Below are 72,089 nucleotides of genomic sequence, written 5' to 3' on the forward strand. Positions count from 1 at the left end.
GTTGATGTTGATATCTGTGTAAGAGCTGAAACTGGGTGAAAAGAAAGTACTGTATTCTTTCAGCACAACTAATACACCACTGCTTTGAGTAGGCAAACAGTAAACTCCTGTATGCGTTTGCTCACTCAGGAATTGGGAAATTCAAACTCCATGCACCATCTTTCTCACCATCACACTTCTCTGAAACAAATGACTGATAAACAGGAAACAGAGACACAGGAAGCACTGTGAAACTGTGGAGTGCAGCGGTGTAAACCAGACCAACAAACCGTGGTAAATACATACGAGCTCACACAAGCTCACATAAGCACTAACACAAGTGAGACTACAGGACAAGATGCCATAAAATCACTCAGGGCGATTAAGAAAACACTTTAAAATTACATTGTTAACACATTTTTAAGCCTCAAATATGTTGAGACATGTAGCACAATGGGGATTGATAATGTAGTGCTGTAAGGTGAAAACAAAAGACCAAGTGCAAGTTTTCCAAAACCATTGAAGCATGAAGCAGCCATAGGACGACACATCGAAGATTGATCTGAAAATTCCCTAAGAGTTATTTTAAAACTACTACTCACCCATTTATACAGTGTGTCCACGGGGTCTATATGAAAAGAGGTCTATTTCAAATAGATGTTGCTATGACCCAGAAACAACCATAGGTGGGTGAGGTTGACATTTTATCATATAGGTTTCACACTGCTGAAATGGTTCTCACTGAATTTTACTCCTGTGGTCAGCATGGTGCCATGTCTGATTTCCCCATGCCTTTACCTCAGTTTGTACAGAGTGAAGAGGAAGAAGTGGAAATAATGAAATATAGGAATCTATGGGGAAAGGGGAAGCTTCAGTAACAGAGCCAGCCCAACTGAAAAAAAGGCCAAGACTTATGGAGAAGTGACAGAAAGGGAAGCACAGACAGGGAATTGTGAAGCTGTGTAACTGAAACAGTGTTTTTGTGGGACACAAAGTTTTTTCATACAAATTACAGGGATCAGCAATTGTGTCACATGATTCATACAAAGAGCATACAGCAGTGTGTGCCTTTATTTTCCAAATCTGCTCAGTATGATTAACTATTTATTTTATCTTATTGTTTTAAAATATTACATGAAATAAGACAGCTAACTTAGTATCTCCATATCCATCTGAGCAAAAGGCACCAAACCACTCAGGGAGAGGCACCAAAACGGAACAGGTCATTCTAAGACCAAGAGGAAGTTAAGTAAGTGTCAGTCCAAAGACAAAAATGTGAGAGCTCACTATACTGATATCAAAAAGAGCCTCACTCCATAAGAGACAGGCAGTAAAACAGTGCTGCAAACACCTATATTCTCACTGGTCTGATTCTGAGAGTACTTTCCTGTGTTCCATTAAGTCAACGCTACAGACCAACACCTAGATTCTCATTTGTCTGATTCTGAGAAGACTTTCCTCAGGTCCAATATGAAGTCACTGTATCAGCAACCCTCCAGCTACCCTTCAATCTATTCCAAGACACATAATAGAAAGATATTTATCAGAGTTCATTTTCAGTGTCTAAATGAAGTCCTGCAATTCTTAGTTTTGTAGTACATGAAAAGTGGGAATGCCCTGTTATCTCTGCTCAGACACATGCGTCCATGTGCATTACCCCCTGCAGTGCCTCTGTGGTCTGTCCAGAGGTATGTGACCTGTGCTTGGCAGAAGGAACTAGCCTTACTGGCTTGCTGAAGTCTTATGGATTTGGGGAAGTTGTGACTAAACTGAGGATGGGAAGAGGAGCTTTTACTTTATATAATGTTTGTCACACATCCTAATTTACCCTTTTTGGGAAGCAAGTTTCAAAACCCACAGGCAAGGACAAACAAAGAGCAATGCACTAGTACAGATGAGAACATCATCCTGTTTCCATATTAACTGCTTTTCCTCTTTAAACACATTAATAAACCCAGATTCTATGAAACATCAGAAAGTGGTATTACAGACTTTCTGAAACTTAGTATATTTACGGTAGGATACGTTACTAATGGCTAAGACCCACGTTAAAATGCAGTAGTCCTGTGCGTGTAAAACTGGTTGTCAGCTATGTTCCTCTCAGGGCGCTGCTTATGTTGTCTCAAACTGAAAATAACTTTGCACTTGCTGTGGAGCCACACACTTAACCACGGCTCTGCACAGTGTGATGTGTGTGCGCGCATGTGTGTGTGTGTGTGTGTGTGTGTGTGTGTGTGTGTGTGTGTGTGTGTGTGTGTGTGCGTGTGCATGTTCATGTGTTTCATGCTTGTGTGAATGTGTGCATACACATCAGCTTTGATAAAGAGAAAAAGGTCCTGCTTCTTTTACATTTTCAGGAACTTCTAAGTGCTGTCCTGTACAACAGCAATAGCTTGAACACTGAATGACTGACTGAATGATTTGTGCAATCAAAAAAGGAACAGCACTTAAACTCAGGTCTATAGCCTGTAGATTTTGTGCTGTAATATGTGCTATTGGCATTGAAAAGTCATGGCAAAACCCTATTTTGCTTTGCCTTAAAGATTTAGCAGTTAGCTACTTTGTAAAGGCTTTTATTTTGTGTATAACTATCATGGACTTGACTTTGAAAGTAGATGCTGATCTTTAGATCTTTGATCCTTTGATATTTGAGTATTTACACTTTAAATTAAGAGTATAGGAATATAATATACTGTGACAACTTTTGAGTATTGTTTAGTTCATCAGCTGTGTTGTGCCTTTAGGAGCTCTGTGTGGAGCAGAGCCGAAGCTAAAGGAAAAGATAGCATAGGGCATCAGTTTGGGTGTTTTCTGATGCTCTTCTTCTTCCTGTCTCAGTTACACACTCCTGATCAAATAGCACGTTGCAGCTCAGTAGTAAACGATCAGCACAGATAGCGACTGCTCCATTACCAAGTTTCAGCTTTAATCTTAGAAGCAGTGATGCACTGCAAAGATATAATAGTCACATCCTCTCACACACTGGCTGATTACATCTTCAAGGACAGTGCATGCATCCACACACACACACACACACACACACACACACACACACACACACACACACACACACACACACACACACATACACACACACCAAAGGCAAGCTTTAAAATTATTTGTAGCTTCTGTCGAATATCCTTTTAAAATTTATTATTCTGCAAAATAAAGACTTGAATAAAATATTCTGTCTGACAAAGATGAAGTTTTGAGATAACTGCAGGTAAGTTCCAGCACTCCATAAATCTGTTAAGAGAAAAAAAAAACTCATTTCCTTGGTCTAAAATGCCAAAATCAACTAGCTATATAGAATTCCTGACACACAAATTGAATTGAATTGAATTAATTGTCAGCTAGAACTATAGCAATAAAATTTTTCTGATAGTAAGCTGAATAATGGAGCAGTGATAAAAATTATGTGATGGGAAAATATGTTGAGCATTATGATGACCATTCATTTCAAACACAAATGATGTAACCACTACAACTCTACGTTATACATCTTTTCCAACATTCTGTTCCTCTGATACATACTCTATGACCTCATAAACAATATGTAATGTGTCTAATTCTAGACCCTATATGCTACAATTGGCATTCTGTAGTATGGCTGGAACCACACCTTCTAGTGATATACAAAACACTAATTGTAAAACCAAAACTATGGTAGACCATCTTTGGAGACTTCACAAAAAATACTGTGTTGGAGTATTGCCACCATAACACAATATTACTGAGATGCAGCCTGATGTTTGTTTGGTTGCATCTCTCTCTCTCTCTCTCTCTCTCTCACTCTCTCTCTCTCTCTCTCTCTCTCTCTCTCTCTCTCTCTCTCTCTCTCTCTCTCTCGCTCTCTCTCTGTCTCTGTGTGTGTGTGTGTGTGTGTGTGTGTGTGTGTGTGTGTGTGTGTGTGTGTGTGTGTGTGTGTGTGTGTGTGTGTGTGAATGAATAGCTTGGCAGTTGAAGTGAAAGCATGGCAAAATGCAGGTGCAGAGCCATGTGTGTGCTTGTGTATGTGTAGTGATGCTTGCCAGGTGATGCTCCTGAACATTTTATCTCCCTGTGTGAGTGTTGAAACTGAGTTCTGGCAAGTTCTTCTTAGGAAACTCTTGCACATCCTATTTCAGTTTCCTCTGACATCTTATTTTTTCTCTCTTTAAATTACTGCAGCTTCAAAGTGTTTGGGGCACACAGTTCAAGCTAATCTGGAACTACTGGAGGGGAAAATTCCAAACTAAAATACATCGAGATTTTAAACAGGCCATCTGCTAACTTCAGCTTAGCCAGTTCCATTGCTGTACACATCACAGCTTTTGCGTCTAGTTAACCTACTTCATACTCACATGCTCTGTGCGGTGCATAGCCATTGTTTGGACACATTCACATGGACACGTTTGGACACATTCATACTAAGCTAAAGTGTCTTACTGTGAAATCTCCCCAAAGTTGCATTTCCATTTTTACCTAATTGAACCTCTGAGACATTCTCCTTTGCACGACTAGTCTCACAAAGCACCAAAACAAATAGAATCATAAATCAACTTGTGATATGAAGTTAATGAATATCCAGTCAGGTGTGGAAGAGACCTTAAGAATGTATATTTTAATTACACCTTTTCATTGTTAGGGTAGAAAGAAAACAGAACTATTTTTCATTGACCTTTGAACTAAAATTACCATAAACCACTCTGAGAATGTAATAATCCAGTCGATATATTTTTGTACTTATTATTTGATTAAATAAAAGCAAGAGATAATGTAAGCAAGGTTCGTAGATAGATAAGCTGTGCAGAACTGCTATTGTGATCCCACTGGTAAATGTATATATACACTGTTAAGAATAATTGCACTGCATATTTACTCAAGTAAAAATCACTCTGTATAGACTCAACACGGAGCAGCTTTAAAGCATTGTTTTATTTTATTTTTTGCATTCTGACTCCCTCTCTTCTGTTTGTGAGAAACAGGGTTACAAGCACTCTATTCTAATCATTGACGTGCTGGGGAATGGGACTCATACCGGGAGATAAATAAACTTCACAGAGACTTCAACAAGGTCATATGCTATTCTGTAGTGTGAATTCTATTTTATCCTGCCTACACAGGTGCGGCATGAGTACATCTGCATTATCTGATATTTTACCAAGTTTTACAGAGTAAAAAGGTAAGAACACTTCTGCTTATGTACCTTCATATACAAAATACACCAAGCTTCACCAAAGAACCGGGCTAATGGTCACATGTATATTTCAACAAAAATCTCACATTAAATTTCAGTGAAGATGTATGCCACTCCAAAAATTCAAAGAAAATACATTACCTTAACATTTTCTTTATTGCTTTAATTCTATGTTGGAATCTTGCATTTTTCTGTGAATTTCTTTTTAATCTGAAACCTGGGAGAACGTTTTTGAGCTTGTTTGAATAGGAGTGCCATCCTCAACATCATACTTTTTAAAACTGTGGTTTTGTTTTTCTGTGTATTTTGTGGTCTACATCAGACACTGACTGTTGCCTGGTCTTGGTGTGAAAAAGCCTTGGAAAAGCTGTTCTAATTGCTGTTACTCAGTGCTGTAGTTGAGTGGTATTTGTCCTGTGGCCACACTGGCCTTACTCACCAGGTGGTTTATCACTGCGGTGGTTGTGCTGGAGGCCGGTACTGGTGGAGAGGTCTTCTGGGACAGGCATGGCCTCCTCTTGATCTTCTCCCCCCTCGTTGGTAGCAGGGCTGTCTCTCCCTGATCAGACAGAGAGCCTCAACATAAAGTGCAGCTACAGGCAAACCACACTCTCCATGCTCACAGTACAACTTTTCTTTGTTATTGTTGATTAAGCTTGTTCTTTTGACACTCAAAACTAGGCTTCCACAGAGTCTCAGCAAAACATCAAGGTTTTTCTTTTCAGGGATGGTTATTATTTTGTGACATGCTCAGCTTTAAATGTGTTACCATTGATTGTTCAGTATGACATTACATTCAAAGGAACATGACAAGCAGGAAACTATCTCAGCCGTCTTTGTTACACACATCAGTTTCAGTCTGGTTAGGACTCCTGAAGGTCCCTGAGCAAGTCCATTTAGAAAACATATTCCATTTTATTTTTCTCTATTTTCCTGGCAAAGTGTTTGCTATACTCATTTAATCAGCTATCTGGATATCACTGAGCTCATTTGACATATATTTTGAGGCCATCACTACAGAGCAGGATTTTGGTTTTTTGAGGCCTACCACAATCTTTTATTGCTGTGAGTGCACGAAACACTGCTCTACCTGCTATTTGGGCCATTTCCTGTGCCTCTTCAGTTTCCATCCTTTGCAGGTACTCTAACAGGAATGAGTGAAAGAGAGAAACGGAGTGAGTGCAGACAGAACCAGCCAGACACAGAGAGACACAAACAGAGGAGGAGACTGGGATAGAAAGAGAGAAAAGTGTTTCAGTTTCATCAGCACCCACTGTGCAAATATAAGTCACTAAGAGAGGGCGGTTAGTGATTAAAGGGGGAATGCCTTTTCTTTGTATGTCTCCATCAGCCCCTGCAAGAACACTCCCATTCCAGTAGCAGACACCACTGTCCTCCACATTACATTACAAAGAACTACAGACACTTTCATTACCCTAACTGACAAGCTGGGTAGACTGAAAGGGTGCACGTGCAACTGGATGCTGTGCTTCAGGGGTGGGGTGTTGGGAACTCAAGAGGAGGCTTTCAGACCACATTTGTTATTTATTGTTAATTTCCCACCACATAATCATCCAAAAATGCAAACTGACTGCAGCAAAATTAAGCAGAAAATTAGATGGCCCTGGGTCACGGGGGAAGCGGGTATCTGGCAGAGCCAGCTGATTGGCACCCGTGTTCACTCTAATTTACTGAGCATGCATGGGTGAGCCCGGCAGCCCATCTCTCTCTCTCTCACTCGCATACACATGCACGGTCAAGCCACAGACAGAAACAAAAGGTGAAGTGGACACAGAAAGAGAGAGAGAAAGAAATGGAGACAGACTGAGAGGGGTGACACGGATAGTAAAGAGGAAGAAGCACAGGGAGTAAATGAAAGAGAGAGAGAGGAAGTAAGACAGAGAGGGAATGAGAGAAGGGGAAAGAGTGAAAAAGGTCATAGTAAAAATGTGTAAGGCAGGGACAGAGAACTTAAGCTCAAGGAAAAGACAAAAGGCATGCCAAGGAATGGACAGAAAAAGTATTCAGAGGAAGTGTCAGGCCAAGGGGGACAGAGAGATGTTTTTTCCACAGGAGGAGTTTGGTGAGGAGCGCTTCCTCATGCCAGGCCTGCATCTCTGAGGAGCCACCAGTGCGCATGGCCCAATTAATAATGCAGGGGCCCCTCAGGCCCGCGGCAGATGGGCCCAACAGTTTCAGCCTCCTCACTGCCACTTCAAGACGTTCCCGCTGGAGGCCTGTGCCTAGCCTGAGCAGCCACACAGGGAGAAGTGAAGCTCCCGAAAATAGCCAAGCAAGCTGAAGCAAGCCCCTGGGAGAAGGGGAACCTCGGCCTTCCTGTTTTCACTGACAGATGGCTCCACACATTTGGGACAAATAGCGGGAAGCGTGTGGCCATTCGTCTGTCGCAAAGCCTCAGTCTTCCTGAAGACGAAGATTCTGCACCAGCTTGTTCACATAGGAGTCTAGTGAGGGGTCAGGTGTGTGTCACTGGACCAAGGGGATTTGTGTGGGTGTGCATGTCAGTTTGGAATGAGGGGTAATAGTCATTGATGGAATTTGCCAAGAAGACTGCTTGCATTTATGCTGATCTAACCACTGTGGCTTCTTAACCTGGGAAGCAGGAGGACTTTTTGTGTGTATGTGTGTGGGGGGGCAAGGTGTCACGGCAACCCCCATCCATGGCATAGCTGGTCTGAAGGGAAATAATGATGCTTTGGATAAAGGAGGGGGTAGAGAGAACTTTCACTTGACTTCAACACATACTTCAATTCTGGAGAATGTCTGGAAAGTATGTGTCAGTACATTTACATATATGAGTGTTCAAAATATTTTAAAAATCACATTTTAATTTTCACTGTGAATTTCTAACACCTGGATTCTTGTGTTTTACTAATTGTAAACATTACATTAGTGCAATATTGAAACACTACTTGTTACATTTAATTTCATGTGGCAGTCATTAACATATATAACAATAAAGAGTAATATGAACTAAAAAGTATAAGATACTAATAGAAGAATCTACAACAGCAGTGAAGTATTAACTGATTTTAATTAACTTCTTGATGGTTAAATTTCACTCATACTTAAAAGAGAGTACTTTTGTGCAGTCAGTGAGATTGCATAAATCTTGTATATTCCACATAATACAGAATTTATATGGAATATAACAAGGAAATTTCATATTTAATAAATGTAATACTGGATTTTAATATTAGGACTGTTTTAGATGGCAGAAAGACAGTGGTGTGATGTAACTAGCATGCCAGGGATAGATGTTAAGTCTTTTCTAATGAGATATTACCCACCAGTTATTCACCTGAATGGCATAGACAGTTAAACTGTTTATGATAACGACCCTCTTATATAACTGTTTAGAAGTCAAATTAAAGTTTTATGTTTTCAAATTTGAATTTTGTCCTCGTCTCGAATTTGTTGCAAATGCATGTATTAATGGACAAGGACATGAAATGGTGTAATACTTTCAATAGATAGCCAGTCAGTTGAGAGACATAGTATAGTTTGCATTGTGAACGTAAAAAAATCTTTTGCAGATGTGAATGTGTATGTGTATTTATATGCATGTGTGCTTCTGTGTGCTAAAGAGAGAATGAGAGAGAGAGAGAAAGAGAGAGAAAGAGAGAGAGGAGGAAGAGAGATGCAGGACTAAGCGTGTAAACAACAAACTCAAGAGGAGAAGGGTGGAGACTACACACTACAAAACCGTTAAACAGACAAAATGACCCGACTCAGGTCAGAGACATTCAGAGGTGAGAAACACTTTCCTAAGCACTACTTGGAGCTAGCAGTTTCATTTGACTCAGGGTTAAATTACAAGAAAGTGAGTCAAAATGAGTTTTTAGCAATAAAAACTTCTGTAGGGGTGGAATTGTGGGATTTTTGCTGTGGGGAAGCTGAAGGAATATTTCAAGCAAAAGTAAAAATTCTTGGTAAATTCCCTAATTTCTATATACATATGTTGAATAATATATCAGGGATATTCCTTTCTCCTAAAATGCCAACCAATGTGCTTTACAGGATTCATAAAATGATCTGTCTCATTTTCCTTTATTCACCTTTGTGCACATAATGGATAATTCAAGGTGTATATAATATTCCATTTTATTTTTTCTTGTGAATGAGTTGGCACTTTGTTTTGTAAATAAAGGCAACTATAGTACCTGTCAAAAGATAATAAAGATATTGTCTTCTGAGAGAATACAGTAACATCTGTATTCTTTAATGGCAAACAAACTAACTTTTAAATTACAGTCTTTCATGGAAAGCTTTCAACTTCCATATTTAGTTTTCCTCAGCAAAACGTTTTTTCTCTTGAGAAAAAAATATTTTATCACGTTTAAAAGTAATTAAATAGGCCACTGTCATTCAATTAAACTTTCTTCCTGTTTTTAACGCGTGTTGCTAATATGTGTCAAACTGCTGATTCATTTTCAAACGTTTCAGAAAGTACGTGCCTAGTTCAAAAATGACCCACGAGCTGTCTTGAGATTAGGAGAATGAGCAGAGTGCTGTTCTAAATATTTTAACTGGTAAAGTGATGACAGTCTCCAATTAGCCACGACAGCATTAAAAACAGTACAGGAATAACTTCTTCAAACCGGGTACCCACTGACTGACTTGTCTTGCATCAGCCGCGATTTCAACATAGCGAGTGGCTGATGGGGTGATTGGTACCTGTCAGAGATGATGTGCAAGAACTGACAGTGAAGGTTTCGGTGAAATAAAACGCCTTTACAGAAGACCGCTTTAGAAGCCTCATTTACATTTGTTACACTTCACTACACTAGCATTCAACGCAGTACTCTTAATAACTTCATCTCTCTTTCTCTTTCTCTCCCTCTAACTCTTTCGCTCTCTTAGTACTTAATTAATTCTGATCTTATATTTTTATATTCCTTAAATTGGTGTCAGTTTAGAAGTAGCATACATATACATTTAAATGAACTATATATTACTCCGCTTATTATTTAAATCAAAAGAACGTATACCATTGATTTGGATACCATCTGAAATGCATACATCAAATACATCCATGGTCATAATCAAAAAGTGATGCAAAATCTTTTCACATCTTTGAAAAATGACAGGTTATTTCTACACTTTTTGAGTTGAAGACATATATGAACAAATATATATCCCATGTTTGTTTTAAATTCTTCAATAACTTACAATCAATGAGCATTGATAACCTCGGATTTATTACATATTTAGTCAGTTCTTTCCCCCGTTTTTCTTTGTTTGTGCCTTTCTCAGGTTTCCACTTGTGGTGCTGTGAGAGAGACTGTAATCAACATGAGCATAAAAGTTTATTGAATAAATGTGTGAAATATTTTCATACGTCAAACCCACAAGTTATTTTGACACAACAGCATGCAGACAACTTCACTTCCGATGCGCCCGTATAACTTACAGTGAGAAATTCTCATAATGAAGTGCAAATGCAGCGAGGCAAAATTAGGGTTATTTTCTATTCCTTGAGAAAAAATGCAAATTACTTATATGTAACTTATTTGTTTTCAGCAGTTTACGATTTGAAGCATATTATTTTTCAAAAGATATAATTTATCTATAAATAGTTTAGGCTGGCGTGTTTAAGATAAACAAAAATTAAAAGTTATGCTATATTTTGGAAAACTGTAACTTAGACTATTTAAATTCGAGAATATGTGCAAATATATTAGGCTATGTATAAAAATGTATTCACATAGTAGCTATGTGAAAATTTACATTTGAATCAAAGAAATTTGAACGAAATCCTGTCGTATTTCATAAAGGATGTTCAGGGCACAAGCGGAAAGAGCAACAGGTGCCTTAGCACAAGAAGCTTACGAAAGTAAGCCGATTGCGATTCTCTTTGTATATTATACCAAATCTCATAACGAAAATATGTTGTACACTTATTGCTTAATGTATTATGTGTACAGTGAAAATAAACTCGCTTTAATTCTAATATCCATGTGAATATTAGGAAAATATTCCTTTCTGGAAAACCGGGGGAAATTGTCTCTTGTTTTTTTCCAAAAGAAACACAAACCTGTACACTGATAAGGTATTATTGATAAGCAAGGTAGGCTAATTCATTGAGAGCAATCTAATTGTACACGCCTTTTAACTCTACCGACTTTGCACGCCTGTGAGGATTTAAGCGGGGCTCGCGCACCTGCTGCATAGCCTACTTTAGGACATTTTTTTTTCCACTATGCCAGCTTTTCTCATTCTCGTAGTGGAAAATTAAAAAATTCATCTCAGCCTAAGCTGAAACTCCCTTACATCTGTTTGTGTTGAAAAGCACGGTTAAATCGACTGTACCTGCTATTCCTTGAGTTTGTAATATGAAGCTCTTCCAGCTGTCCCCCGCTCCATGTGCAGAAGTTCGAAGCGCCGCGGCAGCACTATGGAACTCTGCCCTCGGTCCCTCCCCTCTCCACTGCACTTCCTCGTTCCAGCCTAACATTGCTAGGTTTCTGTGCTCATGCGAGACATTTTGCAAGCTTTTATTCCAGATGCAGTATGTGTCAGGGAGTCGAGGCAGCAGCCCTTGGCACTTTGCTTTGTGTCATGCCAATAAAAGCTGACACCCAGTAGACCATCACTGGCAGCCATGCATGAGATGGGATGAGGCGGGCAAGAGAGTGGACTATTCATTTGTTTATTATTTATTTCCCTTAGAGAGGACAGAGGTCTTGCACTGAAGCTATTCTCTTGTTACCTGACTTTACTAACAATGCTGTGGGTGATGATAAGAACAGATTTATATTAAATAATTTGCCATACCAAAATGGGCTTTCGATGAAGCACTTTATAACTGAGTTGCCCCTTATGATGTTATAGCACACTGATCTCCAAAGTGTACTGCATAATCTTCACAGAAAAATACTGTCAATAGTGATCTTTCCCTATTGGTTGACAACTGTATATTGGTTTAAAAAGTGTTAATATGATATTTGGTGTGTCGGTTCATACATTTCATTGAGTTTATTGGGAATCATTTTCTGCTGCACTCAAGTCTCTTATGATTTTGCTTCTGAGCTCAGCTCAGAAGAGGTGTGTCATCTACAAGTGCTTCACTAGCACAAACTTATGTATATTCTCTTGTATGCACATTTCAACTCCTGTTTTAAACATCCAAATGTGAAACATGGTGTTTTGTTAGATAGCATTTATTTAATAGATTCTAAACTGTAATATCCTGGAACCAACTGAAAATTATGTCAAAATGTATTAAAATCAATACAAGGCTAGATCTAACCTCCAGGCCTATTTTCCCAGCTTTTCTACTACAGACTTCAGATATCACATTTCTTTTTGTAAAAACAAAGGAACATGTATTTTTGGTGCACAATGATGCAGTTGTAAAAGTAGAAGCATTAGGACCCCTGGTGTATTGTAGAGGGATATGAATCCATGATATGTGTTTTTAATTGTAATTATAAATAGGAGGTACTTCACTGTATGACACTGTATACCACTGTTTTTAATATTTTGAAGAGAATGCAGGCAAAAACTGTAACCTTTAGGCCCAACATGGACCTTTCAGAGTTTATTTAGGTTATTTTGATATATTAACTTTTAACTATATTTTTTTCTGTCTTTTAAAGTACACCCAGCTTTTCATTGTGGTCTTATCTGCTCAACATTGTCTTTGCTACTGTTATAAAACTAATCATTTGACTTACAATGATGTGCAGATTATATTGCCACCAATGTTCCAAAGAGATATAATTTTTACATTAATATTTATAGAAAATGTCAATAAATAATGAGATATGCAGCAGGTTTGGTTAAAATAAATAGACTCATTTAATTCCCATGTTTTGTCATTATATTTTAAAAGTTGTTTCTGGTACACTGCTTTATGGCCACATTGGTAAGGTAATAAGCTGGTAAGATAATTTTTTACTTTTCACTCCCAGTGATCCTGGGGCCCTCCCAGGTTGCCATATCTCAGGAACTACTACTGCATGCACTGAGCTGCTGAGTCATGTGAAGTAGGAGGTAACTCTTATCTCCAGGCAACCAGGAGGACATTTGCAGGCAGTTGGTCTTTTTGCAAGAATGGACGCATGGATAATGTTGGCTTACTGCTACAGGACTACCTGCATTTTGATCCCATGTGAATTCATTGGATATGCTCTGTCTTTTACTATTGTAAATGGCATATTTAGTTGTGTTAGAAGTCAGTAACACTACAGTATGGTATGGTGTAGTTTAGCCTGGCTCCAGAGGCCAGGCAGAGGGAAAACTAATGGGGAGAATGAGTCAGCAAACTGTGCTTTGGCTCCAATTAAGACTTGCAGAACTGAACATGGGGCTCCCAAACCAAAGAGATACCAGCAAATCCAAGTGAGTCAGCAACCCCCCCCCCCCCCACCACCAAAAAACAAACAAACAAAAAAAGCTTGAGACATCAGGGACATGGGAATATACTGAGACATGATAAACTCTTTTAGATCATACAGTATATATTCTGCTCTGGTATTTGATAGATTGATAGAATTATGGTGGTGACCCAATCTTTTCCCCAGTTTTTTTTTTAGGAAGGATTCCAATGCCAGACCAGTCATCATTAATTTAATCTTCATTTAATGTTCATTTCAGGTACCAACACCATATCCACATGCAGGATATTTTGTAATGTGCCTTTACTGTGACTTAGGTCCCAGGTAGTTATAGTTACGCTGATCTAAATCACACATCTTAGAGGACAATATTCTACAGCAGTGAATGTTTTGTTTTTCATTAGGTGTTTATTATACAGCATGATGTAATGTTTCAGATATAGACAGACGCTCACAGATAGAATGAGGTGTGGTTTAATTAGTAAGGTACAATCCAACATGGTAGTCAAAATACAGGCAAGGGTCAGAACCAGAATCACAAACAGGGTATAAACAGTCCTAGGTCGATATCCAGAAAGACAATATAATAAGGCAGACAAATTCTAATGGGGCAGGCAAAAACAGAGCTGAGTAATTGGACAAAGATCAGAAATACCAAAAGGCAAATGGAAATACTGCTCTATCTGCACCGACTGTTCAAGTGGCAATACTTTGCAGAGTGTGTCTGGTAATTACAGGTATAAATAGGTTGTGTAAATGAATAGCAGATGATATGAATAGTCTGGTGATGATGAATGTGTGTATGGTTTGTGATTGGCTGGATGTTCTTTGTCATCGGAATGCTGGGAGTCATGATGATCGAAGGAAAACGGGTGGCGTGACACATGAATACATAAAAACAAAAATAAAAGACATTAACAAGATCTAACATTTAAATGAATAATATATTTAGTTTAGGAGAAAAGTATTGTTGTAATTGTAAATAGAGCATAAAATACAAGCCCTATTTTCACTACTCATGACAACAATAAGAACAATAATTTGTACTTTTTGTTGTCATGGTTTTTTAAATTTTTTTTACATCATAGGGTTTTGTGGAGAAAATGTTACATAAAGGTGAAAATGCCTCTGTGGTATGTTGGTATGTTTCACCTGTGCCTACAACAAATCAATCATACTCTTCATAGATCACTGCAGTGAAATGTGCAAAGCAGCACAATCTGGTGTTAAGTAATAAGGCCCTGTATCAAGCACTCTATACCTAATCACTGTGACTGACGTGACTTATCCCTGGAATGTGGCTGATGAGGAACTGCTTTGCTGCAGCTGTCAGAAGATGCACCCTTTAGCAAAGCCTAAACCCTGGGCCACTGCAGACCACTTTAGTCACAATTTCACAGTATAATGTAAAATGGCTTGTGTAGCTATGCTCTACCTGCTTACCACACCATATTCAATGATTAATAAACCTAATAAACCAAAAGTTTGGGTTTAGGCTATATTACTGGGTGTAAACGTGGTATAATCAATTAAGATAACATGAAGAATTTAACAGATAGAGTTAAACCACCTCCTCACATTTACAGCAGAATGGTGTAGTAATTATAACATATTAGCTGAAATAAATTAGTATCAACTTGAATAAACTAAGAGACAAGAGCAGCCTATTGTTATTTAATGGATATTTAAACAGCCTCCTTTTTAGAAGCTTAAACAACATGTAGTCCATAATTGATTTAAATGCATAAATAGGTTTGAGGTGTGCAAGACTAGTAATTATGTTAATAGTCAAACTTATTTAAATTCTCACTCTGGAGCTGAGAAATTTCACTTCCTTCGGGAATGCATTATGCAGCAAGATGTCAGACTAAATTAAATTTTCCTGTGCACACTAAAGTGTCAATTTCCTTATGGTAATCATCTCTTGGAATGGATGTGTCACTGGAAGGAGTCAGGCATGCTTGACATTTACCCTCTTTATGGAGAAATGACGAGAAAAAAATCAAGAGGAGGGAAAGAAATGAATCTTTCGCCCGAGTGAGTCTGGAAAAGACCCTAAAGGACTGCTGGTGAATCAGCCATTATGTTTGTGACCCCAACATGAAAATTGGGCTAATAAGAGGACACAGACCCTGGAGCCAGAAGGAGGGAATATGCTTAGGATACTGGACAGGAAAACATGCATGCCTCCTATTGCTGTGGTATTGTTTTGGTTCATGGGATGTTTTACAATTACACTGAGAACCTGGTACAAAACTACACGGGTGCTCTAATTTAAGAAGTGAAGCTGTGAGAAATACAGTGATGCTTGTTTTTTAAAAATGGAATAAGAAAGCCAGTCAGCACTCACACAAGCTTCTGTTGAGGTAAAGACTTCTACGCAATGACAGAAACTTTAGTGTGATTTTGAAGAATTTTTTTTTTTTTTGTGGTATTGTTTAATACTAGTTTATCATGTCATAATTAATGTGTAGTGATTGGAGGTTTAGATGCAGTGTGCATTAAATCCTGGAAGGCTAACCATTTATTTATTGCATGTTAATTTGTATGTTAATAAATACAAAAAACTTGCAGCCTACTTTAATATATTTATGTGTGTTGGCATGTGTAGTGGCTAATCTGTTGTATCTCACCTTTTCAGTCTGTTCTTATTAGAACTTATAATGCTTAGATGTAGAGAGCCCAGAGAAAGCTACTTGTATCTTATGAAAGAAAAAGCACTTTGGGGGCCCTCCAAAAGTCAAAACGTCCATGGGCCCAGTGATGGACGTTAGTTATCTTCAAACCACATCTCCATCTCTGGACATGCTGTGGAATGGTCCATTCCCCCCACGGCTTTGCCGACCAACTAACAGACAGGAACTGTGAGCTAAGTGTGCTGGTAGGGTGCACTGACCTCATCAATGCCACCTGACACATACTGAAAATTGTAGAACTGTCATTCCTCAGGCCTTTGTTCAACACAACTTGCCTGAAATTTTCACCACCTGGATTATCAGTTTTTGCTTTAGTGCCTCAGGATTACATGTTAATGAACAAAAGTTGCAATTTGTTATGATCTGTTCTAGTAAAAACCTTAGGACTAATACAATTCTGAATTAAATAATGTGTAAAGCATTTCCTATTGATGCGTTCACTGAAAAATAAAAGTGAACTGTGCTAAAAGGGGATCATCTTTCAGACTAAAATATGTTTGCCTGTACTATCTGAGCTAAATCCTGAGTTGTAAGTAAAGCACAGAAATGAAGGTTAAAGGGGAAACAGGAAACCAGCACGTTCCTATTTCCTGTCAACAGGTGAAGCTATACTGCCATTTTCTTTTCTTCTCCAAACCACATTTCTTGGGGTGGAGAAGTAGAGCACTTCATAATCTTCTTGAGACACAGCAGTGTTCTTTTTATGCTTCCTAATGTTGCATACATTCCTGAGATGAAATTTCACCCTACTCGTTTAATGTGAAACTTAATCAAGATCCTTTTAAGACCCCGACCACCATCTTTCCATTAAGACAGTCAAAATATATAAAAAGATCTAAGAAAAAACTATGTAGAAATGACAATTTAGTGCACACACAGACACAGAAAAACACTCACCACAGACATATGCAAAGTGTAATACAATGACATATCCTCAAAATTCACAGAACCTCTTGATCTGAATCAAGGGAAATTATGGTAATGAGGCATTTCATTATTCTGAACTCACAGAAAATCAGTCATTGCTATCACATTATTATATATCTATTCACAAGTACAGATTGGATTTCTTGAAAAGGGACGACCATCTTTTTCCACTTTTTTAACCACTTTGTTCCTGTGTTTAATGCTTAATGCCTTTTTGTCCCAGAGTTAGACAAGAACAACAAAGTTTAGTAATGAAGATAAGGATTGCCTGGTGGGACAGTGGTGACCATTCTGGACAGAGGAGCCTTGTGACCATAGGATGTGGGAGTTGAACTGCTCCTACAAATTACAAAAATCAGTCACAGTTAGGCATGTACAATACTAGAACTGAAAGTCTTTGACTAAATGTTATAATCAGTTGTACAGCTAGTTGTACAACCAACCATTAAACCATCTCAGATTCTCTAAACAATAAAGGTTGTATTTGAAACTAAAGGAGTAGTGTTTTCCCAAGATAAATTAGTCTTATTACAATGAGTTATTAAAAAGCTTCTAGATAAAAAACAAAAGACTTGTTATAAAAAAGAGTGGCAAGTTATAGGAGAGGAAGTTCTTAAGGTGCTGGCTGGTCCTCTTTTCTGCTTCAAGGAAAAGCTGGGAGGCCTGCTTTATCAGCAGAGGAAACAGATTTCAGAGGGCCAGTAGCTCCAGGAAAATGGATCTGGGTCGAGCAAAAACCACGATTACCACCAGCAGCTAGAGCAGTTCAGCTCTGGATAGGACCATCTGGAGAAGGCTGCTCCAAAAGCCGGTAAACCAGCTCTTCTGAGACCCGGCTAGGAAACACGTTTTCAAAAAAAAACCACCCAGTCCCTGGGCGAGGCGTTTGGTTTTCCTCCAGCGCCTCTTTCAGACACCTCCTCCTTCTACTCCTTCTTCCTCTCTGCTCAAGCTGCACATGACACATTCCTAGTCATTCTGAAAGATGAGGACGGTTTACTGCTCTCTCTGAGAGTGAGAGGCGAGAGACTGATAATGCGCTGGCTGGCCCCTCGTCTGAGGCATCCTACACCATTAGCTTAAACTTTTATAGAATAACTTTTTTACACCCACTGCTTTCTATAATACTTTATAGCAATGGACAAAAAAAGACCCAAAATGTAAATTTAGACTTTTTTTCCTTTACTTTTTACAGTTCCTCATTTTAATGATTTACAAGCACCTTTCCCCTGTCTTCATTTCTGTATCCCACACATGCTTTGTGGATTAATGACCTTTTTAACCCCTGTGTATAAATCATGTTTGGGTGCTTTAAATCTACTGAGTGACATCTCAGACACTCATTTGGGAGAAGCAAGCTACAGGCTGCAAAGTGTTAAAGAGATGTAAATCTAGGCCAGGCCCAGAGGTTCTACCAAGCCAAGGAACATAAGGGAGTTACACACAGGCATACAACACAGTGTATACATTGGCAGACCTGTTATTGTTTATAATGCTATATTTCTCTGGATAAACAAACAAACATTTAAAAATTGGCTTTTTGATGTAGGCTATGTAGCAAAGAGAAAGAGCCAGCAAGTGTGTGAGTATGTGTATGTGTGTGTTTGTGTGTTTAAGGCAGATAAAACAGAGGCAGAAAAAGAAAGATGCACAGAGAACAATGAGCAATGATTAAGATCCTGTGATTTAGTATTCATGTGATAAAGAATGTCTTGACAGATAAACTCATTTTCTCTTGTTTTACTCTAAACTACAGCTTAACTCTTTTTCTGACTGTAACTGTGTCTGAGGCAGGATAAATTACATTCAAAAGCAAACTTCAGCAAAGGCTTGTGGCAGAACCTGTATGACATTCCTAACTAATTTAGAGAAGTGTTCTGAAGATACTGCAGTGCTGCCACCTGCTGAGCTAAAGTAGTCTACACACAAAACATAGCTAAAGAGTGGGCACTGCTGTGAGGATGGGAATACTGAATTGGCACAGATGGGATCAATGAACATGTCAAAGAAATCATATGAAGCTGGACTTTTCAGCAATTAAGGAGTTAATTTAGCACTTACTTGTAAATATTTTAATATTTTTGTTTATATTAATACTAGCCTCAAGAACTTCAAACACAGAAAATGTATATATAGTCGACCTTTAACGTACTACAGTACCCAAGATGTAAAGTCTGATCAACAGATAATAAATGTAGAGATTCTAAGCTTTCAAATGCTATCTTAAATGTTTATATGTAATGACATATTTTACAGATATACTGTTTGATCAAACGAAAATGAAAGAAAAACCTCCAAGAGAACCCAAGGCACCATACACATAACTTGTAGAAGTGAGGAGTAACTATACAACACACAGTAAATTGTGTTGTATATGTGGGCCTTACCTTGCAGTGTGAAGAGTGGACAATGGAGAGGGCAGGCTAATGGCTGTGTGAGGTCTGTCATGCACAGCTCTACCTGTGTAACCAGGGATGGTAGGGCGGCTTTGGAAGAAACACGTCACAACATCAATGCAAGTCTCTTACCGTTTGTTTACGCTGAGGTGTTTCTGTAGCATTCACATCAACATGATGTTGTCAGTGCAGCTTGATATTTGTACATGCACATTACACCATGGCTACAAATAGTACAAATGCAGACTTGTTACCTACTGGGCTGTGGGTGTGTAAGAGGGCAAAGTGGTGCGCAGACATGTCAGCGGCCTGAAGTCTTGCTCTGGCCTGTCCACACTGTCCATGTTCTCAGAGCCCACCACACCACTGTACAGAACAGAAAGACAAAAATATAAAAATATTTTTTTACAAATTTATAAACCTAAGCCACAGAATGGAAAGTCATTTTCCAGGTTGTTTTATGAAATTCTATAGACTACACTTGTACCCCTGTGAGTGCTTACCAATATAATGGAATTTGGTCCAATTTTGCCCATGGGCTGGTGCTGTTAAATAAAGGGAAAAAAAAAGAAAAAACATCATAAAGATAAAGTCAAATAGGCTTAATGGCATCCTAGATTCAGATTGTGCTTGTAAGTCCATGCAGATCCTTACTAAGTGGAACTGTCCTATTTGAACATTACATCTGCGCTATCATAATTAAGCTCAAAATAATGGAACAGAACCTCACATATAATATTACAGTGAATAATCTTGAGCTTATCACAGTGCAAAAAAACATTGCTGCCTGTAAGATCTGTTTGTTTTACAGGCTCTTTGTAGAAGAGGTTTGGAAGCAGTAAGGGAGCCCCCAAGCCCACCCCACCTTCCCCTGCCAACCAGGATTTGAGTTGGGCAAAGAACAACTACTATACTCTTATAACAAGCCAAAATCACATAGCATAAAACATTCAGTGCTACATCCACCCAGATAATACCAATTTGGCTTCCCCAGTCTTCTGTTCACTGTCAACACCTATACACCAATGGTCTATTATACAACAGTTTATAAATAATGCCTTGTTTTAGTCTATTCTTTGTAAAACATTTCCAATATCTTTATTAAGCATTACTGGGCCTTTTAAACATGTGTGATTTTTCTGGCCTGCATCAACCTGTTTCTTAATTTGTGATTTACTGATATCGTGGAATGTGTTTTTGATCTGGTTGCTTTTCCTGTTAGTATTTTTACTCTGCATGTTTTCACTGGAATATTGCATATTTTTGAATTGTGGACTTTCGCTTCTGAGTTTATATAGTCACACCAATCATTCCGGTCTCCATAAATGTCTCTATAAACATGCTTTCAGGCATTTGCTTCTGGCTGTAGATTTTACACCTATTGGTTAATGCCTCAGAGATGAGAGGCAATAATATTTGGAATGGGGCATGGGGCATGGGGCATGGGGCATGGGGCACAGATTCACTGATGAAAACAGGAGCGGTTTTGAACTAGAGTTTATGGGAGCCTTTCAAGACAACTTTAAAATATACAGGACACATATACCTAAGTTCTGTCAATAATATCATGTTGGCATCAAGTGAATTAGCAGAGAAAACTTCTGTTATTACTGGAGGCCAGAGAGTTCAGTTTAGTACAAAAGGTTGTGCAGCAAGTTTCCCTTTTTAAAGCTGGAGCCTTTTACCCAAACTGCACCAGTGGCACTCTCCTTTCCACTCTCCATTTAAAGTCTGTGCCTACAGATGCTGATAATACAGCAACCCAAATCTAAAGCACACCATTTATAAGAGGATTTAAAAAAAGATGCAAATCACTTACAAACTAATAGGTTTCTTCATATTATATGTGGCACGAACTTGATGTCTATTCCATTGAGGTCCTATAGCCTTTAGGGGAAATAATGAACTTTTAAACACGAAGCAAGCAGTACAGACCCTAGACTTATATGACACACCTAAATCCATACATGTGCAGTACAATGGACTAACCTGCCAAAGTTCTGGCCTAGCATGGTATCTCTTCAAAGAAAAGTGCTGATTTAGAGGGTCAGCCATTTTCTTGAGAGTGGTTGGTGGAGGTTCAATACGAGGGGGTAATTTGGAGTCCCAGTCTATGTCTTCATAACCTCTGGAAAGACCATAGCCTCATTGAAAATGTACCATGATGTTGAAAATGTGCCTTATAAAATGATAATAGCTTCAGTGCAAAAGTTAAGTGAGTGACTGCTCTCATACAAAAATCAGGTTACTGCTTCACCACCAATTACCAAATCAATGGCTGCAGTATCGACTGTACGTATTAATTATAGAAGGAAACACTAATGTCGAATGTATCCTACATGTTTCAATTCCAGAACGAAATAAGGCAGTTGAAATAGACACAGTGATTTTCTGCTACACAGTATGACTTAAAACAGACAGCAGTTTCTCTTATAACATATCAGACGCCTGATTTGCCTAACCTTTGAGCTGCTGACGTATAGATATAGCGGTGAGCTGCCCTGTTCATCCAGTCAGCAAGAACCGAGGGACGCGTACTCTACATTGGTAAAGCATGATGGGAATAGCAAAAGATAAGGTCAAACATACGTAAACTGGGCAGTCACTGGATAACTCATATGATGAATCTTAGATTACTGTTCTTTTATTTAGCCTATCTAGGGCCAAGAACTCACAAATTTAAGACAGCCTTAATTTTTAAGGTAAAACAACAATCGTTTTTACAGTCAACAGGCGTTTCAGTATACATCAGAATTAGTTTAGCATTTTAGCACGTCTTTCTTCTACCCTATAGAGTGTTTTGGCAGTCCACGGGATTTTTGTAGAATCTGGTTCAAGGTCGTCTCTGCTTGTCCGGCCTAGGGATATGAATATAAAAGGCGTAAAGCTTAACGACTCTATAGGTTTACTTACCTAAATATTACGATACAATGATATATTTTGCCTATACAAAGGCAAAGTAGCGGATGTATCCTAAGGAAGAATCAATTTACCTTGAAAGCTCGCTTGCATTGCTAACTCTAACCTATTTCTAGAGTTCCAGCACTTGTCATTAGAAGCGTCGCATATCACAGTTGAAGGTCTGATTGAAGGAGTCTGAGGTGTTTCTCTCGCGTCAGCAGGGACCCACAGATCAGACGGAACATAAACTCTATCAATAAATCTGCTCCTATCCTGCATTCCCAAATCAACCTCTGCCCCGGCTCTTAGCTGACCGGAGCACGGTTCAATCAACGGCACGTCGTCTCGCGGCGGTGCCAGGAGGGAGCTATAGGCAGGTGGATGGGCCAGCGGGTTGAACTTGGGTAAGGCAAGCTCGTCGTTTTCAGTCCAAATGTCTGCAAAACCACTGGCTCTTTCCGACGCCACTCTGAAAGCGGTCTAGGTTAGGGCGATTGTATTTTCAGAATCCTTTAGCATGTTCTAGTAGAGACAACGATATAATGTACGTTATTGGCGACATGGGTTTATTTTCGGTGACATTCGTTGCCTAGAGACTCATTTGTTTGCCTTTACTGATGGCATGGGGTCAGATTACTGACGGATAACCTAGGCTTTAATAGCTCGAAAGTAAGTAATTTAAGTAAAGCTTTTAGACGAACTGTTCAATTCTGCCCAGCAAGCGTGGGTAGTAAGCTCTTACAGTAAAATCTTCATTTTAGACAACGCTGTTTAAAAAGCACTTGGCAACCGTCAATTGCATATATTACTCACTAGGTGGGGATCGCGTGCCAAGAATAGGCCTACGCAGAGGAGCTGCCACTGAAGATAAAATTATAAAGTAGCCTAAGTTTACCCAAATTTCGAGACAGGTTGGGGAAAAAAATGGAAAAGGCTACGTTTAGACCAAGTTTCTGATCAGGTACAAATGAAGTTCCACGTATAATCTTTCCGATGTTCTCTTTATTTTCATGCTTATGGTTATTATTTAAAATCCGGCCATTAACGCCTTGTATAAGCACACAATTACGGAAAACATTAGGGATGTGCTCCAAAACTTCACTAAGGCCTACAGCACAAAAATCTGATAAAGTGATTATAAGTCTGTGACAGCATCTACGTTTTAAGTCCTACCAAAAAGGACTTAAAGTCTGTAAAGAGATGTATTTGAGCATTTTGTAAAAACAGTACTGTTCCACTTTTTATTACTAAATACTCTTTGTTTTATTATAATCTATAACAAAAAGTGGATTCTTCACTAAAGCCAAACCCTCTCATACAATCTGTGTTAATAGCAAAAACTTTATATAATAAAATTCACTGGAAATGTATAAACTAATTCTGGAAAAAGTTATGGTGTTATTATTAGTAGTTTGGTAGTATTAATACTTAGTAGTAGTGTAAAATCCTTTTTTTAATTTTTAAAATTGCTCCTTATAGGCCTACATCTGGGCATAGAGTGACAGCTATGATGGCTGATGTTAAACTCAGGAATGCCTTTACATAAAAATCCTCGTATTTGTCTGCAGGAGAATGTGGGTTCTAAAAAATAACCCAATTAATGTTATTTAACAGAGGAATGGGGCATGTCCAATACCCACTCAAGTTAATTAAGTTGAAAGTCTGCTGTGCCATTTCAACAGAGTGGAAAAAAAGCAAAAACAATACCTCAGCTCTCATGTCTGTGGGGTTCACATTCAGGATTGCACTTGAATAATTTATACACTTTTTTACAGGCCTGATACTGCCTTTGCACAGTGTTTAAAGACAGACACAGTGGAACAAACTGACCCTGAGTTACTACATAAAACAAACCCATGGCCATGCCTCAATTTAAATAAAACATTAACATCCTCATAGACTGATATCCTTAGAATAGCCACATGCATTTAAGTATAGCATTTAGAGAACATATAGTAAAGAACATTCTAAATGTAACATTTAATTTAAGTGTTAAATATCATGACTTTCAGAAACTACCAAAATTCAAATTTCAGAAACTACCCATTTTTATATATATATATATATATATATATATATATATATATATATATATATATATATATATATATATATATATATATATAAATTGGGTGGCAGTAGTTTCTGAAAGTCATGATATTTATATATCATGTGTGTATATATACACACACACACACACACACACACACACACACACACACCACTGCATGACTGACTGTTTGGGGAAATGTAATTAAGAATTAATTGATACTACCATTGTACAATAGTATATCAAACTGTCCTTGTTATGTGTGCTTTTGAAGGTTTTTGAGTACACAGCTGGTTGGGGGTGGGGTGGGTGTGACTGAGAACACATTCCATTTACACACACACATTCTAAGATTGGTGCAGTCTCTTGTTTTGCTAACTTTTGAACTTTCTAATAATGGCTAGTAAACAAATCCCCAGAAAACTCCCTATTAACATTTACATACCTTAGATAATAATGATAATGTTAATAATGTTCATAATGATGTCTTCATATATATTTCATTTTTGGTTGTTCATTTTAAACGTCTATTAATATTGTAATTACTGGTGATCATATGGTTTTGTACAAAGTGTTTTTAATTATTTTGGCATCTGACATTTGCTTTGCTGTTGTAATGTGACTCTTTGGCCTGTCATATTGAAAGAATGGGGTGAGAGGGACCCTGGAACAACTACCTGTCACAGTAAATGGTTTGTTCAGGGAATGCAGCAGTGCTCAAAACAATCCAGGGTCAACCTCCAACCAGTCAGTGGCCCAATCCATTGAACTATCCTCCATACAATTTACAAACCTTTTAAAACTTCAGAACAGATTCTTAATTTTTTTGCACACATAACACCCATGCTAAAACAATGTAAAAGGAATATTCTGAGAACTCAGTAGTAGTGTGCTTTTGACCACAATCACAGTGTTTTTAGGATTCTTTATACTACATCAATAAAGATAAGAAATCTTTTCATTCACAGAGGACCCTTTATGAAGAATATGCATTCTTTTTCTTTTTCACTTTTTTGGCATTTTGCATTCTATATTCTACATAACAGAATATAGAATGCAAAATGCCAAAAAAGTGAAAAAGAAAAAGATAATGAAATCTGATAATGTAACTGATAATGTAACACAGAACAAATGATAGGCACACGCAAGAAGAGTGAGGTTTATTATGGGCAAGTCAGGGTCCAGGGTCCAGGGTCAATGAGCCAACATGAAGAGATCCTGGCTACATGATAACAGAAAGGAAAACATAAAAACCAAAAATATAAACAGACTGGCAGAGATAAAAACTTGAACCATAGAATGCTAGGACAAACAGCGACCAGCCAAAGCACTAAGGAAAACACAGTATAAATAACACAGGGTAATAACAAGCAAACAAGGAACAGGTGAAGCTAATGATGGGAGGAAAAAACCAAACAATTGGCGGAACAAATTGATCCAGGAAGCAAAGAAAAACAAAGACATAAGACAGTTACCTTGGAGCTGGGACACTAGGAGTGGCTAATCGTGACAGATTTAAAGGCTTATTTGATCACCCCACTGTTTATGTTCAGTGAGAAGCTGAGGTGCAAATCTATTGGACTATGCATGATTACAAAGGATGGGCAAGACCAATTTTAATATTCTTTAACTTATTCTATTTACCTATTCTATTCTTTAACCTTTTTTAATACATATGTTTTTAGCAAATAATGGAACTATTCCTGACCAAATTAGTGTAAATGTCATGTTTGCACTATCATGAAATATAAACCATTTGTGCATATGGGTCAAATGTACTCAGTACTGTTCTTACCTCTGTTGTTTGATATTTTCCCAATGTACTTCTGCAATACAATTTCCATCCAACCTCTCATTCCAATTCTTACTTCATCTGGAATGAATCTGCTCTCTCTCTCTCTCTCTCTCTCTCTCTCTCTCTCTCTCTCTCTCTCTCTCTCTCTCATACTCTCTTTTTGTACTACAAGTTCGTTCAGTGGGTGAACTCTTTATTAATTAAGTTAATAAAGGATATAAGGATATTTTTAGTGTAAGAAATTATTTGCTATAATGTTGCTAAAATCCTTTGGTTATTATTAGCCCATTGCCCATTCCTTCTTCCCTGTACAGTGTCTCAGATTATTTAAATAGCACTACATCCATCCACTGGTGACTAGCAGCAGAGCCGCTAATCTGAGCAGCCAATCTGAGCATTCTCATTCATCTGGATAAAGGAATTCAGCTGGGAAAAATAATTATTTATTTTATTTCTGGAGTGGGTGGAGATTGATCCTGATTTTCCTCTTGGCCATGGATTATTTTCATTCTACCTATAATTTGCAGAATACTCTGAAATTGATTCTGAATTTAAATGACATTTAAGATCACAAAATGATGGGAGGTGGGGCTTTAAAGCTATTTAAAGGCTTTTCCCCTTTTTCTTCTGGTATTTTGTTTCCTTCCATTTCACCACAGACTGGTTACCCATACTTAAAATTGCAGAGGTCCATTGTGCTGACTGAGAGTCATTCTATTATGGACTTTAGATATGTGTTGTATCTGTAAAAATCACAATTATTATTGATTCAATTATTCAGTGACTGCTCAGTAGGTGTAGATGTGGATACACACCAACACAACAACATGTGCGTGCACACATACACACACACACACACATACATAAATGAATATCTAAGATCTAAACATATGAAATATCTAAGAATATAAGGTATCTAAGAAAAAATATAAAAAAAACTAATGAATAAGAGTCATTCTATCCATGGTTCTATCAAAGCTGTATCAACAACAATACATGTAATCTACAACAATATGTGTATCCTACATAGAATGACTCCTTCATTCGTTTTATACAGACTATTGGCTTTTTTTTTTGGTATAATGTTACAAGACACACATGACCATACTAGTGGTTTTGTATTTCTCAAAGGGAATTTATTACTTGCCTGGACTTGAATAGTAGGCAGGCTTGATACAGGAATGGAGTTAAACCAGTAAAACCATGCTGGTCTTTACTTTAACCCTGCAGGGGAAGCCTATTTTGGGAAATCAGGTGTAACCATTTCAGTTATTCAGTAAAGAAGGAATATAGGAATACAGGAAATACAATGCATCCCACTGGTGGTAGTGGGCAAATCACTACAGTTCCACTGAAAATAATACTGTTACACTATGTTGGCATAGCTGTTGAGAGTGCCACAGGTGCCACAGAACTATTCAGAAGGTTAGAAAACTTTTATCAAGGTTAGCACACTTAAACTGGGTGGAGGGCTGTTCAGTGCATAGGGCCAGTAGACTAGTTGGGGGGTTGGCCATGAGTAGTTTTGAGCACTCATGCTATCCTTGAACAAAGCACTAACTCTAACAACAAGTTGCTCTTGGGATGTGACCCCCTCACCCCACTGTTTTACTATGGTGGCTTACAGACACAAAGCAAAACATGACTACATTCTCTGTACTCTACACTTTACATTTTCTCTGTGCTCAAGACATACTGCTGTATGTAGCAAATATAACATTTGGGAAATTTTTCATTTGGTTAATAATGTTGGCTTGTGGCTAAATGTTAATGGGCTGTCACCTCTTATTTTGATTGTTTTACAAATTTGTTGAGGGTAATGTCTTACATCTGATAATGTGATGTTTTCACTTAATGTATTGTCTCTTAATGTTGTTGTATAGTCATCTTTGGATTGCTTTGCATTTATTATGCTGTGGGCCATACACTCTCACTGTGCATGGTTATAGAAAGGACACACACACAAGACACCCCTCAGCAATCTTGAGTCCATACACAGTGTATCTTACATGGCATCTGCTGCACTGCATCCTACGTTCGTGTCCTGAAAGTTTCTCAGAATTGTTGACTTAATGAAAAATGTTGCAAATGTTTAGTATTATTTATAACTCCATGCCCTTGGCTTTGGCCTTGCTAATGACTGTGCTTTGTGCTGGCTATGCATTACTGCTTCACTGCTATTGGCTCTTCTGCTCTCCAGTGCCCAGCTGGCTTCTGCATTTGCACACATTTAAAACCAAAATCCTCTCATGAAATCTCCACGGGCACCTGGGGCAGGCTTGTCCTGCCCGTCTTGCCTTGGGCAGCATTTGGTTACAGCTCTCTTGCCCTCTGTCCTTGCTTTTTTTTCTGTGCCTGTCACACTCAATTAGTCCAGTGACTTAATGAATCTGCAACCGTGTGTTTCATCAGGGACTTGTGAAGGGGAATGATATCTGTGAGCCGTCATCTCCCTGGACGTAGAAATATTTAGGCTAGGAGGGTGTACTGCTGCAAGCCCCACTTGTGGCTTTGCCCAATCATAGGCAAAGAAAGCAATTCTTAGAATAGACAGCTCAGATGACACCACTGTCAGTGCCGCTAACTGAAACACAGCATTTGAAGCAGCTCTTCGGGAGGAGCACGACCCCAGTACTTGTGAGGTGTCAGCACATAAAAATATAGATTGTATGATATTCAAAAACAAACTGTTTTAGAAAACCTGAAGTGGCAGACTGAAGACATACATATTAAAAGCCCCGTTAAAGAATAGAACTGTAGGCTGTTGTATTGGGGACCTCTGTGTAACCCCTCAAGCTGAATGACTTGAACCTGAGGAGAAGGTGCACAAAGCTAACGTGAGCCATCAGCCTTCTCACACATGAAAAGCTATCACTCATACACCATAGCATAATTTTAAAAAATAAATAAATCAGACAACATCCTTATTATTAATATGTTTAATACTATTTCAACAAATTAGAATCTAAATCTGTAGGTGTTGTTCATCATCATAATGGCTGTGCTACTTACTCAGTATAGCGTACAGTGTTGTGCAATGTTTTTGCACACTTGACCCAGTCGTTTACGCTGACATTGCTCTACTGTGTAGTTGATCTAGCTGAACTGTGCATATATGAACATGTGGCCAATTAAACTTCAGAGATAGTAAAATGGTCCACCTTACCCTATTAAATCTGTTCCCTGATTTAGGTTAAATGTTTTCTTTTACATTTAAATGAATTTAGATGGTTATGTAAGCCTATCAGCACATAGATTAACTGGTATTAATTCATGGGTCCCTCTATTAAAAGGCAAATTTCATATTATTAAAAGTCTTGGCATCAAATTAAGATTCTTTAGCATTTAATTATTAGAGGAAATAGTACTGAGGAAGGTGAATTGTGGTGTAGCTTGTCTTCATTAGAAAGATCACGCTCATTGCTGCTTGCAGAAGTATATATTTAGAGCTGTCATTGCCAGAGGTGACATTTGGCTGGCTATTCCCTCTTTTTCCCTCCCATGTCTTTCTATATGTTATAATACAGCCAACAATTTCAATTAAGGAGTAAGAGGCAGAATTAGGTAGGCAACACCAAGGGTAACCGACTTTTTCTGTTGCTTGGAGAAATGGGCATGTCCCTTGAGACCCCTGGGCTTCCATTATTAAACTGCCACACAATTGTTCAGCCAAGCTTCTTTCATTCCCCTCAACTGTTGGCTGAAATTACCTGGGAAGAGAAACTTAAAAGCAACAGACGGAGCCGCTCAAGCGAATGCCATTCTCTTAGCCCCTTAATTGCTGTCAGGTATCTGGGTGTTTCAGTGGTGCCTCATTTAAAACGTGTCAAACACAGGTCTCTTTCACTCCTGACATACATACGTTCCCCTGTGTCTCTTTCACCAACTCAAGTTAGAGGCCCAACAGTTGTCTATTCCAGCCACATATGTTTCTTGGCTATTTTATATAGGAGCAATACGGTAAAGATCTTAAGAAAGTAAGAACCACAAGAGCCTTGTTGCCAACTGCTTACAAATAAGGAACCACATGGGACTATTGCAGTCTCCCTTATTAGCAAGTAAGGGAAAGGGGAAAATCGTCTGGATGCACATAGTGAAGTAAATGCTGGATAGTAACACACCTTGGGGCAAGGAGAGAAGAGCAAGTTTCATGTTAACATGACCTCATGTTCAGACAGCTTGACATCTAGTTATGCAGACATCTGTATCAAAACAATGCTTTCTCCTAGCAGAACCTCTGCGAAGTACATTCTGTATTCAGGTCACAGCAATACGGAGAGGCAGGGAGGCCTCTCCCCAAGCACACACCACACACTGACTCTAGCGAGGAGGAGGATGTGCAGGATTAGACTTCCTGCTCAATCACTCTCCATCGGAGCCACACACCAATCAATAAAATACATGGAGAGATGCAACAGGTCAGTCCAACTTACAAAAACAGATCATCAATAGCTACCCGCTTCCCTGCTTCTGTCTGAAGTAGCTCAACGCCATGTTTTCCCCATTTTAATGACTCTATTCATTAGCTGGGAGGAGCAGAAGAAAGAAGTGAGGAGGTGGGGGAGGGGAGAGAGGGAGGGGGCCAAGACTGGCTCATGGCAGACAAAATCACACCTTCCAAATGCAGTCGTTCTCCCTCTGCCAAGCTCACAGCCAGAGTGGCGTCAATAACCAGTCAGCAAGTGAAGATTTGCAGCTGGCTTTAGTGGACCAGACAAAATGGGATACTGACAAGAATGAGCAATGACTGTTTCTGTTTAACACTATATCATGGTAATCTTAATGTCACAAAAACACTATCTGAAAAATAAGATGACTTTTGTGGTAATGTGGTAAAGTGTTACACAAATTTTTATGCAGATAACTAATAGTATTGTATTATGACTTTAAAGGTACATTACATATACACTAGTAAAATCCTAATGTATTTACACATACAGCAATAATGCAGAATTACCAGACATAAAACTAGTAAGCTGAGCACTGTGAGTGCCCTTAAAGAGTCACACGGGCTCAGAATTCAATATTGCATTGTTACAAGTGGATGTTACACAACTATCGATTCATCTAAAAATATTATGCCACTGAATTTTACTCTAAATATTGTCCAATCTACTGCCATATTTCTCCAAATGTCTCATCACAATAAACAAAGGCAATGATAAATTAGATTTGTGCTTTGTCTCAACTATTTACTAATTTTGTACCCCTGCTATCATTTTGTGTCATTTGCAGTAATGTGTAGTAAATGACATAGGGTCATGGAGTTTTGTGAGGGTGTTATTTCCTTGGGCTGAGTTCTAAGTGGCTTACTGTTAGTGGAACCCAAGTGACAGTGCTCCATTCATCCCTTAGTCTACGTATGGTACCACCACAGTTATTCAAGAAATTATTCAAGGAGTTGGCCGAGAAAGCAGTCTTTACCATCAGAACCTATAAACCACTTCTTTAGATCACTAAACCAGTGAATAATTGCAGATACAACTTTGAATAAAGTCTGAGTCAGAAGAAAAACTGCAGACAGCAGCAATAGGACATTGTTCTTGAAGGAACGTATTTGACTACAAGCCAGACATTCATGTCATTGCTTGTTGAGGGCAGAATGTCTGACATCAATTAAATGATTGAGGGTAAGGGTAGGGGGTTATTGTTCCAAGCAGAACACAGTAATTGTACTGTTTGTTCTGTGACAGACTTTCTTCATTAAGAACTCCTTTTGAAGGAGTTAGAAGCTAGCTGGATAGCTAGGGAATTCCTTTTCAAAGAGGAAGATGGTATCCTCCAGTATATGTAGTCATTAGAGTTAGTTGGACACTTGTTGCATAGAAATCCAAGAGTACACTAATACTGGAACTGTCAAGGTAAAGTTATAAAATGCTCAGGCCAAGTATTTTTAAAGAGATATTTCACCTTTTATAGAAAACAGATAAGAACACAGAGCCATGAAACAGCTGCTTATGAGCTGTTTATTTGCACATATTTTGTTTTATTTTCACAGTCTTGCTTAAAACCTTTTATAATCCACCAACAGGCAGAGAGTGACATTCCTCCTTAATGTTACTACATAGCTTCCAACTGTGTTTCAATACAACCAATAAATAATTCATCATAGTTAGTGAATAATATGCCTTAGGACTGTTATCTAAAACATAAACCTATAGTCTGGATTTTTATATATGGCTGGACTTATTGGATAGTGCTGCACAATTTCACCCTGCTTTGCTCCTCTGTTATTGGCTGGTGTCTGGTACAGTCTCAGAACAGGAACAGAGTAAGGCGTGGAAGCTGGGGGCAGTAAGAAAGAGGCGCGGTGAGCATGAAAGATAGTAAAATAATTCAATGGCAATTATATACATGTGTCAGGGTATCATAGCCTACAAGAGGCTATCAGTGAATTTAAGTTCCCAATCCAGTCTTACTTATTTGATGGCCAAAGAAGCATGTAGATAGAGAAAGGCAGACAGAAGGGAAGGGACAAAAAGAGGTAAAATCGAATACTTCTATACTAAATAGTTTTCTAAAATAGTACTTCTGGGCTGGTTAGTGTGTCTGAAATCCTAGTTTTCACAGTTAGTAATCGATAAGTACCCGGATTATATAATATGCCGGGTGCAAATTTGAACTAGACACTATTCAACCCTGTGATGCTAACATCATGGGAGACATTGTTTCTGAAGCCAAACTTAACAATACAAAATGGTAGATGCCAACACAGATGTATTCAAGTGTAAGTATAATGCTTAATAACAAATGAATCATGTGCTGATTATTCAGTTACATGGTAAAGTGATAATTTTTTTAGGGTGATGTGGATCAAAGCTAAGGACAATGTACTAAAATTGTGTTATCTGATTAGCATGAATTTGAATAGCTGTTAGCTAACATTAACATTAACTAACTAACTATTCTAGGCTAAATTCATTAATGTTACACTGAAAATTATTTTAATCAATTCAAAGTTTTCTCTTGGTCCCATCAGCTGGCTTCTATGATTTCTCCTCGTAATGACTATAATTGTTGATAAAATGATGCAAGATATTTTGGTCTTTGTGTAATTATTCTTTTTTTTAAATTAAATATGTTACCTTATGTGAAATTTAAGAGCACACGGGTGCTTTATTCTATCTCAGCACATCAAACATTTTCGTCAAGACGTTCAGTGGTCAGGGGATGTTCATCTATAACAGTAAAGTGTGTCTAAAACCTTAGACACTCATTTGAAAGTAGTACTAAGTATGTCATGAGAATAGTAAGAAGACAAATAATTGCATATAACCCGATTTTGAAACAGTTTACAGGCATAGAAATTTGTTTCCACTCAGGATTCCAAATAAACTGTTTATATGCACCCCAACTGCAGCAATTTGTTACAAGTATCTATTTAAATAGACAATAGCAAAATGTCTTGTCCAGGAAAGGAAATGGGATTTAAAGTTGCCATAACAGTCATCAGCAATGAAACAACAAAAAACATACTAACAACTCCTGCATATTAAGGTGCCAGATGAACATCACAGGAGATCTTTGGATAAAATAACATTAAGGTAATGCTTAGCAAGATGAGGCAGGACACATTTGTGTAAATGAGAGATGTGAGGGCAAATCCAAAATCATTACCCTTAAAACAGTTCAAGGTCATGTAGCCATAAGCCAGGGAAACAAACAGAAAACATAGTAAAAGTGCCAGTACAAAGAACACAAACAAACAACATAGCACTGATGAGATTAAACATTGACCAACAAGTCAAGACAGGAAGCCAGGTATAAATATTTCATCAAATTTGGGGAAGTTAGACACAGATGAAACCATGGAATGGCAGATATATACAAAACACAAGACAAGGTTGGAAAATGAAGCAAAAACAAAACCACATGGCTCTTAGTGCCATAAGAACCATGACCCCAAAGAGGATAACTGTTGCAGACATCCCCTCTGCCCCCCACCCCCCAACAACAACAACAACAAAGCCCAAAACGACAAATGATGACAGATACAAGATAAATGTAGTCAGAGACAGAGAGACAAGAGACAAGATGGGAGCAGGAGCTGAGACAGTAGCTGGGACAGGAAACGGACCTGGGAAGGGAACAGATCGAAGAATGGGCAGAAGATTGAATGCAGGTTTGGGTAGACAGGGGCCTAGGCTGCTGCAAAGGCAGTGGGACGAGGAACTGAATGGACAGCCAGGCAGGGACCTGGAAAAAAAGGACAAGTAGAAGGTGAGGGAGCAGAACGGGCAGAGGACTAAGGAGTAGACCTAGTAGAAAATAGGGTGGTCAGCAGGTGAGGGATGGGGCAGGTGGCAGGTGTGGATTATAAAAATAGTACACCACCTCTTTCTGTCAGAAATTTAAGTCTCAGATTATTCAGTTCCACTTTAAATGTGTATATGGTTGTTTATAATTTGTTTTAAGTTTTTTTTTAATATTAGTATTAGTCGGATTATGAGGTTAATTTTATATTATTAGCCTGCAGGGAAAGCTAACCCATATTCTCCAGCAAGGAATATTTCATATTCTTATGCATCAGCATTCCTATTTCCTACAGTCCTCAAGATGGGCCCCATGGCATGACTTACTACTGGAGGGTTATGCAGGATGTCCGGCAACCCAGGATCAAAAAAAGAAACTGTTCAGACTACAAAAAATGTTCATTATACAAAAAAATAAAAGAAAATTATCTTGCTAATTAATTTAAAATCTGTATGTAATGACACCAAACAGCCTTAATTCATTATAAGTTTTTTATGTATTAGCAAATATGACTCAGTTATATATTATTTTATAATGAAAGCAATTTCAGCTGTTTGAGTTTGTTACTGTCACTAGTAGGTGATATAACATAAGACCTCCCAGAGGTAATGTATGACTTATTTATAGATGATAAGGATTTAATCACAAGAAATACTCACTGGCAAAAATACATTATCTGTGCATAGGACACAGTAATAAGGGTTTTATAGTATTAGAACCGGCTGAAGCTAAGAGGTGACATATGCTATGATGGCGTTTAATTAATTACTCCTGTGATGAATGTAATTCATAATCTTTTAATATCACACCACCTGCTGTTGAGGCATGTTGTTTTACTACTCACATTAAAAGTGAAGTGTACCCAATGTTAAATAGGTTTGAATCCTTTTAACTCATTTGTCAATATTCTGACAGCAAACATCTGAGTTGTCATCCTTCAAAATACACCAAATAATTTACAGAATTTCATGAGAAGGCTATGTATGTGTGAAAGCTACTCTGACATACAGGGTCTTTTTGCCATCATCCAATTACTGGTGTAATCATAAATTTAAAGACTGACTTGTAAAATAATTCTACAGAGACAATTATATCCCATAACTCACTGTAGTTTGTCACACAGCACTTTGAACCAAGGGTTTTATTTTGTTCCCAAGCTCTCAGCCTGAAAATTTGAGCATGGCTCTGTCTTTAAAAATGCAAAAACTGGGAAATTATCCCGAATTAATCAAAATTTTATTGTAAGCCAGTATGATGACAATAAAGACTTCCTAATCTTAATCGGTGTTTAAGAGCAGTATCTAAAGCTTTAGGGTGCAGTGTAACTTGTTTTATTTGAAACATGTAAACACGAATACAGTAACAATTCTTTTTAAAATTCACTTGAGTTTCGAGCACAACAAAAAACTAAGATACAAACATCCGTAAGCTGCTTTTTTCCCCTCTGATTTGCCTAAATGGTCCACACATTAACTGAGCCGTGGAACATACTGAAGTGTGTCTGACATTGTGAGTGACTGTTGAGTACAGCTTGTCTTCCTGATGTCTGACAGTGCTTTGCCTTCATCCACAGTGACAGCTGCTTACTCTACATACATTCTAATGAGTCTGACCCTGTAAGATTCATGACCGCATATCAAAATACAGTTACTATAAAAAATATTTAACTGTAAATCAGATATTCACCTCTTGGCTTTGTAGAGTTTAGCAATACATACATAAATAAATATCCTTTATTACTTCTTATAAATCTCAATAGAAATTTCATGTAGTAATATAGCTATCTATCCCCATGCCCCTTGAACTAAAACATATGTATCTAGCACTATCATAAACATGGCACTTTTCATGGCACAGCATGAGGAATGTAGCATTATGCACCCTGGCCTCCATCCCAAGGCTAAATAATTGCCTGTGCTACATGCTCTTTGACAGTCTGAGGTCATATTGTCACGAGCTGTCACAACCAGCTCACAACAGACGTAACCCCACTATAATGCTGGCGTGCTGGAAGCCTGCACCAGGCTTGGAGCTGCTGTGCTGGGCTGTTTCAGGGCCCTGTTGGGCTGGGCCATCCTCACTGACAGCTGTCTAGGTGAAGGCTGGGGGCTGCTGTAAGTTCTGGCTGCCTTAGCTGGGCTGGCACTCGTTCCTGCTGCAGGTGGCCTGCCGTTCGATGCGCCAGGTGCCTTCCTCGTAGGTGCAGTAGCAGATGGTACAGTCATCAATCTTCACCTCACGGCCTGCTGGGATCACGGCCATGTCCGCGTAACAGTTCGGCCCTGATTGCACAGAGGGGACAGAATGGCAGGTAGGGGTCTTAGACAATGGTAGAATGTACTTGACTGAAAGTCTGGCCTGTGCAGAAGCAGGATGGCTTATGACATTCTATCCCTTCTCTTTAGGCTTGAGCTGTTTGTGAAATTTTTGCAGTACCTTAGGACTGAAATGGTCATACATATTCAAATGGTTTATAGTCTACCATTCATTCTTCTCCATCATCTGCTGTACTTTATCAAAAGCAGGACACAAAGGTAAATGGAACCTGAATAATCTCAATTGTCTCCAGCTTCTCTGTGCTGCACTTCAGTGTAACCCCCAACAGACAGGAATCAACATGGAACAAGTAATCTCAAATGAGAACTATTACATGACAAAATTTTATGGACAGACACTGGAGATGCCTGCCTTTGGCTTTAAATAAAACATAAGCATATCATAATGTAAGGGCAAAGATAATTGCTGAAAAGGGATTCATTTCAAGGTGTAAAGAATTAATAGTTGTGAAATCTAATGACCACCATCCATCAAATTACAAGAAATGTGTAGTTGAGAAGTACAATTGCAGTTTTGTACATTACTACTAATTATAGAAGTTGAGTATATGCCTAAGTCTTTCATTTCATGTATTTTTAAAATATGCCATTGCTACAGCCTTTCCAATACTTTTAAATAATTGATATATTGGTCTCAAAATGAAATCAACAGCTCACAAGTCGTGTTCTCACTATTAATTGAAATTCAGTTTTATATGCTAACAAGAAAATTGGTGAATGCTGCTTGGTATGAAATAATACTAATTCCCTATGTTTGCAATAAACATGCACAATATATCCAATTCCATTATGTCATCAAATACAATAAGAAACACTACTTGAAATTAATGTAATATATATTTCACATAATATGTTGAAATCCCATAAAGAAATGTACAAACCCATGAAGAAATATAGAAATATCATTATGCAAGGTATAGTCTTGTCTAAATATTCTAAATGTAGAAATTGTATGAACACCTCCAGCTACCAGTGAAGTCTAAAAGATGATTTTGAAGGCAGGCAGTCTTTCCCTACTTAGTGCCCAGTGTAGATTGGCTGTGATACCCCCCATGACTTTCTACAGAGCCCGATCAAAAGGCTGAAATGAGTCATTAAGGGAACTAGCACATGTGCTGCCATTTTCTACATGCTACATCAACCTTTTCAGTTAAAACATCAAGCACAGATGAAATTTTCCTTCAAATTATGACATATCATTCACCAAATAGCAAAAGACATTTTAATTGTCTCAGTTCTTTTTTTTGGCAAACAAGATGCACCAGACCTTATGTTTTTGTTCTGAGCCTCTACAAAAGCATTATCGTCAACAGAAGGGGCCCACATGGGTAGGTCTAGGTGCATCAATCTGCATGAATATTTGGTTGATGCTGTCAAAACATCAGCACAGTTGTATTTATAATGATCTCAGTCTGAGCATTTCAGACTCCCTCCTGAATACAGAGTCTGTGTATGGAAATGCCACTGTCATGCCTGATTCATCAACACCATTTATCATCTCAGATTACCCCATGGCTTGGCACCTTCATTAACATGACTGCTGTATGTTCTTTAATTATTTTGTAACAGGATTTTTTCATATTAGCACCAACATTTGTGATAAAGATGAGGAGAGGAAAAGAAGCAAAAGGATGGAGAGGAAAGGTGCCAGGCCCCAAATATAAACTGAGTGGTGCTGGCATCCTTGTGTTTCATTTTTCAAACTGCTGAAAGAGTTGCATAATCCAAGCCCTTATCCTCTCTAAGTATCAAAGCAGTGGTGTAGGGGCTAAACTGAAAGGGGAATGCCATTAAATACTCTTCATTCTATTCAGGGATGCATTTCTTCCCCTATGCTTCAGTGGTAATTGAGATAAAGAGTACAGGTGGAGCAAAGCTTGAATCCTGAAAATGGCATCATCTTTTATATCTCATTAGAGATGATGCTCTTAAAGAAAGCCCAAAGCTTCATAAATGGACACTGCCCTGAGAAGCAGAGAAAAGATCTCTCTCTAATGCAGTTCTTTAATAAATATGCATTATAAAACCAGCTAAATGTCCTTGCTTTGTATAAGTGCTCAGGGGGAAAGAACTTTCATTCCCTTTTCAGCAGTGCGAGTAGATGGAAACAGAGCCAGAGTTTCACTAAAGCACTGATTATTGATTATGCCATTATAATTAAAACTCACATGCTTCATTGAATCTTCAGCAATTATAATTTAAAAGCAGTCAGGATAATAAAATAATGTTTGTCCCTGTAACTCAGTATGCAGTATGCAACAGAGAGTACAGAGAGAGAGACTGCAGTGAAGTACAAAAAAACAGAGGTCCTTCATCAGTTGTGTAAGGAGAGTTCTTATGAAATATATATATATAATTCAGACAGAGGTCATTCATCAGCTGTGCAAGCAAATTGCTCCTGAATTTGTAGGAGATGGAACCAGTTTATATTAGAAAATGCAGATGTTTAAATCATAACATTCTTTCCATAGGATTCTAAAATTCTAAATTTGATCAGTTATTTTAACCACTAAAATAACTGGCACAAAAGGATCAACTGTCATCACCCATTCCTCCTCATGCATTACTGCTGGAGACTACTGTAGTACTTGCAAGAGATGTAATCAGCTTTACAGTTGAGAAACCAAGAGAAGGCCTGCTGCTCGGTTTGTTGAACATGTTCAGACCATCAGAATTAAGTATTTATCATTTCCAGTGGCAAGGCATTTTAATACTAATGGACATTGCATTAATTACATGTCTGTTTGCATTGCCAGTTGTTGCTATGGCAGCAATGAAATTAGGAAAACTCATATAGTCTCACCCTTCTAGTGGCTGGTCATATCTTTTTCCTCATGCTTCAACCAGAGGCTTATGAATTTGAGCATGAAGTGTAGTATTTTTGCTGCTCCTAGGGCTGTGTTTTTCTGGACTGAGACTGATGTTGTCATTCCTGGTATCTGTTGGAGCCACTCCTCCATCTTAGAGGTTATAGTCCTATTGCCACTGGGACATTGGTTAACTTTCCACATTGTCTCTATTTCTTATTTGAGTCCCAGGTATTTTTCCAGTGGCAGTTTTTTGCAGTTCTTCTCTTGGCCATCTTATTGTGACTGCTGGGTATGTTATAACTGGCAGGGTATATATTCTTATGGATTTTATCTTATTATTCTTATTCAACTAACTCTTGAAGACCTTACCTTATGGTGGTATTTGGATGATGCTATCCTTCTCATTTCTGCCTCATGGGGTCCAAGTGGTTAGAGAATCCCTAGGTGTTTTTAGGTGTCCTGCAGGTCTGTTATACAGCCTTGTAGAACCTCAATTCCCCCGTCCTGATTGCTTTTTCTCCTTTTGCTATCAGCTGACCACACTTCTTCAGCCCAAATGTTCCTTGGGCTTTGACCATTGTCATCATGTAGGGAGGGGACGGTCCATTCTTGGTAAGGTGAGCATCAAGGTTCTAAATCTGATGTGAGCAGCTATTGGAAGCCACTTAAGGGAATGCAGCAGTGGAGTAATTTGTAAACTTCAGACAATTGAAGACCAGCTATGCTACTGTGTTCTGGTTCAATTGTAGACGTCTGATGGTCCAAAGAGGAAGACCAGAAGGTAGCGAGTAGCAGTAGTCAAGCCTTGAGATGACACAAAACTGAGCAAAGACCCTGGAGAGCTTCCTACGAAAGGAAGGAACAAATCCTTCATAAGTTGCAAAGGAGAAACCTGCATGCAAATGCCAGATTTAAAACATCAGTCGAGAATGTCAACTGGTCATCCAAAGTTATGCTGAGGCTATGTGCAGCTTCAGACAGCAAGACCAGGGAGTTCTTGAAGGAAACAGTGAGTGTATGGTGAGGTTCCTAGGGTGTGCAGGTGCTCGGTCTTGCTGGGGTTGAGCTTCAAGTGGTGATCTGTCATCCCTAAAGTGATGTCAGCCAAGCAAGCAAAGATACAAATGGTTTTCTGAGTGTCGGAAGGTGGGAAAGATGAGTGTCAGCATAGCAGTTTAAGGAGAAGTCCTGCTAAGAGAATGAGTGTACAAAGAGAACAGCAGGGGACCTAGCCCTGAGCCCTGGGGGACACCAGTGGAGAGTCTACATGGATTGGAAGTGGATCCTCTCCATGCTACCTGATAGGATTGGCACTCCAAATAGGAAGGCCATGCAGAGCCAATCACTCTGAGGTTGGAGAAAATGGAGAGGAGTATGTTGTGGTTTACTATATCAAAGGCTACCAGAAGAATTAGGACACATGACAAGTTTGGCAGCTCTGGCAGGATACTGCAACCTTCTCAAATGCGGCCGAATATTTCTAAGTCATATTAAGAGTAACATAATTGTTCTAAGGTTAGCACCAAATGTCCAACCAACAGCTCATAAATGCATTCCCATTCCACATACACCTTTATCCGGTAAATTCATATTACTATTTAGGGACCAAATAACCTCTGGAAAAATGCCCCTTCTAAAATGTTCAGTCCTTGCCCTAATCTGTCTGAACCTCTTTCCAGGGGGTAGGACCATTAGAAGAGAAAACCCAGGGTGGGAAGGATCCATAGTAATGTTTAAAGCCTGCTGTAGGCAGCACTTGTAAATTGAAGATAATGATGACAGAGGATGACCAGAAATCTTAAGACACAGTCTTTACCACCCTCTCTGATTCTACAGTTCACACAGGCTTACCAAAATTGGAGAACAGAAGATTGGAAAAATGTTGCACCTTGATTTTGGCTGTGACATTTGATGGTAGGGTCAGAATTTGGGGTAAACAACATGAAAGCATGGATACTTCCTGGCTTGTATGAACAGTACAGACTGGTTGTGGTGAGGTAATGGTATTGGGGATATTTTCTTGACACACTCTGGGCTCCTTAATACCAATTAAACATCATTTAAGTGCCACAGCCTACGTGAGTATTCTTGCTGACCATGTCCATACCTTTATGACCACAGAGTACTCATCTTCTGATAATGTGCCATGTCACAAATTGCAGATCATGTCAAAGTATGTTCTTGAACATGACAATGAGTTCACAATCACAAGATCTCAATCCAATAGAACACATCTGGGATGTGGTAAAATGGGAGATTCGCATCATGGATGTGCAGCTGAAAAATCTGCAGCAACTATGTGATGCTATAATGTCGAAAAGGCTAAAATCTTGGAGAAATATTTCTAGCACACTGCTGAATCTATGCCACAAAAAATTAAGACAGGAATTAATTAATTACCAAGTCCAACCCAGTAAAAGCAAGGTGTACCAGCGAATATTTATTCTGGATAAATATTTGTAATATTTGTTTTTGGGTAGAAAAAAACAACATTTAGCAAATAATTGTGTCTTTTAGGAAAGTTGCTGTGCCACTCTTTTCAAAGACTCAGATGCAGCAGAGCTTGTTTGACCAGGAGGAGATCAGGCTAATGTTCACCTGTTAGCCCTGTAATTTAGCCTACATTGTTGGCAGTGTAGAAGTAGGTCTCCCATTTGGGTGACGGTTTCAAGCTGCATCTACACCTGACCAGTATTGAGATATTTGCATAACCTATTAGGCTACTCTTTTTTTTGTAGATAGTAAGATATATTTGTAGCTCCATTACCTACCAGTTATGTCAGTTTAATGTAGCCTGCAGTGAGGTCACAGAGGTCTGGACCTCAGTAATCTTTAGAGCTAAAAATAAAATTTGAAGTAAAATACAACTGGATAAAAAAATCAGCGGTTGACAACTTGCCCGATGAGACGAGTCCATGCTTAATTCAGTTTAGACTTGTTATTTAGCTACGGTCTGCGGTCTGCTGTGTGTGAGAGAGGCCACAAGCACAGACCCTTGCATCATCAGCACTTCCACTGACAGCAATTGTAAATTACACAGTTTGGCAGCACTGTAACAGATCACTTTGTGTGAACTGGCAGACAGCATACCATTCGGCAAGACAAAGCAATGGTGGTTACTTTACTTGCCATTACAGCCTTAGGCTGCTTGGAATTTTTTATTGATGTTACTTTAACATAATGTCACATAACATCCTTATAATAGATATGTTAAAAACATATTTCTTATAGATTACACACAAAATAAGCGCACACCTTCTGAAATGTGGCCATATATTTCTAAGTAAAGTTAAAAGAGTAACATAATCATACTAAGGTTAGCACCAAATGTCAAACCAACAGCACACAAATGCAGTGCCATTCCACACACACCTTTCAAATTGTGGTAGGAAGGCAGCATATATTTTGCTGTAGACTTTATCCGGTCAATTCAAATGACTATTTAGGGACGAAATAACCTCTGGAAAAATGCTCCTTCTATCCTAGCCCTAATCTCTCTGAACCTCTTCTCAGAGGGTAGAACCACTAGAAGGGCAGGAAGGATCCATAGTAGTGTTTAAATCCTGCTGTAGGCAGGACTTGTAAATTGAAGATAATGATGACAGAGGATGGTCAGAAATCTAAGGTGCAGTCTGATTCTTCTCCAAATAAATTAGACTGCCATACCATGTTGTAATAGAGAATGTGAGCACACTCACCATGACAGACTTATACAACAGAAACAAAGCATTTCCAGGTACTCTGAACTTCTTTAACTTTTTAAGAAAGTAAATCTTTGGTGTGCACAAACAACCATGACATGGTCTTTAATGGTCTTTATGTCATTATCTATAACAAACATTCAAAACACTAATCCAGACTAAACCATCTGGATTAAAGGCAACTGTAGGAAACATGTTAAATATGTGTACTCTGGCCATGATGAACACTAGGCTATTTCTTTCATATTAGTCAGTTAGCAAATATTTCACACAATACCACTGATTAAAAACAAAAGCAATAGTAACAATAATAGTAGACCAACAAAACATTTCAAAGCCAAATTAGGAAATGAATGTGTCAATGACATAAACTTCTAATGGTATTATTCTCAAGCTTTTCTCTCTATCTTCATAACTAGCTAAGGCCACAAATAACCTTTGATTAATTATGCTTCATACATGATAAAAAGCAGCACAGAGCTGGGCAGAAATAAAATTTGTTTATTTGTTCTTACAAGTTGCAACAGTTCTCTCTCTCTCTCTCTCTCTCTCTCTCTCTCTCTCTCTCTCTCTCTCTCTATATATATATATATATATATATATATATATATATATATATATATATATATACACACATACATACATGTACACATAGTGTATCATGACAAGTAGCTTTTGAGATAAATAAATTGAGTTCTAAAAATTGAATTCTCAAAGTGAGCCATGAATAGCTCTTCTCAGACCTCCATGAATACATCCTCTCACCTGCTCACTCCTTTTACAAACACAGGAGTCACATTCCCATAGCACTGCATCTTGTTGGCTGCCACAGCAGTTCGAAATGCTTTTGGCTCTCACTCGGACTGTTTGCTGCAACCTCCTCAGATTAGTTGCGACCCCAGTGTCTAAGCCCTCCAAGAAGACTGCCTGTTTTTACTGTGTGTTGCCAAGGTGATGGCCTGCAAGCACCAGGGTCATGAAGACGGAGAGCACAGCGGGGAAATAAGCAGCAAGCCTCATAAAAAGCTGGCAGAGTGTTTGCACTGCAAGCCCCCAGTTAGGGTACACGTGTGGCCACAGTGCCAAAAGTGTGACAGCATAATAATCTTTTTTGTGACCGTGTGATGCTTGAAAATTTGCTGTATGTCTATTGTGACCACCTACTTCACTACTCAAATTTGTTTGCCCTTTCTTTGATTTCCAACATTGAGTGACATTTCTGGCGCAGCTGAAATAAATAAAGAAAAAAATAATAAAGAAAAAAAAATTCTAATGAAAAAATGTTTAATGCCATGTCTCATATTTACTAACAGTCATGACTGACTAAAAGTGCAGCCTGTATGCTAGAAATGAATGTGTTTTCCCCTTTCCTTTGGATTCCTAACAAAGCTGCTGCTTGCAGATGTTCTTTGATATTCATGAACAACTGCCTGTGGTGGATGTTAGCAATAGCACTCACTTTCATCTCCCCCCCATGGCACTTCCTTGAGTGTCTCCTGGCGTATCGCCCCAACAACAGATCCCAGGCGCTGCACATAATGCTCCATTCAGCAGCACTGAAAAAGCCCTAAACCTCCCCTCTTTATGAGCAACAAATGGAGACATCAATCCCAAAGACTGCTTTGAGAAATCTTTGTGCTTTTCATGTCCTAACACCCACTTAAAATTAATGACATTTAGGCTAATAGGATGAAACTTACACTGTCGTGATGACGTCTTCCTTCAGTCTTAAGCAACAGGCTTACATTTTAGGTAGCTTCACTCCTGATTAGTCCACACTGGCCAGGGATGAATCAGAAGAAATGATAAAATGGGCCTAATGAATTTGGACAAATGATAGATATGTGGTGCCTTTGAGTTGCAGGTTTTCTGTGGGAACTAAGATATGCTGAGAAGACTGCATCCCCCATTGGGCACTGTGTGCACTGCATCGACTGAGTGTATGATTATGATTACCAGAAAACTGCTAGCATCCTATTTATATACCGATTCTCCACACTGCCTTCCCATTTTATATCAAGTATAGAGTCCAAAATGAAGATGACACCTCCAATTTCTTCTTTTCTTCAACAGTTATTATCATTTCATTCAGCAGATGGCTCATTTTTCTAAAAGCCTCAAGCTGAGAGTTCTCTTTCATGTAGCTGAAGAAAAGCGACAGAGTCAATCAGCTGACTCTTAATGGTCCTGATTAAACAATCATCCTCACTTGGCCTTGTCTGAGAACTGTGCCAAGCATAAGGATGTGGGGATGAGTACACTCTCAGCAAGCAGTTTTTGAACACTAAGGTTGTGATGTGGCCCACAGGTGATCATTATCAGGAGTGCACAGTTACAGCCAGTTTACCCAGGACCCTTCTCATGGTGTCACTGAGGAAAGCCTTTGAAGTCGTACTTGTGATGTGTGCAAAATCCCAGAGGGTTAGGGCATCTGTCTGCCTCTCCCACTACATCTGCACCAGTTTTTATACTTCAGACACCTGCTGCAAGAATTACATAGGTGACACCATGCTTACCTTGCTCTCCCCGCGATTCATCAATGGCTCACAACACATGCCACACAAGGAAACAAACATGTCACACCACAAAATGTAGTGCATTTTACAGGGATCTCAAATAAAACAAACAGCCTAATCAAACCTGGCAGAGGCAATACAACTTGAGGACTAGAATTAGGTGGAATATATATTAAAACACTAGCAACTAATATATAGGGGAGAGTGTAAATTCTTCCAATCCATATTAAAAATGAGATTTACTGTAAATTGAGAGTGTGTAACCTTCACTGGCAAGTCTGAAATTCATATCCAAAGTCATTGCCTCTTTTGGCTTAAAGAGGGAATGCAATTGACAATACCATGATATGTTAGCATCAGAGAGTAAGCACAAGGACCCAAACTCCTGGACGTGCTCCCTATAAACTACCCCAATTCAGAAAAAAAACTTTCCTAAAACAGTGTAATGTGTTCTAATTATTTAACACAGACGCACGTGCGCACACACACACACACACACACACACACACACACACACACACACACACACACACAGAGGCTTTTTCTATTTCTGCTGCCAACAGCACATTTTATTAGCCAATAGCACTTCAGAAGGCACAGTCCAGAAAAATGAAAGTGAGGAATGCCAAACTATGAATGTAATTAGTTTGAATTTATGAAGCATAAATTAAAAAAATGTTTAGGAGTGAATTCTGTGGTTATGAATTCACATTATTAATTCATGCAAATTATTAAGTCCCAAAGATTCAGACAAAAAGTTATATTTTACTAGACACCCATATTCAAATTTTAAAAATAATGACCAAAGGGGAAACAAGGATAGAGGTTTTGGGTGTAATGAAAATCTTTTCTAGCCACTTACAAAACCTTGTAGACCAGTGTATATCAGTACTGTTCTTGGAGTACTTCCGCTGCACTTTTTTGTGCAATATTGCAACAACAATGGATACTACGAAATTACTTAATGACCTGAGTCTGTCCTTTCTGGGGTTATTAATTTAATAGTTTCAATAAAAGAGATTCAGTGCCTTTGTTTCGGGTAGCTCATTTCCAACACGGCCATTTTTGAAGTGTTTAACAGCAGGTTATGGTAAAAACCTGATTAGGTATGGCCAATGTTGTGACTGTATAACAACCAGCTAGTTGTCCACTGTGGATCCATTTATCCAATGCACATAAAAACCTGGGTGTTTCTTAAAACTTTTCCATGTCTTCTCATTAACTTTCATCATTTGGTTTAAAGTTCACAATTAAACAAAGGGAAGAAAGGGGAAAAGAGAGGAAAAGTAACAAGTACAAACATGACTAATGGGACATGTTTGTCATGTTCACACAAATCTAAATAAAATCTAAACTTGAATTAACAAGCCAAAAATGAGTAATCTGTTGACCCAGTTCATATAACCCAATATTTGTTCACAGCTTATAACATTTGTAACTGTGTGGTTATTAGAACTAAGAATTTGAAAAAGAAAAAAAAAACATTCATATATATTACATGTGATGTTTTAATGTCACCCAAAGATGCGGTTCTGCTAAGGATAACTTGAGTCCTTTATGACATTTTCACAAAAAGGAACATTGGAAGGAAGTGAGACATCTCATCATTTATGGGACAATATTTAAACATGATGAAAATAGAAATATTTCTGGGTTTGGAGGAGAGGATGGGACAAATGGTGTGGTTTGCTAGAAGAAAAAAAAACTGATATGCATCAAGAAGGACAGTTCTGGCTCCACCATTGTGGTTTTGGCATCCAGGTAAAATTGCACTGCCTGGATTTCAAGGCTACTTGGAACAGAGTTGTTCTCTTAAAATTAATGTTCCATCAATGACTTTCAATGAAAATTAAATCTTAACAAGAACTTAAAATTCTTTTGTTATGTTCCCCCCTTGACTCTTGTCTAAAGGCCTCATCTGGAAAAGTTTTAAAGTTATAAGTTATAATACTGAAATAGATTGTCCTTAATATATATTGGTTATAGAATTTTTTAAACCAAAAAAAAAAATCAAAATTATTTATAGCCTATTATGAATATCATTATAGAATTTTTGAGAACATACATTTAATATATCACAGGTAAAACAAAAAACAGGCATTTTTACTAATTTGCAAATAGTATTTTTGACTCATGTCAATTTTATATGAAAATTCAGAATTTGGTCACTATTTTGACTCTTAGTGTCTTTAAAATCTTAATGCTTTCAAAATTATATATTGTTATTATAAATTATTGCCATTTATTATAACTTAAGCAATAAATGGTGATTATTTCATGAAATGATGTTCTTTGTATTCCATAGACTTATAGACTTTTTAAATGGCTCAATACTCAACACCTCCCCCCCAATACCTCCAAATTCCTGGGTCCTAGCATTAAGAAAAACATGTAAAATATCCATCTCCATTTATATTTCTTGGACCTTCCCTGGGTGGCATTCATACTTGCAACATGAAGTTATTCACCTCATAAACATGCTAACATCTTTCATTCATGAAGCATTTAAAAACTGTTGAAAAAGCTCTACTGGTAGAGTTTTGCAGAGTTGCATGTTGTACGTGACCATGAAGAAGTTCTTATGACCTTCCATTTCTGTGTTTTGTCCTATAATGGCGCACCCTTAATTTTCAGTCATGATTGTCAAAGACAGGTATCCAAAAGAGTTTGCAATCTGAATATTTTAAAAACTACCATAGCTAAGTAGCTAACTCATGACTGTTATAATGTTTCTTCTTATACAAAAACAGTGCATTTATTAAAATAACTATCAGTCCTGTTAACTGCATTGTAAAATGTAAAAGCACGGGTTGTACATACTCTACAGTCGAGACTCATCTTAAAATTTGGGCTGTGTTTTGGAAAAGCTGCTGAGTTTTTGACTGGATAGAAGTGAGTTTGATTAAGTCCCATATTCCTTGACAAGTTAAACTCTTGACTTCTCATTCCCTTTTGAAATAGAAATTAAAATTGAATTTCAGTAACCTGATAGTGAGAAAGTAAAGATTATTTTTGAATTCTTGGAAGTGAAATTAATACAACTTGTGTATTAAGCTGTTAAAATATTTAAATATAAAAGCTGCCAGATATTTCAACATATAAAATTCAAGCGTTGTAAATTCTAAACATCCATAGTAAAATAAATTCCACTTTATTGAAATTCACAAACATACTCAAATATGATTCGTTCAAATTCAGATCTTTTTATTCCTTTTTTACTTTCACATCAGCTACCAACCCTGTGCTACAAAAATCTGAGTATGTTCTATTCAAAGCTGATCGAGGGCTTTTAAACAGCCCACTCTACTGTTTTTGCAGGCAAATGAGGTGAGAACGTTGTTTTTGTGTGGAAATGTTTGATCATCAGTGCCCTTGGGCTGGTGAAAGCAAGCATTGAAACACCTGTTTATGTTAATCACCTCATCTCACTACCATAAATCAGGCTGGGAAACTCTACTGGTTCATTAGTGCAAGTGCTGTCTCCATTCTCTCTGAGCTGATAATGGAAAACTGTATTAAGAAAATTTTAAGCTTAATGGATCTATAGATACTGGCCCTATCCAAGTTATTCATTGCCATCCAATGAAATAATATCTTACAAAAAAATCCAGCATTTTTCAACCATAGGTTTGAGGACTGACAGATTCCAAATGATTGGGGGAAAAAAGCAAATGAGACTTTGTGAATAAAGTGCCTTTAACAGTGGTAATCCATACATATCTAGGCTTTATTAAATGTAATATTGATCATTAATTTTGTTACATGTAACTGCATACTTGAAATTCTGGGGTCACTCAAGTTTGTCCCAAAATATAACTATAGATGTTGAAAAAACATCTGCCCTAGGAGAGATTACTGGACAGATGATGATTTCACATGTTGATATTGGTTAACTTGCCATGAAAATAATTTGTTAAGGCATACAATATACTTTTGACATAACATTCAGGATAACACTTGGTTACCTGGTGTATCCAGTCACGCCAGGATGCATTTATATCATGCACTCTCAGGGTGGATCTTGCTAGCACTGAGATTTGATTAGCACAAATCCACATATTAGAGTGTCCTGGCGTGCATTTAAATCAGATCTCAGCTAAATGCTAAATAAACCCACAGATCTAGCCACAGTCTGGATAATGCATTCATATATTTACCTTGAATTGTTTTTTCATTAGTTTCCTTATCCACACATTTCCCACAGGCACAAAGACATGTAAAAACATGGAGGAATACAACATGTAGGTTTCTGCCATGACTCCTAGCACTGTGGGCAGATGCTACTGAGCAGGCCAAACTAAATAAAAGCCAATTTTTGAAGAAATTGCTTTAAAAAGGTAAAAACAAGGCTGGAGTCAAACTTCACGTCAGGTCAAAACAAACACTTAACAAAGGGGCAATGACTTCAGCATGTGTCTGTTGTGCATCTCACGTGAGAGGATGAACAGTCTGAACAGTGTGAACACTAATTCTACAGTGTATTATATGTCAGCTAAACATTTCTATTTTGCTTTGTATGTTAAGAATATATTAAGTGATTGTCATACAGGTCAAATTGTGCTTGCCAGTCACTTGCTGTACTCTATTTTATAAAAAAAAAACAAAAAAACAATTCGTATCAGTAGTGTTCAATTTTAGATTGACATACAGTAACCTCCCTGCTTCACCAATCCCTGCTGGAAAATGACCCAGTGACTACATTATGATATTTCACTAAAAATATTTTAATGTTGGAAAATCATTACTGCTTATGTCACACACATTTAATTTGACATTTCAGGCTGTTAAAGGGCCACTAAGATGGAAGCACATGCAAAGCCCACATGTGGCACAGAGATATACTTCTATCATGCTGACTTTCTGGGGAACTGGGAGAGGTGGTAATTGAACATACTACAGGCAAGTCACTGCAGTCATTTCTGTGAACTGATTTTCACTTTGCTTATAGGAGAGGGGGTGACCTGAAGGGGATTTAGAAAAAAAGTTTTAAAAAAGACAGAGACAGAGAATGGGGAAGGGTGTTAGAGATGCAGAGACTAAGGAATATATGGAAGAGAAAGAAGGAGACAACCAGATTGATAGAGTGGGAAAGAGAAAGAGAGCAAGAGAGTGAGAAAAAGAGAGAGGGAGAGAGTGAGAGGAGGGGGTGACTCACCGCTCTTGCACACTGGGCAGCACTGGTCAGGCTCATATTCTGGATCCACACATTCTGTCTGTGGACAAGCCGAGACGGAACACTGGACCTCCCCACTGGGCTCACACCGACACTTCTCACACGGAGACACCTTCACACACACGCACACACACATGCACATGTACATGCATGCACAAATACAAATGTGCATGAAGAATCTTTTATATAGATGCGGACATTTGCAGTGGATATGTTTGGGTCTTCCATGGTGAAGAAACTAATGTTTCTGCATGGTAAATGCAGAGGCTCTCAGTCATGCATATGCTTGCTGATGCATTCATGTGGTATGGTGTGATGCCATAATGCACACTGTACAGTTACACTCATGGCCTCCTTTTTGTCTCTAGGGAGCCCATGAGGCTCGTAAGCCATTAGCATTTGTGAGAAAGAGCACTTGCCTCTCGTTTGAGCTCTCATGAGAGTATCTCCACTGGACAAAACAAAGGACAGCCTGCCACTCTATTCCTACCTAAATAATCAGCATTTACTTATGCAAATTTGTGCAACTGGCTACAGGTCTAAGGCCTGACTAGATTCATAACTAGATGTTGAGACATGATGGTAACCTGTCCTCTGCCCGCCTCCCCAGGCGCCTAGCACTGTAGGCCTCCGTGTACATTATGCTCGGCTTAGTTCTCTCCACCTTGACTGTAATTGTTGCAGTTGCCTCCTGCATATGCATTAGGTTCAGTCGAGAAGGAGTGCTAAATCCAGTCCTGAATCTTCCCCACTCTTTGTAAACAGCGATAATGCTGACTTTGGGGATAACAAATGTCTCTGCCTGCCGCAGAGCTGTGGTGGTGCAGGTCTCCAAAGGGAATGCAGAGACTCGCATGAGGAACACGATCAGGCAAAGGAATTACACAAGGCACAGACAAATAGCTCTCCTGCAGCATGACAGAGCCAGAGCCACCGTTTAAAAAGAATCATTTGTAAACCTGCTGCTGCTTCCCGCCTGATGACACAAGTTGTGCATCGGAAGGAGGCTTGTAACTAATCAGTGAGTACCATTATAATGATCAACACCAAAACAGTTTCACTGCAGCTTATTTCTATATGCTAGCTTTTTTTTTGGTATGTCACCATTTATTTATAAATAACAGTTCAACACCTCAAGCTCACAGAACAACAGGCAAAACTATGATGTTATCTTGTTATGGGCCTAGTCCCATGGAAAGGGTACAGGCTCAGAAACGTCGATGGATCCCATGATAGAGACAGACACTAAAAAAGGTAAAAAGACAAAAAGAATATTTTTTGGTCTCCTACAATCAATAGAGAATCAAGATATTTTGTGCACATATTAGATTATTTCAACTTCACAGAAGAGTCCACTGGAGCACAAAAATTCAATTCAGTTATATGATGAGAAGAGAGCCAGGGAACAAAGGTCCAAAATGAATGGCATTTTTTCTGCCACAAAATAAAACCACTGGATGGTAATATAATTAATGTTAGATTAATAATAGTATACTTAAAATACCTCAGAATAATGCCAATTAGCATTTTTGCATATTCACGTAACCATAACTCATGGAACACAATACACAAAAACAAGAACTGTTGACGTGAGAGATAATAAAGAAAAAAAGCATCAATACTAAATATTTATATTGTAATATGGCCTAACCTTAAACTCTTCTAGTGAAGCATAGGTCTTTCCTCGAAATTCACAGTAGTTCTTCTTCTCCTTGCACTGAGGACAGCACTGGCTGGTGTCTATGCGCAGGCAGCGAGGGTGGACCTTTGGACACTCAGGCTGGTCACACATGGGTCCCTCATCTGTGCACAGGCATGGGCATGTGGAGGGTCCCGGGGTGAACTTCTCTCCAATCGCAAACATAAACCCCGTCTCATCCATGCAGCCCTTGCCCCTGTAGTCAGGATATGCATACTCATCAATGGCCTCACGTGAGGCATTGGCCTCTTCCGTGGGTCCGTCATCACCCTCCCTCACTGAGTCCTGCTCATCCCAGACCTCCATTGTCTTTGCCTGAGGTTTGAAGCCTTGCCTCAGGGAACTCCACACAGGTCTTGCTCTGCTGCTGCTGGTTCTGTTGCCTTCCTTCACCCCTTCCAGACCAAGATTATTGATCTCCTCCAGGCGCTGCTGGGCACTGGGTTTCAGTATGCCCTGTTTGGGGTGGGCTGACTCCAGACGCTCCCTCTCACCTGTCCTGGGCACTGGCACAATGGGGCTGCCCCATGTTCTTGCCAGTAGGAGCCAGGTTACAAAGACAAGTCCTGTTGTCATGGCAATGGAGCGCAACATTTCTCCTTCCCACCACCTGCACGGTGGGGTGACACCTGGCTTCACATAACACTACTCACACAGAAAGAGGGACAGGCCCATCTGCAATGTAATAAAGACTTAGGTTAAAGAATCATTTCAAAAGAACCAGCCAAAATAAAGTAACACCTAGGTATCTAGCACCACGGACAGTACCTAAGCTAATTGAATTCCCTTGGGTCTGCTATAGTCATTTTCAGCAAGTACAGTAAAAGAGTTGGCCAAAATCAATACCACAGTAAATGCATAACACTGAAGTATCAATGTACAGCACACAGCACTCCAGAAGTAATACAACACCCCAATTCAAAACACTTTCTATTGATTTTACCATCAACTACAGAATGGTTGTGATTGCACTACCTGAAATTGTTTCTGCCCATTTCCTTTTCTATAGGAACACAACAACTTGAAGAAGCTGGAAATGTGTGAAACCTGGTTGCATTGAATGCAGCCACACATGATGAAAGCAACAGAGGCAGCAATCTTACAGTCACACCTCTACACATCAGTGATGGGCACAAAAGCAAATTGCTTCAAGGATTGGAAAGTTGAATTATCAGCTTCTCAAACTGTCTAACCAATTTTCTCATCTTCCCTGGTTAGTCTTCTCATTCAATCAAATTAAAATCAGTTAAGTGATGAGCAATGAGGTTAATTGGGAAATAGATCTGAATTAACTGATGGACATTACCAACTGATGGAATTTCATTAATCTGTTCAGATACTGTTCAGGTAATCAGTTCTGTTTTCTTTTTGTCATGATTATCGATAAAATCAGATGTTAATTACAGTTTCTCTATGTTGAGATAAGTTAAACTATATGAATTAAATTAGATAGAGAATGTTGATGCAACATACAGACCAACAGAATCTTCTAAGCATTGCATAAGCACAATCACATTCTTAATTATCTTTAGCAGAAAATACTTCGGTATTAATTTTAGAATAGCATTCAGAGATTATATTGGAACATGCCTTTAGAGATACATTGTATTAACCTGCCAAATACTTTGAAGGGTTGCCAAAAGACTTGAAATGCACGGAGTAACCGAACGCTAGTTAGGGATGTTAAATCATGTCATGCAATTTTTCAAGGAGGCTACACAATCTTCTACGAATATTCGTCTGCCTGCGTCTTTTTAGTCATCATTTTTACATGCGAAGTAGACGTATTATGACAACAGACTTTGCCGAAACTAAAACGATTAATTATAGATATCATTGCAGTCTTTGCTTTTTTTTTTTTTTTTTACTGTCGGCTGTGTTGCCTAATCGATCTGTTTTTATTCTGACAGGTTTAACGGTGGCACGCAAATTACTTATGCAGCGCACAATGTCGATTTATAGAGTTAATCAGCCATACATCTAACTTTATTATGCCTTTTAGAAACATATACATGCTCTGATAGAACCGCATCGCAATAATATTTTGATTTTACAGCAATACCTGTATTTTTCCGCTGATGTCTCAAAGTTGTCCTTTTTCAGTCAGTTAAAATCAGAGACGAGGTTTAAAACCGATACCCTTTAAATAAGGTGTTTCTTAACACCACGACTATACAACCTACATAACCTCATAACTGCGCTGTCTGCACTGTGAACGCTGTATAACGTTCCCATTCTTCGCCCGGGGGGTTGAGGTAATTGCTCGCCATGCGCGATAAATATTAAAGTTGTGTCGTTAACGCTGGCGACGGAACGGTCTCTGTCAGAGCGTTTACGGTGTTTGCCCGCGCACTGAAAGGAGTGGCCAGGCAAAAGTACTCACTTTTGCTATGGTGACATAAAAACATCAGTAGCCTTACGTCACATATTGTGGAGTTAGATTAAAGAAAAAACAGTCTGTGACCTTTCCAGCCACCAGGTGGCATATTCCCATGCCTGACTGACAAAAGGAAAACTTGACAGTATTGTAGGTTTATATCGCTCTTCAATATGGCCTACTGATTAAAATTCTCAACGTCACAGTCGGTTTTCATAACAATAGAGGAAAGATTTGAAGATGCTTTGCCGTACGCTGCGTACAGCAGTCACTGAGTGACACTAGGAGCCACAGTCACATAGAGATCTGTTATCAGAATCCAATGTGAATACACATTGAAAAATGAAGCTAATGACGTCACACAGCGTTCCACACAGTAAGACTGACATGCCTGAGGCGAGGTAATGGAGTCCTTTTAAGGGAATGCTCTTCATGTCTAGCACATGCCAACATTATATTGATTACTCAGATTCAGTAACAGCTATTTCCATAAGGGTGCTTTGATGGGGTTAGAGGTGAAAATCTTTAATTCAGCCTTAACAAAGAGGGAGACAGACATACCCTTAACATTACACTGGTGCTCAGGCTGTTGGCTTCTGTGACACCCCCTCACTCGATGAAGCACTCTTCTGCTTGCACAGTACATCCCCATGCCTATTAGAACTATTGATCCATTGCAGAAATATTCTGCATTTGCATTTAGCATGCAGGCATGATTCTGAAATCACAGTAGGCAGGGTTAGAGCTGTGCCCTGGCAACTTGGCTGCAAATTGCTGATGTCAAAGTTGCATCATTGATGTTGAATTGTGTCCCTGCTTGTCAAGAAAAGGAAAGGGGACCTAAAGTCAGAGACAGTGCACTCCAAAGAGACAACTGGACCAAATGCTCCACTCCTCTCAGATCACCAGTCCAAATAAGTCTATGAGGAGAGCTCTTCTACAGTACCTGTGAAAAGGTCATGCAGGGGCAGAGGTGAAATTCAACCCTTATAGGGCGGAGAAATTAATCAAAAGGACATTAAGGAAAAGCCACCACTGAGACTGAATAACATTGGACTGCAATTGAATGACACGGTAACCATCTCTTTTCTTATCATTATTTGTGTTGTATTTGGAATGGAAAATGTTGACATCTTACCTGTGCAAAAGATCTTTTACCACTTTTACTGTTACATATTCAGTTTTCTACAAGGATGACTATTTTGGATGAGGCACAGGAATATATACTGAGGACAAGTGGCTGAATGCTATGAATCCCACGGGTAAATTAACTACTGAAGCTGAAGTAGATTCACTTCCAGCAGCATATCAAAAAGTTACAGAAAATCAAGGGGGAGACCTCTTGTTGAAATGAAACAAATACTCCCAGAGGAACTGGTTGCTCCCAAGGTTTGGATTCTTGAAAGCACATGCTTGCTTCATCCAAAATAATTCATACTTTAACAATAAAAATAATCACAGAAATGCAGAAATACAACAGCAGCTTCAGCAGAAGGCAATGTGTATGCTGTAGAACATCTCCAAATATATAAAATGTAAGGTGCAATATTGCTAAGATATTAAAAGAAAAATAATTAGTAATTGTTTTATTATTTTATATGTATTCTGTTGTTCATAGACCATTCCATGCGTTAATATTTTGGTGCCAAATTGAATCCAAAACACTTTACATTGTAATAAAAAGCTGCCATGATTTATTTTGAGAAGACGTGTTAAGATTCACAAGCAAAAAAAAAAAGATCTAAAAACAATCTAAAAGAATAACCCCAAACACACATTTTTCACTGAATGTTCATAAAATTTCATAACATTTTTAAAAATGCTACAAAAAAATTAATGTAGTTAAAATACTTTCCCTGACATTTATTGAATTAACAAAATGCATATAATGCATCCTGGCAAGTCTGAATAACCATTTGTTGTTAATAATCCGATACGGCTATAGGGAACTCCAAGCAGGTTGTTTATGCTCCCAGGTTAGCATGATGTAGAAGCTGCAGGCCAGCTAGCACTGCAGGCAGCCTAAGAGAGAAGAGCACCCTCCAGAGCTCCAGAGCGCAAAAATTGTTATATTTGTACAGTTATAAGTTGTTACATTTCAAAATACTTATAACAGATATAATCCTTTTTTCAGCAAGTGGAGTATGCTACTTTTATGTGTTTCATTACAGTCTTCCTAATGAAGTCTACCTTCACAGTTAATTTTTTTTTATAGTTGAAAAAAAAATCACAGTGGGGAAAAAAATACAATATCACACAATCAGGCCTGCTATGATGGCATTTACATACAGAGTGCTGTGGCTTCCATGCAGTATTTCTGTCTCATACAGTACAGTCAGTACTGCTTATCAAAAGCATCATACATGAGACTACACTAAAATGATGTAAAGATGGGCAGTATATGCAATAAAGATGCAATATGAATATTGTTCAACAAATGAAAGAGATTATTAAGAAAAATGAGACTAAATGGTGTCTCCAAACAAATGCTGAACAAAGTGGTTAAAATGAAGATTAGAGCTGTGTATTCTCTAATATGTTAATTATGATGTTTCTGAATTTACTCTACATGTGAGTACTTGATAGAAATTGTAATGAGGAAGTAAAGAGCTTGAACAGTTTAAAAAATAAAATAAAATAAAATTTTATGACCAGGTTTAAAAATAGAAAGAATGGAGCATCAGGGAAAACTTGTGGTTTGAGATTCTCAAACATTTCTGAATAAGATGCAAAGAAAATGGAGGGAGATTTGAAAATAATTTCATCTTGTATTACTGTCACTATTAATTTGCATAATGTTTCATAGAAATATACAAAAAAAAAAAAGCTGAAGGGGAAGAAAAGCATCAATCTTCAAAGTCTTCAGAAAAGCAAAACAAAAATAGCAAATGAAGGTCCCATGGGAGTGAGAGCTCAAAGGCTGTTAATTCTGGTCAGTAGGGGGCGAACTTCTGGCGTTCAGATTTTTTTACAGCGAACGAGGTGGGAACCTTTGCCGTGTAGGGAGGGAGGCCCACTGTGGCACCAGTGTGCACGGCCAACAGTGGCATGGTTTTCATGCCAAGCAGGCCAGAGAGTGGTAGGGCATAGTGGGCGCTAGGGTTGGAGGGCACAGTTGCGGTGGAGTGGACATTAATGGTGGAGGGGGTAGCAGACAGCACAGCCATGGAAGAAGGGGTGGAGGCTGAGGCAGGAGAGGCAGGCTGGGAGAAGCTCAGGCTGAGTTCACTGGAGTTGCCAGCAGAGGTGGCCTGGATGCTGAGTTTAGCCATCTCTAAACTGGAGGCACGGCACAGAGATGTAGCCCAACACAAAAAGGTGAGGATGAAGGGTGGGGTTAATAGAAGGTTAGTCCGATGGGGTATGTGAAATGGGGGGAGGGGGACGAAATAATTAAAATTAATCAGTGAAGGTAATGTTATGTGTTACGAAGTAAAAACAATAACAAGACTTTCACATGCCTTGATAATTAATAAAGCTGTGGAGGCCAACATGGGTGGGATTAAACAAAAGGATGGAGCATAAAATTTCATGTTAGGTTATATCTAGCCCATAATTCCAGCTACACATGTTCAAGCCACTGGGTTATGTTTGGGCTATCATGGGGTACCCTTACCTGGCACTGATGAGGTACTGGGCCAGGCTGATGCTAGCTGGAGAGCCAGTGATGGTAACGTGGCGTACAGCCGAACCATCTGTGGCCCCAGCTATCTTGATCTGGGCTCCAGACAGCTGGCGAATCTCATTGATCTTAATGCCCTGTCTGCCAATAATGCAGCCTATGAGCTGAGAGGAGACGAAAGGGTGAGCGTCAGACAGCATCTGTATGATTCAGTCTGTTTAGAATTCAGAGGTGCACACTGAAAGGTAGTTCAGCTACTGCAGAAATGATTTTAGACAAAAACCTGACCGAATCAGAGATAGACAACACAAAACATAAAATAATTAGTCTTTCTGATCTACAAGTTGTACAGAAAATCAACATATACTTTAAATATTTTCCATGCCTCGAAATTATTGCTATATTGAGACGGCGATAAGGTTGTTTCAGCTTGAATGAGTGACTATAGATGCAATGACACTGGTGACAGACAGAAACTTTACCAACAGCTGTAGTTACACAGGCTTTTAAAAGGCAGGTACTACCATGTCACTAAGGTCATTACAGGACTGCCATGAAGGCTGACAATCAGTCCATTATGCATCTGTCAGCACATAAAGTTAATACATACTCTTCATCTGATGTGTGTTTGCAGACTTACATCATTAGGTATGGTTAGCTCATGAGAGCTTGTGACAACAGAGGCCTCCAGACCTATGCAGGAAAACAGGGGGGGAAACTCTGAAAAATCAGCATCAATTGACTAAATATATCATTTTTTTTATTTAGCATGTATTCTACAAGAAATTTTCAAGATCACTGCTCACACCAGTGCAACTATTAAGAAAGAATGTGAAACAATTTATGTAATGTATAAATGCAGCAGGGCTATGCAAACAGATGAGTCATGATCAAATTCAAGACTAAATTGTGAATGCATTGAATTAAAATGCCTTTTCATAAAATCATCTCAAACATATACTAAGATTTTTGTCTTTTTTTCATAGTGGTAATCATGTCTGACCTATTGGTTTGTGTGTGGATTTGCTACTAAGAATGTGTGCAAAGGGATTAAGGGTCATAGGCTAGAGGGCACATTAGTGGAATGAACAAGTTAGGAATGTTGTAGACTTATGGAATCACACAGGAGGAGAAAAATCACTGAACCAATGAAGGCTTGGAACAGTGGAATACCTGTTTGTGTGGTAAAATATAAGGATAGGAGTCACATTAAATATCACAAAGTTCTTATAATGCTGTCATTCACTCGACCCAGTGCAGGCAGAACTCCTCATGACAGATGATGAGTACAAAGCTGGCTGAACAGTGTTAGGCCATGACCCATGCGTGATAAGTGAGGCTTTCTGACATACGCAGAACAGTGTCAGGCCATGACCCATACACCATAAGCTAGGCATTCTGACATGCGCTGCATCATGATCTACAGCTGCCTTTCCATGACAGATTTCCCCAGCCTTTTCATCAGGATAGAGAATCTGAACTCGGTGTGGCAGAGAACACGTGAGGAGACAGGACAGAAAGGGGAAAAATGGAGAGTGGGAGCAACAGATGGAGAGAAAGAACCATAGACAGAAATACAAACATAAACATAAACAGAGTGACAGAGTGATGGAAGGAGAGACTTCCCCAGGGGAGCGCGAGGTACATACCAGGGAAGGCAGGGTTGCTCTGCCCAAGGGAGGTAAGGGGAATATGCTGCATAGCCAACTGGTGAAGCTTGGTGAACTGCAGGGCAGGAAGGGAGGTTAGAACCATTGAATCAAATGGAATTATATCAGAGGAAACTGACCTCTACAGTCAATACACAGCTAATATTTAATTCCACAATTAGTTGTTACTAGGGTATGTTAGAATTTAGCCCCCCCTGAAAATTTTACATAAAGATCCTACTCATATCTGATTGCATTATCGCATTTTTCTGTGATAAAGTCAAGGGTATGAAAAAAGAGTGAGGGAAAAGGTGTTAGTAACACTAGATTAGTCATTCAAATGCCAATGGTCCTGGGGGAGAAATCAGTCTAGCACCACTGATGTCTTCAGAGCGTTAGCTACTGTATTAGCTTTGGCTCCTGTGGCTGTCTTAAGGAGGACATTGAGATGTGTGGAGGGTAGCGGATGGGTGGGGTGGGAGTGGGTGGAGAGCAGACTGAGGTAAATGACGTGATGATCATATGCAAGGGGTGACCAGCAGCTTTGAATATATATCAGATTTAAATAAGCTACAGCATTGTTACTCACGTCTTGAGAAATGGCGTACTGTCCTGGAACAGCAAAGGCCTGCACAAAAGAAAATAACTTCAGCCTGGCTGGAGTAGAATGAATAACAACCTTATAATAGAAAAGGGTTCCCAGTTTGTGATGCAGTAACGCGTGAGCTGATGAACCAGCACAAGGGGCCAGTCTATGAAAATAAGCAAACAAAAGCATTTGCCTGCTGAACTTGGCCAATTTGATGGCAAAGATTTTTTAATGTCTGCTGCATTTCCAAGCACAGATAGTTTAGGATCATCTCAAAGCTTCCAATCTAAAATTACAAACATGCTTGACCAGCTTCCATTGGAATCCTTACCCCAGCTCAGTCTGTCTAAAGGTCATGATTGCTTTACCCTACATGCAACCCCTCAAACAAAACATAGTCAGTGAAGACACTACAAACTAAAGATCAAAGCATTATAATCATACACTTATTTCAAATGTCTCATTTAAAACAGAAGTAATAGAATAAATAGCAGAGTATAATAGAACCAAATAGAATAACATAGTATATAGAATAGAATAGAATAATACTATTATTCATTTCTGGATCTGAGAGATATCTGAGAGCACTACAGTATTCTTCTGGCCCCTGTGATGGCTACATTACTGATGAAATCTGAAGGCAAGATTTATTCAGTCACAATGATGCCAATGCTTTCATTAGCCCAAATAACCACGCTGAGGATATGCAGCCATTCATGTTTAAAGTGGAGTCAGTGAATTCATAAGCACACTGTGTCCCTCGCTTAATGCAGCTTCTGTTCTGAGGGAGTCAGTGCAGGACTGTGAGATGGTGGCAGTACTCACTGCAGCTGCATGCGGCTGGGATAAGACTGTAGGACCGGCAGCACAGGAGGGTCTGGGTCGATAAGGAATCGTTGCTCCTTTAGGTGGTGACTACATGCAGAAGATGAAGAGCCAAGCGTGCATTTAGTAGGCGTGTTCAGAGAGAGAGAGAGAAAGAGAGAGAGCACATGTTCAGAGAGAAGACACTCATTCCACATGTTTCCACTTTCACAGGAACATCAACAGCAGAAAGAATCGACACTCCAGAATGAAAATGACTAAATAGCTGGGAGGCCTCAGGGCTCTGGACGACAAATTACATACAACAGAAACCACAGAAACATATGTTGAACAAATTGAAATGCAATTCAAATGTAGGTGAAAATGATATTAGCTACAATCCATACTGTGACAATTTGGAAGCACAGGGGAAATCATTCATATTCATCTTTGAGCAGTACTTATTAAATTTTACTCACACACACACATAGCCACATGCACACACCTCCATCATGACGGTGCAGATGTGTCTCACACACTGCGTGATAGTGTGAGGTGCACCTGAGATGGTTACTGCTCTCTCAGTTGACTCCGGGAGCAAGTCTCCTGCTACCTGCACCTGTGCACCTGTAGTCTGACAGAAGTCACAGAAAGGCCTAAGGCACAAAAATGGCTAATAAAATTAACATTTTCACAAATTAAATAAATATACTTTAGGCTGGTATATTATATATTATTCATTATTATTATTATTATATTTTACTACATCTGTCTCCCTTTTAATTTTTGAGAGCGCTTCAGAGTGACATTCAAAATAGCAGCACAGTGCAAATCTTGAACTGACATTGTCATGACGTGCAGTTATTTAGGCCACGTTATTTGGATACTCTATATAAATATGAATCTATTTGTGCTTTGAAGGGTCATTCTGTCCTAGACATTCAAAGCAAGAGGGAATTCGTGTTCACCTGCCATGACCCTGAATAGAGAGCATGGCTAAATTTGTTCTTCACTATTCACTATTCCCCTATCAACTTCTTATAAAGGGGGATGGGAAATAAGACTGCTTCTCAAATTATAACCACGTCTGTATATAACCATGTCTGTTTTCTTAGTTTACACTGTGTGGCTCTGTTGAAATGCAGGGAGCTTTTACTACAGGAATACAAAAGCTCCATCTTGAATAGACCAATTAATCACATGGAACTGAAATGTTTTTACTAGGCATACAAACAAAGAATTCTACATGGTAAACAAATCACCATGCCACCATTCATTCTCTGACTACCAGAGCCCCTCATAACGCTCACTCTCCTTAATCCATTCGGTGCCAGATTAAAGATCATATCTACCTCTCTGATCTCTTTGATCTTGGAGCCTCCCTTGCCGATAAGTGAACCACACTGACTGGCAGGGAAGACGAGGCGCAGCGTGACAGGTGGCCTGCTTACGGCTGGGCTGTTCACCATGCATGCCAGGATATCCTGCAGCAGAGAAGCACACTGGCATCATTAAGAGTCAGTCACCTCACTTTGCAGCATGTGATAGCATCTAATTAAAACTGATATTAAATCTGGACTGAGCAGGAAGCTCAGGTGTTGGATAAAGAAAATTAAATTACAGCCTGAACCCTGAGGCCAGCATGCCAAGTCTTTCATACATCAGCTGTTTCCAAACATGCTACATAGGAGAATTCTTTTTTCATTTTAAAGTGTTATTAGATTTTTGTTTCGAATAAACTTTCAATGCTTGATGAATAGCAGTGCAACAATGGGGAATGAAGTTAATTTCACATAATGATATTTTGGTACAATACAGTGCACCTCCTCAAACTTCTCAGCAATCATAGCAAAAGCTTTGAAAATGACTTCAGCAGGGCCGGTAATGGTGACGATGCGCTCTGGACTTGAGCTGTCAGATATATTAATACGAGCTCCACTCTGAAATAACACAGACGAAAGGATGTATATGAGACAATGGGTACAGTGTTCTTCTCTTTAGACTGTTACTACACAGCAATATATTCAAAGTGCCTCAAAAGCACTTGTGCTGAACAGTTTCACTATTCAAGCACGTTCAGTCTTCTTCATTCATTTCGTTGTTATGTAATGCGGTTGATGCAGAACATTAACATAAAAAATATTTTCAGCAGTTCAGTCATTTGTAGCAGGTGAAAGAAGAAATGTCCTTCATTAACAGTGTAAATGTTGCACTTACTTCCTCTCTCATTTTCTTGACAGTCTCTCCTTTCTGAGAACCAGATGGTGAAAAAAAAATGTTTAAAATAAAAAGCAATATACATTAACATAGTTGTAATGATGTGCTGTAGGTACACCACTGAATGGTATTAAAGGAAGACCAACTTGGTTTGGAATATACATACCTTTCCGATGATACTACCCGCTTCCTACAAAATAATTATATTCAAAATAATGAATAATAATAAAAAAAGAGATCCATTTAGCATAATATGATACTATTTCATATGATAGTGCCATAAAGTGCTTATTACACAGAATTACATTTCTCTGCTTTACTGAAAGGCAACATAACTGGTATGAAGAACACAAGGGCATGTGTGCTAATTGACTAACTAGTAGCTGCACATTGTTACAGCAGCTCAGTGTTTGGGTTAAACACTGTAGCATCACATTGTGATTAGACAACAATGTTAAGGCATTTTTACACTATAATCAACAGTGGTAATAATTATTTTCCAGAATGAGATCTTTCATGTGTGTAAAGGGATTTATACTTAAAGCAGAATATCTATTAGGGAAGAGCTAAAGTTGAAGCAGCTCATAAAGATGTATAATGTAAGGGTCTTGAATCTCACCTTTCCATGCATTAGCAAGCGGATGGTGAGGGTGACATTTAGCCCTCTCTCAGTCAAGCCACCCTCCTTCTCATTCATATTCATAGTTCTTGATGATTGTGCTTGATGCTTCACACTATCAGACTGACAGGCACTGTGCAGACAAATAGAAAACAATGTTAGCAATTCAGTCAACCCAGCAAATAGCATTCTAAATGCAATTCAGTAAGCAATCTTACTGGTCTCAGCAATTCCTCAATAGTTGTACTATTTGATTACTTCAGTGATCAACTACAAGCCGTGGCATGCCAACTAAGCTATGTATGGAGGTGCTTTCTTTTGGCTGCATTTTAAACAAAACTGTTTCAATAAAGTCAACGGGAGCAGTTTGTTCCTTGTTCGGTCTAAGGATCAAGTGGTGTCTCTTGTTCATCTCTATGTTCAAGCAAAACGTATCTTCTGACTTGAGGATAAGCATTCTGATGAGTTTTATACAGGGGTGAAAATGGAAAATGGCTCATGTTAGCTCTCCAGATGTGTCTGATCCTTTGAGGGTCTTCTGTATCTTATGCAGTAATAGTTTTTATACCATCTTGCTCTGATAATGGGCAGCACAGCTAGTCTTTGCCTAATAAGACCCTGTGTTCACACATTGGGGTTACTTTGAATCCTAAAAGACACAGAATAGCAATAGTCCACAGTGTTTATATCTTTGCATTGTTCCCTCTAAAATGTAGATACTCTACATGTCCTGTATTTTTCAAGTACTTACATGGGGTTTCAAATAATGAGATTGCTCTCTCTGTCGCCATTTGTGAGACAGCAGACTGGGAACAGACACAATAACAATAAAGAAAGATTTTATGATGCTTTAATAAAGCAAATGTTTCTAAATGTACTTAATAATTGTGATATTAACTCTGCAATAATAAAAGGGAATTTATGAAATGATGTTGATACTGCTTTCATGTTCATATTCAAATGTATAATATTGATATTAAGACAGATGAGGGACCTAACTAATCAGGAGAGTTTTGCACTGGAGTAAAAAGTCTAGTCTTTATATTGGACTTTGGCTCTCTGCTGTTTTATCAGGTGAATGCATCAAACAAACAGCAACTGCCTTGCATAATCCTATAGGCCAGGATTTATTTGGCTAATGCTAAAACCCTTTTGACCCATTTCTGTCTCCTCCAGCTTGTCAGCAGGACCAATTCATCAGAATCATCCTGCCATGTTCTAAAACAATGCTAACAAACCCAGTTGTAGTGATCACCTATGGATTTTATTTATTTACTCACAAATCAAAGATGCCTTGAAAATGTAAATGAATGTCCCCTGAAAATATAAACAAACAAGGTAAACATAATAACTGACAAACATACATAAGTATTATGACAGTATCCTTGTTTTTGTTCAAGATGTATTCAGTAAGAACATATTTTTTAAATTTCACTTTGCCATCAATTTCTTTTAACAAACCAGAATTTAGTGTAGTTTTATTGATATAACTAATATATTTAATACATTTTTACATTTGCAAATGAGTTACACCTTTAATGTTGCATAGATTTCATCCTTGCATCTACAAAACATATAACACTATAATGCATAAACATCTACTCTAATTATGTACAATTTACAAATATATCAATTTGCTGAAGGATTTGTTCTCATCTTCAAACAACTAATTTTCTGTGTAGAAAATTCCCATAAGAGCACACAGTGAGCTGATTAAAATGTGTAAATAAGCCTCTTTGTTACTATCCTTCTGAAAGCCTACAAGTGTGACGAGATGTTTCAGTTCAAGTTTGCAAACTGACCTGCTGGGTTGATGGAAGTTGAGGTAGGAGGTTGATGTTGGACAGTTGCTTTTCCCCCTCTTGTCCACCTTGTCTGTTCAGAAGTGTGAGTGAATGTGAGAGACTCCAGTGGCTTTATGGTACAGAGAATGAATTACCCTCCTTTGTTGTCAGTTGTATTCAGAAAATGGACAGATGGCCTTGTGCCCATAGCTCTGTCTGACAGAGGCTAGCTTTACTGTTCCACCCCTCCTCCCCCCAGCTTAGCCTCTGATAAGCCCTTACAGCAGGGCAAGTGAGCCTGGAGTCCATTACTTTGCTTAATACTTTCACAGCTGGTGCCAAGATGAAAGGGTTCTTCATTAGGAGAATGGAAGTCAAGTGAGCAGAAATAAAATGGCCTCTCCAACAGGTGTGCTACACTTGGACACTGCTTCAGATTGCATGTCGATCAATGATAAAACTTGCAAAGATAGGAAGGATGGAAACAGATGACTATACTAATAGAGACCCTGCCTCTAGACATGCTAAATCAGTCTCCTCTGGAAATACTGGCAAGCAAAAACACCAGCAAGGTAACATTTGATTCTTCAATTACAATGAACATCTACAAACTGATTGTGTGCCATCATTATGGATGGGAAGCCATAGTGCCCTTGTACTTTATCAGACCCTCCCCCACCCCCCAACATCCACTTCTGCTAATGAGGCCAAAGCTCTGTGAAAACAATGCAACCTTTAACAGACAGACATGCATTCAGTTCGGCAGCCAAATTATGAAGTGAGTGAACCAGTGGAGCGCAAGTGGAATATTTAATTACTGCCTGCTGTTTGGGAGGCTGTAAATTATGGTCACTCTCTATCGCTCATCCTCTCTCTTTAAACTCTAAGCCTGTTCCTTAAAATGACATGCTACATGAAAAGGTAATCTGTGTATTGTTTTAAAGAACTCCACTTTTTTTTAGTATGTTACACCTAACTTGTTTTCCTCACTCAAAGGATCTGCTTTGCTTTATATTTTCCAAGCATTCTTTAATAAACCTCTTTGTCGCCAACACTTGTGCCTCATTCCTGTGATGATAATAGGTAACAGAATGAGAAACACAAAGAACAGAGCACTGCGAGAGATATGTCCCTTGCAGAGGCTGTTAGCCTGAAGGGTGTGGTTATCAGTTGGCAGCAGCAAATTCTGACCGACCGAGGACTTGAGATCCACCCACTTCTAGCCATTGTGCACAGGCAGGTCAACTGTGGAGGCTCTCTCTGAGTGTCTTCTGATAGGGTCTGGTAGCAGCTGAATACACCTTGGTGGACCACAAATAAAATTCATGGCTGCACCTCTGTGTCTACTGTGGTGGTGTGGGCCATGATCTCATGACCTACTCACTCCGTCCTCCCTCTATCGACTGCAAGGCATCTATTTGCTGCTTTCATTTTCACCTTGTTGTCTAGTGGACTCAGAAGAAACGAGGAAGCTGATCGATTAAGGGCTGGCCAAGGGGTTTGGTGTGAAGGTGCTGTTGTTGGCATCCTCCCTCGCCATGCAAATGCTGGACAGAGGCTTTGTGGTGAAAGGCATCATTACAAATCAGCCCCCCCCCCCCCCGTTTATTTGCAGACCAGTGCCTTTTTAGTAATCAGCCATCCAGCACACCACATCATGCTAGGTTTCTCCTAGATGCACACACAACTCCCTCATCTTTTGATCCAACAACCAAATCATTACATAGTCCTCTTTCTGTAAGGCCAACTGCCTCAAGTCCCTAGCCCTGTCCCTTTTGTCCACCTGGATTTAAAGCTCAGACAATGATTCCAACATCACAATTCCAGCTCCCTACTATGACCTAACCAAGGTCTTCAATCCAGTCAATTAATACAGCTCATCCCTCATAGGAGTACCGATTGTGCCATCTGGATGGCATATAATTCAGCTGTCCTCCCCGCTGTAAGGTCTATTTCTCCCTCTCCCAAGAGGAAGACTGAGCAATGAAACAATATATTCAGGAGGTCCTGGCACATGGTTGTATACTCTCTCTACCTCCCCTGCTAACATCTTCTTTGTAAAGGCTGAGGCCTTGTCTAGACTATTGCGCCTTAAATACCCAAAGTATACCCAAAGTCCCTGTGGCCCTAGAGAAGCTTAGAGGCACCAAGTACTACACTAAGTTAGATCTACACAGTCCCTACCACCTGATTAGAGTTAATGTAGGCAATGAGTGGAAGACCTCTTTCAGCGCAGCTTTGCAAAGTGTGAATTTCACCTGCATGAGGTTAACTACCTAGGCTACATCACCAATAAGACCGGCATGCTTACGCAGACTAGTAAGGTAGAGGCAGTGACCTACAGGCCCAGACCCCAGACCCCAGATGTGCTGCAACCTGTAGCACTTTCTGAGATTTGCAAACTTTTATAGGAATTTTAACAGGGCTTTTAATTCCAGGGCCCAACCTCTTACTAATCTCTTCTGGGGGAACCTGAACCAGCTCTAGTGGACTCCCACAGCAGTGACTGCATTCAGAGATGTAAAAAGTGCTATCACAAACGTCCATGTTCCTCTAGGCCCTCCATAGTGGAGTTGGATGCATTGGACATAGGAGTGGGAGATGATAAGAGTTTTTTCCCAGTTCAGGTTCATGATCACCTATTAGCCGAGGTCTAAGAACACCAAAGCAGATGCCCACCATTCAGGTACTCATCCTGCCCCACCTCATGCTTCCTGGGAGCTGTCAGGTGGGATCTCAGCCACATCACTGCACAAGCCAGACCGCATACACATTGCGCTAGCTACAGGTTGTATGTCCCAGTCCAGTGCTGCTCCCCTCTCATGACAAGGGCTCACACCACTCTTGGGACCAGCCACCCAGGCTCAGCATGCACCAGACAACTGCTAGCACCTTGCTACTGCTGGCCCTCCATGCAGCGAGATATACACATGACATTCTGCATGATGTGCAAAAGATCCCATGCACCCTTCCTGCTGGCAAGCTGCTCCCACTCAAGCACCCACTCCAGAGAGGCTCTAGTCTTACATTGCACTCAATTTTGTCACTGATCTCCCAGTTTCCAAAGGTAATACCATCATTCTCTCCTTTGTTGGCTGCTTTTGAAAGATCTTCAAAAGATTTTCCTCCATGATCTTCCTACAGCTCTGGAGATGGGCAACTGGGTGTACCAGCATGACTTCCACCAGTTCAGGCTGCTGGCGGACATTGTCTGTTACCAACGGGTACAGTTTGAATCACAGGAGTGGAGGAAATTCCTGGACAAGTTAAACATTATGGTGATGATGATACATGATACATGTGGATAGCTGTTACACCCTGGTTAGCACCTAGCGATGACCTTACTCACACTAGCATACATCAGGTCTCCCAATCGTTTCCCCATTCTCAATCACCTATTTATTGATTATTGCCCTTGCCTGTTCCTCACCAGACCCTTCCCATTTTTACCCAACAGGATCCTTTACTAGGGTAATGCCTAGCTCACTTTCCTAGCTCAAGAGAGCTGCTTTGCATTGCTTTTCCAAGTATCCTTGACTTTTTAAATAAACCTGTTTGTCTCTACACTTGCGCCACACTCCTGGTTTGGTAACATGCCATAGTATCAAGTATCAAGTTTTGTTCAAAACCTTCCAAGATCTCTGTAGAAAACAGCCAACTATAAACACTGCTTCCCTTTAATTTTGTAATGCTCCAAGACTCCCCTTGCACCTTATAACAAACAATCTCATGTTTTCTCAGCGTAGTAGGCTTTTGCAAAAGTTAACTATATCAGACCAGGTTATCAAGAAAAAGGTAGTTATTTCAAAGACAGGAATGAAAATAATATTTTAAGCCATTATAAAACTTTACCATGTGACAAGATTTATAATTTATCACATGGGTTACAGCAATGTACTTCCATATTCATAGATTTGAGTAGGCGTACTATAACACACAGGCTACTGGTCTCGTGTGCATATTAGTTCCCTGACAAATGATTTCAATACCAAACGGACTGGCTACAAGAAGCAAAGCTCACGGGCGACGGAGCGTTTCTCCGCATAATTTTGTTAGCTACACATTTTCTGAAGATAAACGCCATTCTTTTTACTAATGTATGGACTTGGGACTCAGACAATGTAGCCTATCAGAAAAGGAAATTAAATGTTTGCCGACGACATTGTTAGCTGAGTGGTTTTGAACGAGTTTGACATTTCGAGACAATGGAGGAATCGAATAAATTCATTCGACTGTGCACCTTTGAGAGTTTTAAGGAAATTTGGTCTCATTACGGTTTCGGCACAGACCAAAGAGACCTAATACAACGTGAATTTACAAGGATAAAAGGTAATCGTTTGTCGAATAGGCCTACATGTCTGCTCTCTTTCTTGGTAATAGTATTTAGCCTGCAAAGGTTTTTCTTGCTTTCAAAATCATAGTAATTCGGTTTATAGTAATTATAGTAATTTATAGTAATTCTGTAATATCTCACTGAAAATATAGCAGTTATAAAAAGCAACGGGTGGCTGGCCAAGTAGCCAACTGTTTTAAACTAACTATTAAAAACTTTGTTAGTTCTTTGTGGTTTGGGCGCCTTCTGTTGGTTATCAAACGTTATTACCGATGAGAAACGAGAAATGTAAATTTGCCCCTTATCCTTACACAGATGTTACATACCTTGATCATGCGGGGACAACGCTCTTTCCCGAATCTCTGATTAAGAGGTTTTATGAGGATATAACCAGAAATCTGTATGGTTAGTCACTGTGATAAGTAAATGACTAACAGGTCTAAATCAACAAGCTTGTACAGTATTTCAAAATTTATGTTGTATTTTTAGAATGCCAATCATACAGACCTAAACTTAAATGCGTTTCTAACCATGCCTTTCTCTCAGGCAATCCTCACAGTCACAATCCCAGCAGTCAGATGACACATGACACAGTGGAAAGTGTCAGATACAGGTACTAATTTTTATACTTAACCATTTTTCTTTTTTTCTAGTTTATAACTCTGCTGCAGCTTTTCATGATGCACTATGGTACAGTAATATTTTATGAAATATGCCTTGACCAGTCTATTGTGTTGGGTATGATTGGGTAGGGTTTGGTAATATTTAATAAGCCACTTCATCAAATGAACTATATGCTTATCACATATGAACAATCTGAAGATATAAGATAATTAATTTCAATATTTTGATGGATTTGTAAATTTATCAGAAGGTTTGTTTATGGAAAATTATTTGCAAGCCCAGTTACTCAGATACATTGAATGATATGCTGCTTCTGTGAAAACTATTTGTCAATCAGCCATCACCTTTTAGGGGTTCTTGATGCAAGAGATTTGTTGAAAGGATAGCATTATATAATTTTTAACATACAGCACTAAATGCCCTGTAATAAGCAACAGAAATTACTCAAAATGTCAAAGTATAATAAAGTGAACAACATAGAATTCAATCTTGGTGGGTCAGGGCACTGCAATTAACACTGTTTTCTGTCCTAATACATCTGATAATAAGATGGCAAGTTAAATTGGGTATATTGAAGCAGAGCACACAACTAACTTTTCCATGGTTCCATAAAGTGTTTGTGAACATTCTAGAATTGCCTGGGTTTCTGCATTAATAGATCAATAAAATGTCGTCTGAATTTTCAGAAAATGCAATC

The 72,089-nt window shown here is 38.8% G+C and overlaps 5 protein-coding genes across 10 annotated transcripts in view; 1 reads left to right on the forward strand and 4 right to left on the reverse strand.

Moving 5' to 3' along the window:
* The window catches only part of ikzf1 (IKAROS family zinc finger 1 (Ikaros)), a 17,796-nt gene extending 6,061 nt beyond the window's left edge, over positions 1-11,735 (reverse strand). The window contains exons 1-3 of one of the 4 annotated variants that reach the window (XM_027017654.2): positions 11,492-11,734; positions 6,249-6,302; positions 5,598-5,717 (exon numbers count right to left, since the gene is read on the reverse strand). In XM_027017654.2, coding sequence (XP_026873455.1) covers positions 5,598-5,717; positions 6,249-6,302; positions 11,492-11,636 — 319 coding nt within the window. In that variant the 5' untranslated portion in view covers positions 11,637-11,734. Of the gene's footprint in view, positions 1-5,597; positions 5,718-6,248; positions 6,303-11,491 lie in introns of all 4 variants that reach the window. The other 3 variants (XM_027017569.2, XM_027017825.2, XM_027017744.2) reach the window with 3 other exon arrangements.
* A 4,413-nt stretch (positions 11,736-16,148) lies between these two features.
* Positions 16,149-23,197, reverse strand: LOC113581570 (spermatogenesis-associated protein 48). The gene is made up of 10 exons (XM_035531611.1): positions 23,184-23,197; positions 22,534-22,910; positions 22,328-22,398; positions 22,003-22,079; positions 21,530-21,668; positions 21,360-21,427; positions 20,044-20,085; positions 19,799-19,906; positions 19,532-19,630; positions 16,149-17,483 (listed from the first exon to the last, which is right to left on the reverse strand). Exons 1-10 carry the CDS (start codon positions 23,195-23,197, stop codon positions 17,390-17,392), a joined length of 1,089 nt encoding a protein of 362 aa, XP_035387504.1. The 3' UTR covers positions 16,149-17,389.
* Positions 23,198-35,791: 12,594 nt separating this feature from the next.
* vwc2 (von Willebrand factor C domain containing 2) lies at positions 35,792-55,111 on the reverse strand. The gene is made up of 4 exons (XM_027021360.2): positions 54,837-55,111; positions 52,727-53,449; positions 51,058-51,187; positions 35,792-36,821 (listed from the first exon to the last, which is right to left on the reverse strand). The coding sequence occupies exons 2-4, from the start codon at positions 53,366-53,368 to the stop codon at positions 36,670-36,672; spliced, it is 924 nt and encodes a 307-aa protein (XP_026877161.1). The 5' UTR covers positions 53,369-53,449; positions 54,837-55,111; the 3' UTR covers positions 35,792-36,669.
* A 2,951-nt stretch (positions 55,112-58,062) lies between these two features.
* On the reverse strand, positions 58,063-65,456 carry zgc:110045 (uncharacterized protein LOC664755 homolog). The gene is made up of 13 exons (XM_027018019.2): positions 65,403-65,456; positions 64,652-64,784; positions 64,199-64,222; positions 64,033-64,065; positions 63,639-63,755; positions 63,168-63,299; positions 62,321-62,449; positions 61,837-61,926; positions 61,012-61,050; positions 60,423-60,498; positions 59,414-59,466; positions 58,768-58,937; positions 58,063-58,430 (listed from the first exon to the last, which is right to left on the reverse strand). Exons 2-13 carry the CDS (start codon positions 64,733-64,735, stop codon positions 58,085-58,087), a joined length of 1,293 nt encoding a protein of 430 aa, XP_026873820.2. The 5' UTR covers positions 64,736-64,784; positions 65,403-65,456; the 3' UTR covers positions 58,063-58,084.
* Positions 65,457-70,412: 4,956 nt separating this feature from the next.
* Positions 70,413-72,089, forward strand: part of mocos (molybdenum cofactor sulfurase) — a 10,472-nt gene continuing 8,795 nt past the window's right edge. For 2 of the 3 annotated variants that reach the window (XM_027025612.2, XM_027025761.2), the window contains exons 1-3: positions 70,413-70,764; positions 71,084-71,173; positions 71,315-71,381. In XM_027025612.2, the coding sequence (XP_026881413.2) occupies positions 70,641-70,764; positions 71,084-71,173; positions 71,315-71,381 (281 nt within the window). In that variant the 5' untranslated portion in view covers positions 70,413-70,640. The remainder of the gene's footprint in view (positions 70,765-71,083; positions 71,174-71,314; positions 71,382-72,089) is intronic. The other variant, XM_027025688.2, reaches the window with a different exon arrangement.

Source organism: Electrophorus electricus, chromosome 11 (assembly GCF_013358815.1).
Source record: "Electrophorus electricus isolate fEleEle1 chromosome 11, fEleEle1.pri, whole genome shotgun sequence".
Lineage (NCBI taxonomy): Eukaryota > Metazoa > Chordata > Actinopteri > Gymnotiformes > Gymnotidae > Electrophorus > Electrophorus electricus.

What these genes read in the sequence shown, in the direction of transcription:
- vwc2 (XM_027021360.2), bottom strand. Translation starts at nt 53,368, where the DNA reads ATGTTGCGCTCCATTGCCATGACAACAGGACTTGTCTTTGTAACCTGG. An exon ending in CTTCACTAGAAGAGTTTAAG is followed by an intron (nt 51,188 to 52,726) that starts GTTAGGCCATAT and finishes GTGTGTGTGAAG; the next exon opens with GTGTCTCCGTGTGAGAAGTG. An exon ending in CTGCCCAGTGTGCAAGAGCG is followed by an intron (nt 36,822 to 51,057) that starts GTGAGTCACCCC and finishes CTGTGCAATCAG; the next exon opens with GGCCGAACTGTTACGCGGAC.
- zgc:110045 (XM_027018019.2), bottom strand. Translation starts at nt 64,735, where the DNA reads ATGAATATGAATGAGAAGGAGGGTGGCTTGACTGAGAGAGGGCTAAAT. An exon ending in CCCAGCCGCATGCAGCTGCA is followed by an intron (nt 61,051 to 61,836) that starts GTGAGTACTGCC and finishes TCTTTTGTGCAG; the next exon opens with GCCTTTGCTGTTCCAGGACA. An exon ending in CAGTACCTCATCAGTGCCAG is followed by an intron (nt 58,431 to 58,767) that starts GTAAGGGTACCC and finishes CCGTGCCTCCAG; the next exon opens with TTTAGAGATGGCTAAACTCA.
- LOC113581570 (XM_035531611.1), bottom strand. An exon ending in AATGCAAGCGAGCTTTCAAG is followed by an intron (nt 22,399 to 22,533) that starts GTAAATTGATTC and finishes TCATATCCCTAG; the next exon opens with GCCGGACAAGCAGAGACGAC. An exon ending in CTGCCAAAACACTCTATAGG is followed by an intron (nt 22,080 to 22,327) that starts GTAGAAGAAAGA and finishes TTACCAATGTAG; the next exon opens with AGTACGCGTCCCTCGGTTCT.